At 31.9% G+C, this 72,089-nt stretch overlaps 2 protein-coding genes across 3 annotated transcripts; both read left to right on the top strand.

The window, feature by feature from the left end:
- The first annotated feature begins 35,155 nt into the window (after window positions 1-35,155).
- LOC125809228 (uncharacterized) lies at window positions 35,156-44,121 on the top strand. 2 transcript variants are annotated; one of them, XM_049488886.1, is made up of 5 exons: window positions 35,156-35,332; window positions 36,805-37,380; window positions 38,267-39,517; window positions 39,598-39,674; window positions 43,441-44,121. In XM_049488886.1, the coding sequence occupies exons 1-5, from the start codon at window positions 35,222-35,224 to the stop codon at window positions 43,742-43,744; spliced, it is 2,319 nt and encodes a 772-aa protein (XP_049344843.1). In that variant the 5' UTR covers window positions 35,156-35,221; the 3' UTR covers window positions 43,745-44,121. The 2 variants fall into 2 exon arrangements, with proteins under 2 accessions (XP_049344843.1, XP_049344842.1); XM_049488885.1 differs by having other exon boundaries at window positions 43,438-44,121.
- Window positions 44,122-48,153: 4,032 nt separating this feature from the next.
- On the top strand, window positions 48,154-52,987 carry LOC125809387 (uncharacterized). Its single transcript, XM_049489038.1, has 2 exons — window positions 48,154-48,407; window positions 52,495-52,987. Exons 1-2 carry the CDS (start codon window positions 48,154-48,156, stop codon window positions 52,985-52,987), a joined length of 747 nt encoding a protein of 248 aa, XP_049344995.1.
- Window positions 52,988-72,089: the final 19,102 nt, after the last annotated feature.

The following is a 72,089-nucleotide window of genomic DNA, read 5'->3' as shown; positions in this document are numbered from 1 at the left end:
GAAACTTCAATAGAGATGACAATGAATTTTTGAAGAAGAAAGAAGAAAGAACGAGAAAAAATAAAAAGGAAAAGAAAGTTAAAATAATAAGAAATATATTTTATAATAAAATACTTGTAAAAATAAAATTATATTAGTTATTTTAGGTTGTTCACTCTCTTTGAGAGAGTGCACACCACTCTCTATGTCAGGTGAATGAAAAATGATATAATAATATTTGTTCAAAATTGTTTGGTGGGTAATAGGATGGTTTCAAAGTTAAGATATCTTTTTGAAAATTTTAGACAACTTTAATGGTGACTTTATGTCTTTTCTCATTCTTTTTTGGTAACTTTGATCATCTCGTCATTGCTAAGACATGACCAATTTTTTTTTCTTTATTGATTCAATCAGTTTCTTAATAAAAATAGAGCGAAGGATGATTCTTGTTATTTTTTGGATAGTATAAGGATGTTTTTTGCTCACTTAGATAATATAAGGATGTACATTAGATTTGAGTCATACTTGAAGGATGATTTTAGCCAAAACTCATCTATTTTAACTCATTTTAGCCTTATTCAATGGATGATTATTCTCCAAAAAATAATATTTATGAAGTCTTGCTTATAAACTGTGCATTGAACTTTAAACTTTTCATCACTAGATCAGGCTTTAGCCTAATAAAAGAATTCCAAACAACATATATTTTTTGTTTTAGCTTGTTTTAAAGAAGTTGAATAACATTGTTCAAAAGACTCTATATTGCTTCCCATTGGCATATCAACCTAATTTTACAAATTGAAAGTAGTGAGAAATACTTACAATAATTTACCTAATAACATCTAAATTAATGAGTATTTTGAAAGCACAAACGACAATATGGCTGAATCTTCCTAATATCTACCCCTCTTTCTATATCAGCTTTTCGAGGATGCTTTTTCCGATACTTTAAAATTTTACATTACGTTAAAAAGAAGAACGGATAATCACCTTTTTGGATCGCGCTCTCTCTCTATATATATATGCATAAAGAAATTATTTTCCCTCTTCTTATGTATCTGCAAAAATTGGTGACCTTCATGTTCAGCTACTGCAACCCTCCAACATGATTCACAAAGAGGTTCGTTTGTGTACTTTAATTTTTACAAAAAAATGTACAATGCTGATTATGTACCTCATATATACCATTATGTCCATAAAAATCAATATCTATTAGAAGTTCTAGCCATGGTGGACAAAGTTCATTACTCCTCTCCATATCTGAACAAACAATATAGAGAGGCTTTGACAAAAAGAAAGAGAATAAAACTTATTACTTATACAATAATGTCAACAAATTCAATGTAATCCCACAAAGGGATTTGAAGAGGGTGGTGCAATCTTACCACATACCTTATGCAGATAGAGGGACAATTTTCGATGGACCTTGACTAAAGTAAAAATTTTAGTAGCTAGAAAAGTGCTAAAAATATATATAGGCATGTCATAATGTTATTCACAACATGTATAGAACTTTAAATCCATGTCAAAAAAGGAAAGGAAGAATAAATTAATGTTATTCCTTGTAATATTGAGAAAAGGAACATACGCTACCGAATCAGATTTTCTTTAGTCATTGTAAATTGGCAAGTAGGAAGTGTTTTTTTTTGGCTCATTAGTTTAATAAATACATAATATACCAAAAATAAACTTGGGCAATTTACTTTTTATGGTATCTAATGGGGCTTAAAATACAATAAGGTGGAGTAATATTTTGAAGCTTGTGAATTTGGAGTTTTTGTGTTTTGTTGAATTGAATTGATTGATGGGATCCCTTGATTGATTATAAATTAATAATTTGTACATATTAAATATAAAACTTGAGATTAATACAAGGTTTAGGCCAAAACTATTGAGTTCCTACATTTTAGGGGAGTTCTAGCTCTGCACCTGATTGTTGGTGTGGTACAATGGTAAAGTTCATGAACCATTGTCCCGAGGTCTCGAGTTTAAGTTTTGAATGGACTAAAAGCTATTAGTGTGATATATTAGAATGAGAAATTACTTTTATGAATAAAAGAAATTTCAGTTTACACCCATCTCAATTAATTGATTAGAAATTTGTAATTTTCTATCAACACCGGAGTGTTTATAACCATTGTTGTTAAAAGAAGAATATATATATATATATTAAGATCATTTCTCATCTTTATTTTTTTTTAAATTATTTTTCCATGTAAAAAAATTGTCAAAGGACTCAATTTTGATTGAAATGGGCTAATTTGAACTCAATTCTGACCCAATCTGATCCAATAACTATGTGTCCTGATCAATAAACGGATGAGGTGACACTCATCTAATCCCTACCAAGACAAGCCATCCTACAACCCAATTTTTTTTTATAAACAATTTGAGCTCAGGGATCTTTTTATTCAATCAGAAAGTAAAAACATATTAAAAGAGCATTGTTTGAGTAGTCCAGAACTAAGAAAAGGAAAGTACCCCTTTCTATATCTACCCCTATTCTCCTTACTCTTCTTAAACTTGTTTCTAAATCCACCTCCGCCTCTTCCTAACTACGCCTCCATGTATCTAGCCTTTGTGATCTCTCACTTTCTCCTCTGCCTCCTTTGGGTTATCAATTTGGTTGTATACACCGATTCAAATTTTGCGACTTCAAAAGACAACACTCCTATTTGTCTTCCTCAATCTTTTATGGGGATAATCGCATCTTCTTTGTTAGGTGTATGTTTCAGTTCAAAGTTTCAACTCAACTCTCAGAGGAGCTTAGTCAACTGCCTCAATGTCTTTGTCGTAAGTATGCCCCCTTTCCTTCTTTTTGCCTTTTTGTTGGTGTTGCATATTCTGATTTATGGTTCCAACAGCGGTAGTTGCTCTCGAGCTTCCTCTTTTGTGACCTGACGTTGGATGTTGTGCTTTTGGATTCATTCGGACTGTACAAACTTGTCTTGATCAATATGATTGTATTCCATATTGGTTAGATGTATCTTTTATCGTTCTTGTTTTGATTCTCAAGTTGTGATTTGTGCTTTATCCATGTTTAAAATTCTCCCGCACCTTTCCGATAAATGTTCAAAAAGCTTGTATTCCCTTTTTTCCAAGTGACTGTATGCACTATTTACAATTGCATCTTCTAGTTGGTTTCCTTCTATATATACATGTTGGACCTTGATTTCGTTCTGTTCCACTATATGCCTTGCTTCACCCACTATATCCTGCATCTCCCAAGTTATTTTCCATTCACTAGTTAACATTTTCAGTATACTGAGTGAGTCAGTTTCTATGATGACCGGTCTGAACTTGTTCTGTATACAATATTTCAGACCTCTTAGTGCCGATGTAGCCTCCGCCATGTTATTAGTGGTGATTTCTATCTCTTGTGCCTCTGCGAAGATCAAATCGCTCCTTTCATCCCTTACACAAAAGGTGTAAGTGCCAATTGCTAGATTTCCTTTTGACGACCCATTCGTATTACATTTAACCCAATTAGTTTCCGACATATTCCAAGTGACAGTTTTATGGAATAGCTTGGGTTTGTAACATTTTAGAAGCTTTACCACTCCCTCCCATATCATTGGACATTGAATCCAATGATAGGTTTGTTTTATAAATTTGTTGATTATATTCTGACACTGTTGAACCAATTTGTAAAGATTCACCTCCCTATCATATCTTCTTGCATTTCTTCTTTTCCAAAGTTCCCATATAAGAATTGCTGGTACTATCTTGAAGATCTTTTGTATTTTGATAGGACCAATTGCTTTCCACCATGAAATTATAAGTTGTTGTATATGCACTCCATTTATCTCAATACCTGCACAGGAAACAAATTTCTTCCACAACCTTTGAGCTATGGGAGATGTTAGGAATAAATGCTCCATAGTTTCTTGCTTATACTCCTTGCAACAATGACATCTTGATGCAGTATTCATTTCCATTATCTTCAAATTGTCATATGTGGAAATTCTCCTCTTCAACACCCTCCAATGAAAGATCCTACAACCCAATAATACGGTATAAATGCAGAAATAATCTAACAATAACATAAGTGTGGAAAACTTAGCCATTTTCAAAATATCTCCAAAATGTGGTTGTCATATGTACCAATCACTAATGTATAATAACAGAGTTGAAAAAATAAATACAAGTTTTTGTCTTTGTCTCTCGAATAGAATAATAACATAAGTAAGGAATGAGAGGACCCACCAGATGACAAGCAACTACATCTCAAGTATCCACAGAAAGCCTCAGACGTATATAGAAGAAGGGTACTCACACAGATCCAGACGCGAAACCTACACAAGTGTAGAAGCAAGGAGTAGGTACCAAACAATATGGTACTCAACAAAAACCCACTAAACACAAGGTAAAACCAGCTAGACTACGAAAACTCCTTTCATCCCAACCAAACTGCCACAACTATAACCTGTACATAAATCAACTCTACCTAATAGTTCACGATACACAATTCTCATGATTCCATAATCACAGTTCAACTTTTACAGTTCATCAATCACAAGTATCAAGTTCATCAATCATGATAATCAATTTCATCAATCACAAATATCAAGGTCATCAATCACTAGTATCAAATCGGGACCAATGGGGAACACCCAAGATCCATAAATCCGTCGAAAGCAACCTCGACGTCAATAAAACTTATCGAAATATATCCTAGTATCAATAACACTTACCAAAATAGACCTTGGTATAAATAACACTTTCCAAAACTGACCTCATCGTAATCACAATTCATTTCATCATAGTGTTCCAGAACCGATGTAGACATGCATGCTCACCCAATAATGAGGAAATGACAAAGTCAAGTAATATACATCCAGAACAATTCTATTAAACATTTCATCAACCACCAATTCAATTTTAACACTCAAGGTAATTCATACTACACAATACAACATTATCAACACGTTGCCTTTTTCATTAATCCCATATCTATCATTATAGTTATTCAATTTGAGCATTTAACCATGTTACCTCATTCTCATTACTCTCCAACATATACAACAAGTAGGATTCAAGATTCTACAAGTTTTTAACAAGGTTTAGAAGTTTGTTTGCTTTAATCAATCACAAATCAATCTGAGACATGAGATTTTCCTTTTCGAACGATATCCAAATCAACACAATCTAGTCGAATAAGGATTCACAGTGAAATTTCGAAACTAACAACATATCAGATGGGTCAGATCGGCTCAAAAGCTCATTTTTGAAAATAAGATTTGAATCTAAAAATTGTTACATAAATATATTACCCAAAACTTTGGGACTCTATTGGTGGAAACCACTTCGAAAATGGAGTTGTATTTCACCTAAAATCACTGTTTCTTCTTAAAGCTCAAGTTATTGAAAAAAACCCCAAGGTTTGAATTCAAATTAGCAAATTAAGTGATAAAATCTTGCCATAATCATGAAATAATAATGAAGGGGAGGTAAAATTCGTTACCCAATCTAAGTTTCTTGATAACCCACTTTGAAATCGCCAATACCGAGCTTGAAAATTCAAAATGGAGAAAATGGGGTTGAAACCTGATTTTAGAAAACATTTTGCCCAGGGGTCCTCCGCAAATGCAGACTGTCACGATCCGAGTCTACACCCTGGACGTGATCAGCACTCGAAAATTACTGTTGGTCCCCAAGTGAACCCTCATTCTGGTTGACTACAAACGGAAGACTAACTCAAGCATACATAAGCTTAAAGATAAATTAAATTCATTGAACACAAATACTCAACTTTAAAATTTTTTGAACAATACTCAATAAATATAGTCATAGTTTGTAAACAACTTGAAAGAAAATAAATACTGAAAAACTCTTCAACTCTGTCTATCTATGGCTTCCTCTACTATTATAGAAGGATATCAAGACAAGACCCACGACATCTCAAAGCTACTAATTTTAAGGTAAAGGTGAACTCCTCTAGAATATAAGAAGGCTCACCAAAGCTGACTAGAATGTCACATGACCTCAACAAAATGCATGTTGATGATGCTGAATACCTGTATCTGCATCATGAAACGATGTAGGCCAAATGGCGTCAGTACATTGAATGTACGAGCATGTAAGGGGAACTCTGAAACATAAATATAAGCATGAACTAATAAAAGGAAAGACATACTCACCTCGTCTTAACTCAATATGACTCAAGAATACTCAACTCAATATGAAAGCAATAATAATAAAATGCAATATATAAAGCTTTGTAAGCAGTAGATACGAACTCAAAATGTATAAAAATACAACAATAAACTCTTTACTCTTATTTGGGAGATTCTTTAACTGACAACCATCATTATGAGCTATGAGATGATACAGTGACTCGCCCATGCTGCCAGAATTGTCCAATACCTTGCCAAAGTATAGAATATCCTCAACTAAGTGGATCTACTAAACTCTGCCCGAAGTGAAACGACCCCAAAAATGCCCGAAAATGTGCTTCGAAAATACCTATAATTGTAATTTCCATATATCTCAAATCTGTGCATGGTTTCAGAAATTAGACTTCATATTCTTATTCATGGGGTCAAATTGAGTGGGAAATGGGTCTAACCCGAATTTTAGAGCAACCGTATCAAAATTCGAAAATCGCAAAAAATGTGATTTGGAGGGTCAACTTTAAAGGGGCATATATCTTAGCACACAAGGAACTGGAAGGGCCACAACCTATTAAATTAAATCTCTTTGAGTTAGCTTTCCAACGCACTTGGTTTCACCTCATTCCGAGTTAGGATGAAGGAGTTATGACCATTTTTGTAAAACCTATCTGTGCAGATTTGCAATTTCCAGTGAACTATTATTTTTTTAAGCCTCACTTTTGAGGCTAAGTGTTGGGGGCGTTTTTTTAAAAAAGGGGATATGTCCCATACTTAGTCATTTTTACCTTCAAAAACACTCTCTAAGCCCTCTACAAAATTCCACCAAGATCCTCAACCAAATTCAAAAAGATCTCAAGCTCTAATTCCGGATTCAAGACTCAATCTCAAGCTTCAATTCTCCATTCCAATCTTCATCAAGGATTCTCCAAAGTTGAGGTATGTGGGTTTGATTGTGGAAACCTTCCTTTCCACAAGTCCAACCATTTATCCTCTATTACTACTTCAAGTTTATGGGTCCTTATGGTTATTTATGAACTCTTGAAGTATGGAATTACTACTACACACCCTATTATGGTCTATTTTGCATATTATCATGAAATGAAATTATTATGTGATGTTTATGGTTTTCATGCTTCCATGATCAAATTATGAAGGTTGATTTATATATATGTATGTTGTTGGTGGGCTGATTTATATGGATTTTGGAATTGGTTGGACTTAGTACTCTTGAAATACATGATTTTGTTTACTTGAATAGTAGCCCACCATGTGTTTGATAAAATGCCAATTTATAGAATTCTTAGGAAATGGAAGGTCCAATGTACGTCCTATGAGTCGGATGGTTATATAATTACTGAAATGATGATGAAATGGACACATGTATATGATTTTCTCTATATAAGTGTTGTGAGTCGACCAAGCCTAGATCGGGGGGTTGTAGGCCCGGGTAACCGTATCGAGGGGTTGGTACCTTGGTTGCCTAGTACGGGGGGTAGTAGGCCCGTATAACCATATCGAGGGGTTTGTACCTTGGTCCCTAGCTCGGGGGTGGTAGGCCCGGGTAACCACATTGAGGGGTTTGTACCTCTTTCGCCTCTCCAAGGGGGTGGTAGGCCTTGGAAATACTATATTGATGGTCACTCGCCACACATGTACTACGCCCCACTAAATATGATTTTTATGTAAGCATCATTATACATATCATCTCATTAATATGCTATCTATCGGGTATGATTATGCATTTTGCCTATGATGTCCATCTATTGTGCATTGCATTGCATCCCATATACTTAGTACATTCAAACGTACTAATGCATACTCTATACCTACATGATGTCACCAAGTAGGGACCGGAGCACCGCTTGACCATCCTCCTCCGCGTGGCTAATACGATTTTCTATCGAGGTTATTGGTGAGTCCTTCATTCCGGGGACGTTGCTTATGATCTCTTGCTATGTATAAGACTTTTCCTTGTTTTGTTATGTATTGACTATGAGGGTGAGCCCGGTAGTTTGTCTTGGCCCCGCTAAGTACCCATGTTTAGAGGTGGTGTTGGACAAGTTGTGTATTATGGTTGAGCTTGACTCATCTATGGTATTTATGTATCATTCTCTTTTTCTCTTACTCCCTTAGTCCCGACTTCCCCTTGATTATACTTATCGCTTATGGTCATTTTAATTGCTTCCGCGACCAAGGATGTGTAATGATACGCTATGAGGCTTGTTTGGGGTTCCTTCGGGTTCCCCATTCGCCGGTCACATCTAGGCCATAGGCTTGGGTCGTGACACGAAGGCACTTAGGATTCATCTAAAAAAATATAATCTTGTACCCATGTTGGCATACATGGTTTATGAGGAATATGAGTTTCCTGAACTCATCCCATATCGATGCTCAATACTGCTCCCAATAATATATACCTCATGCTCATATGTTTAAAAATATAACTATTCCTCTGGTTTGAGATAATTGCTCAAACTACCCTCTTAAAAGAGGTAACTGCTTTTGAAATATCTTTGAACTCATAACTCATTTATAAATCAAAGTTTCTCTTTTCTTAAAATAATATTCTATTTCTTTATGTAAAACTGAAACAATTGGGAAATACATAGTCCCCTTATACTCCTTCTGAAACTCCTCTTTACTTACTCAAAACTCAGTTTAAAACTCAAATATTGGCTTTAAAAATCTTCTCAAATTTTATAACTCAATTCATAGGGTTCATGCAGAATTATGGGCATAAACAACTCAACTCAAGGATCTTAATAGCAATATAGAAACTCATAACTCAACGATACTTCCCCTCTCAAGGATATTCAATTCATAGAGTTCATGCGAAATTATGGGCATGAACGACTCTACTCAAGGATCTCAATGACAATATAGAAACTCATAAACGCAACTCTTGTCATTCTCATACTATTTTACTCAAGTCTAAGGTTAATTTCAAAAGACTTCTCAACTGACTTGAAATGGATCTCTTGAACTTTTCTCTTAATCTCTCAATAATTTGAAAAGTAAATTCAAGAGATATGATTAGAATACGTGGGATCTTTCAATGATTAATGAAGACATTAGGAATTAATAATAAGAAGAGAATAAAGACACGATTCGAAATGATGCATAAGGAATGAAAGACAAAGGCAGGCGACCCTGGCGCATTCTTGGCGCAGGGTGCCAACCCCAAAACAACTGGAGCCACTTTGTGGCGCACTGCAGGTGCAGGGAGGCAGTCCTTCTGGTGCCTTGGTGGCGCGTCGCCCCACGCTGTGCCCAGAAAACCCGACGAATTTTCTTATTCTTTTTCAATCCCTAACTCATCTAAAATCGAATGATTTTCTCCAAATTCCCTTGGATTCATAAACTCAACATGAAATTATCAAGATCTCGCTCAAAATCTATCAAGAACCATCATTCATTTGCAAGACCCTCACCTCAAGAACTCAACAAGACTCCATTGATAAAAAATGAAGCTAAAACCTCAAGAACTCAATAAATTTACTTCAAGAACGAATCCATGGTAAAAGCTTAGATGATTGGCGTGAGGGAGAACAAACCCAACACTATGAAAGCTTACATACCTCGAAAGAACTAAGTTCTTGGCAATTTCCCCAAATTCTTGAAGAATTCTTAAAATCTCTTTTTTCTCCTCTTAAACTTGCTCTCAAAACCCGTCACACTTTGTGAAATGAATAAAATTGATTTCCATCAGCTTAGACCCCTATTTGGGTGAACAAAACGTGTTAGGCTAGTGGGGTAAGTAAAAGACCAAAATACCCCTTCTTAAAACGGATGAAAAAGACTGATCTAGAGAGACTGCACTCAAACGGGCATAACTCCATCATCCAAACTCGGATTTTAGTAAACTCGATAGCGTTGTTAAGAGGACTCAAAGACCGTTAATTTGATAGGTCATGTACCACCTACCTCTTTATGTTCTAAAAGATATGTTTGTTTGAAGTCGACCCAAAACTTAAGAAAACTAATGGGTGACTAGAATGAATTTCTCTTTAGTTCTTTTTGGAACTCAAGGTGTTTTATCTAGTGACCTTAACACCTAAGAAAATTTAAAATCAGTCGGTAAATCTCGTTCACAAATGAAAAATGGTTCGAGTTGTAACTTAATTTTTTTTGGGGGTGTTACACAAACCCATTTCTGCGAACGCAGGCTTTAATGAAGCCCGACCCTCTACGAACGCGACAAAACTCCCACAAATGCATAGGTCAATATCTTGACTCAGTGTGAACGCGGTTGATCCTCCACAAACGTGTAGGTCCCCACAGTTTTCTATCTGTGAATGCGGAGGGTTAGCACCAGAACTCAAATAGAAAAACCAACCAATACAAAATCCTCAAAATAGATCCTAGGGATTCGTTGAAACCCCGTACACACAAACCAAATATGTTATCTGACTGAACTCGACGTTTCAGACTCAATGGGACCATGAAAACATAATTTGAGGTTTTCTTAATACGAAATTCGTGAAAGTCATAATGAAAAAATATAAAGCCTAAGAAGGCCAAAACATACTTGAGGCCTCTGAAAATTCAACCAAGACCTCCCCTAAGCCTAAAATTATCCCTCAAATTTAATGAAATTGTCAAAAATCCGATTTGAACATCTGAACCCCGAATATTGATCAAAGTCAACCCAAAAGCTAAAACCTCAATAATTTTTAACTTGGGACCTCAATTCCACGAAAAAACTCTGAATCTGAAACCGACTAATCTCTTAGACCAAGTTTCATATTTCAAAACTAATGGAATCGATGGAATTTTATTCGGAGACTCGAAAATTCAAAAGGTAATGACAACCATTTTAAAACAATTTTAGTCTTTCAAAACTCTAAAATTTCCACAATTCACAAATTTTTACTCAAAACTCAAAATTGATTTCACAAACCAACTAGGAACGGCTCGAGGAAACAATCGAGAGGGGTAAAATGATAATTTTAAAAAAAAATCTAAAATGACCTTTTGAGTCATTACACTATTACTCGGGTATTAAATAGTCATTGATGGTTAAATATGTCTCTAATAGGTTAAAATTAGCTAAAAATGGTTCTTAAGAAGAACTCGTAGATCTTGTAAGCAGGGGCAGATTTACGTTGAATGAAGGGGGTTCATTCATCAAAAAATTACACTATATATATATAAGATCAAATTTTCAGTTTATATGTGTATATATATTATATTGAACCCCCTTAACATACACCAAAGGCGTAGCTCAGTGGCGTTGGGGGTTCAGCAATTCACCATACTGTGCGCGAGATCGTGTGTTCGAATTTGGAGGAAGGTATTTTTTATCAGCTTATATTTTAGGCGTTTTAATTTTTTTTTAATAATAATTGAATAAGAAAATGACGTTTAGATCCAAAAAAAAATTAAAACATTGATTGGGACTTTAGAATTTATTAGTTTAATCCTTATTTACACAGTCAAATATTAAAAAACCCTTTTCTTCTTCTAGGATCTTTCCACGTTTTATTTTCTCCCTCTCTCGTTCTGTCGTGCAGTGGCTGCTGGCTGTTGCTAGCCTGCTATTGCACTGCTTGCTGTTGGAATATTGTTGTTGCTTGCTGCTTCGATTATTGAAAACTTGGATTGCTTCTTTCATCTTCATTAATAGTTACTTCGGTAAGTTTTTGGTTTCCTTTTTTTAACTAGATTTCTATATACCTTATTTCGTTATTTTTTTATATGCTTTCTTTTAGTTGGCTGATTTACTGATATCAATGAAGTTTAGATTTTTTTTGTTTGGCTGATTTTATGTATTTTCTTAATCTAAAATTGGAGAGATAGAGAAATATAATTTAATAATCAAATAACCACTGCTTAAGCTTTTTGGTTTTGGTCCTTATTGTGTGTGTGCTTCTTCATAATAGTTATTACTGTGTGTTTAGTTCTCTTAAATTCTAACTCAATTTTTACTTTACGATTCAATCTCAATATTCAATGAAAAAGTATTTTACCTCAGTATCAAAATCAAATTTAGCCTCTCATAGTCATAGTCAATATAGCCAAGAAGAAAATGTCAATCATTCAGAAGTACCATCACATTCTTCTCAAGAATTTGATTTGAGTACTTCAAAGTTTGATCCCGGTGAAAGAACTTCAATATTGAATTATCATCCAAATCATCGTGATGTTATTAGAGGAGCATACCTTGTGAATGGTCCTTGTCAACCTCGCCTGGAGGTGTATGAGTACCCTCAAACAAATATTTCTGGATCAATGCATCGTTTTAATCTTGAATGGTTTGATGATGTATATCATGATTGGTTGGAGTATGGTGTTAGTAAAGATGCAGTCTATTGTTTGTATTGCTATCTATTTAAAGATCATAACATTAATCAAGGTGGAGGTGAAGTATTTTCATGTACGGAATTTAAGAATTGGAATAAAAAGAGTGATCTTGACAAGCATATTGGTCTGCCGAATAGCCCACCTAATCGATCAAAAAAGAAATGTCAAGATTTTCTACGATAACAACAGTCTATTCAATCTGTATTTGAGAGGCAATCTTATCAAATTAAGCATGTATATTATATCTGATTAAGTGTTTCAGTTGATGTAGTAAGACTTCTCATAACTCAAGGATTCGCATTTCGAGGTCATGATAAAATGTAAATCATGACTTAGTAAGGGTAATTTTCTTCAGATTCTTTCATGGTATGCAAAAAGATGTGATAAAATTTGTGATTATATACTTGAACAAGCCCCTCAAAATGATTAAATGACTTCTCCAATCATTCAAAAAGATATTGTGACTGCGTGCACGATAGAAATAGTTAAAGTTATTCTTGAGGAACTAAATGGTGACTACTTTGCCTTACTAGTTGATGAATCTTTTGATATTTCACGCAAGGAGCAAATGGCTATCGTATTACGATATGTTGATAGAATGAGATTTGTGATGGAGTGACTTATTGACATTATTCATATTCAAGATACTAGTGCATTTTATCCCTGAAAGAGGGAATTATTAATTTACTTGCTCAACATTCTTTGAGTCCATCAAGTATACGTGGACAATGTTACGATGGGGCATGTAATATGCAAGGTGAGGTCAATGGACTTAAAATGTTGATTAGGCAAGAAAGTAGATCGGCTCAATCTATACATTGTTTTGCTCATCAACTTCAACTCACTCTTGTTGGGGTCTCTAAAAAGTGTGTTGAAGTGGAAAAACTTATAGTATTGGTCTCAAATATTTTTAATGTATTGGGATCTTATTTTAAGCGTATGGATGCTTTACGAGAAACAATTCAAGATGCATTAGATATGGGTGAACTTACAACTGGTAGGGGCTTGAATCAACAACTTGGTCTTTCAAGAGCTTGTGATACTCGTTGGGGATCTCATTATAAATCCTTTAATAATTTTATTCTTATGTTTGGCTCTATTCTTGAAGTTCTTGAATCACTTGCTTTGGATGCACGGAGTATGGATGAAAGAGCCAAGGCAACAGGACATCTTGAATCTTGTCGAACGTTTGAGGTTGCATTCATGTTGCATTTGATGAGAGATGTTTTAGCAATCACAAATGAGCTTAATAAATACTTACAAAGAAAGGAGCAAGATATTGCAAACGCCATGATACTTGTTGAAGTAGCAAAAAGAAGGTTGCAAGTTTTAAGAGATGATGAATGAAATTCTCATATTGCTAAGGTATCCATATTTTGTACCAAACATGAAACTTTGATACCTAACTTTGAGGAGCCATATGTTAGCTCTTTAAGATCATGACAAAGACTTGCTCACTATACAATCTTACATTATTATCGTGTTGAAGTGTTTTGCAATATTATTGATTTGCAACTTCAAGAACTTAATGATCGTTTTAATGAGGTAGCTACTGAGTTGCTCCATGGAATTACTTGTTTGAATTCAATTAACTCATTTTGAAGTTTTGACATAAAAAAGATAATGAGAATGACTGAATTATATGCAGATGAATTTAATATGGATACTTTTGAGAATCAACTTGCAAGTTACATTGTTGATGTTCGTGATGTTGATGAAATGTTCTCTGATCTAAATGGACTTTGTGATTTTTTCAATAGATTAATCCAAACAAAAATACATTCAAATTATCCTCTGGTGTTCCGCTTAGTGAAACTTGCTCTATTTCTATCAATTGCCACTGCATCCGTTGAAAGAGCTTTCTCGGCAATGAAGTTTATCAAGAATGACTTGCGGAGTCAAATGAGTGATGATATTTTTAGTGGTTGTTTGATACCTTTTGTAGAAAAAAGATGTATTTGATAGTATTCCTAATGATGCTATTATTAAGACATTTCAAGATATGAAATCTCGTAGAGTACAATTATAATGATGTAGGTAGTTGCATTTTCAATTGTAAAATTATATTCTGATAGATTTCACTATGTGACTTTTGTTGGTCTATTTGAATCAAAATTGATATTTGTCATATCCAATTTCATTCTTGAAACTTTCAAGACTCTCCTCATGTTTGCATTCTACATTTATGTTTGATCTATTTAAGTTTTTAGATATATGTGCTCTAAATTAAGTATTTTTTATTCGATTTGTTTATATTCGATTCGACCCATTTTGGTGTGAATAGTATTTGCGTGATTAATTTTTTTAACCCCCTTGATGAAAATTCTGCATCCGCCACTGCTTGTAAAATCAATGAGGCTCTGATATCACTTTTGATTTTTCTTAAATTTGAGACAAAAATGTTGAAAATATCTCTCAATCATTTTATTAAGAATATAAGAGTTTAAATAGCCAACTTAAACACAAAATCTACATAATTAAAAAATCAAAAATTAAAAATATCTCAACTTTCAACAACTAAAACGACCTACCAAAAATATAAATTTTAAATTTATTCTAAGCCTAAAAAACTTATTATGCTAAAGTTTATTATATTAACTGAAAACAATTTTCAATAGAAATTACTAATGTAAACTTATATTTGACTCAATAGGATTATTTACTAAATATTAAACAAGATAAATATGTTAGAATTTATTTAGTACCCGTTTGTCCATGCAATATGGAATCATGAAATGAAATTGAAGCTTTGTTTGGACATGCGATAATAAATTTTTGTGTTGTATATATTCTCATTAACATAAAAATCTCATAAGTTGTATAACTATTAAAATAGTCCCAATTGTTTATTCAATCTTACCAAATAAATAAATATTTATAAAATCGCATAATAAATTATTACAAAATTATTTGTCTCCACTTAAGTAACTATTTCATCTAACTTTAATTCATCAAACTTTAATTCAATAAACAAAATTAAACATAAATTGTAGTGTACTAGTAATTGTTTGGACATGCGATATTGCTTTGAGATTTTTACTTGTCGCTTTTGACATATAAAAAAAAGACAATAATTTTTTTTCATTATTTTATATTCAACATTAAAAACTTATTTTTCAAATTATATTTAATATTCTTTTTGTAGTATTTTGTAAGGATGAAAAATTTAATTTAAGGTAAATTGATAATATGTTGTAGCATTAAATTAGGAATAATAATTATCTCTTCTTATTCTTAAAAACTACAATACACGTTGAAAAAATTGTTTCTATATTAATTTTTTTTTATCTATATAATTAAATTTTAAGAACTATCTTATCACATAATTTTCTCAAAAATTATTAGTCTCTTCAAAATTTTATGGTTAAGCATAAATAATTATGCATTAGATTAAGTTTAAGTCTATCCAATCTAACTTTCATTGCATCAATTTATTGGAGTAAATGAAAAGAACACATTTCACTGCATCAATTTGATTTGATCTGTTATTCAAATAGATATAACTATAAGTTGTAATAAATATAAAATGGTAGAAGTAATAAATTAGGTGTTGGAGTAAATTAAGAGAACAAATTTATTACTTAACAATCGGTTGGTGTGAGTTAAAATGACTATATGTTGGTGAGAATAATAAATTTAAAAAAGTAATGATGTGATTATAAATTTTAGTTACATATGAAATAATGGTTAGTAGATATAAATGTGAGTTGTTTTAACAAAATATAAATTTGTGGGTCATTTTTTGTATTTCAAATATCTCAAATCATGATATGGAGTTTCATATCATGATTTTTGGAGAATATGGAATCCCCATATCATGATATGAAATCATTAGATGGGATCAACATGAAATCGCAAGTCCAAACGTTGATTTCATCTCATGATTCCATATCGTGATATGGTATCGCATGACCAAACGCCTACTTAGTACATCAAATTCTGCAATCATGTGTTCTATTCTTTACATTGACTATTGAGTTATTGAAAAAGAACTTGATAAAGTTCAATTGTCACCAGTCAAACTACGAGAAAAATCTACCTCTGTTAACTACAAAATCAAACCTAATAAAAATGAATGGGAGGGGGTCATGGTTATTGGGAAGAAAAAGATTTTCTTCACATATTTATGATATGATATGCCCAAATACTTGTTAGAATTTTTTTATTATTTTATTATCACAATTGAGTTTTACGTTTCTCTAAAAAAAAAAGGAAAGTCAAAGTATTATTTTAATTGTTTATTACTTATTCTGAAAGGAAGAGATAATATCAATGAGGCTCTGATACCACTTTTGATTTTCCTAAAAATGATAAGGTAACAAAAAAAAGTTAAAAATATTTCTCAATTGTTATAAAACGAATGTCCACAATAATATATTATGTGTTGTAAGATAAATATACACACAATATGTTAAATATTGTATACTAGTTAACCATATGATATACTTGATGCCCAAAATATTTGCATGACAAATAGATATCAATGTATCACACTTGGCATCCAAATATATACAACTATATATACCCCTCTTCTTAAAACAAAGAGAGAAGTAAGAGTAAGTGCAAAAAAAATAAAAATATTACACATTATTTCTCATCCATCTTTTTTGTTCTCTTAGGGAATCTCCAACCAAACACCAAAATTTACACCAAATTTGGTGTCAACACTATTATAATGTAAATCAACTCCAACCCACTGCACAAACTTTTACACCAAAAAGAAATATTTTTCTCTCTCTTCATTATTATAATATTATTTCTTATTTCAATTATATTTTATTATTTCATATAACAAATTCTTTCTAAAACATTCATCATATATCATTCATATTATTTTCTTTTATAGTCGTTTTATATAAAATTATTTTATATCATAATTTTTTAAATAATATAAATTGCTAGCAAATATTATACATTATACATAATAATGGATAATACAAATAAAAGTGAAACCATTAATGAAATACAATTAAATAAATATTACATAATTGAAAAATTATTTTAAATTCTACATAAATATTCAACTTTCAAGATGACTACGATGCTTCCATAAATGCTCTATTAATGCATTACGTATTTCAAAATGAGCTTCTTTGTCCTTTATTTTTTATGTCGAAATACAATTATTATGTTTTGTTGTACTTTTTAAAATTACTATGTATTTTATATTTCAATTTTGATGTATGTCAATTATTACTTTGTTGAATGTTTATTATTTTTGGTTATTTTAAGTATATTGTATTATTTGTTTATAATTTATATGTTTGCATTTTTAATTTTTGTGAAGTTAATTGTAGTTATATCCAATTATAATTTATAGTAGAATTAACATAAATTTTATTTTTTCTAAAAAGTCATATATAAAATAATTAATTTATAAAAAAAAAAAACTTTTATAACTAAAATTAATATTATAAAAATATTACATTAAAAATAATTAAATATACAAGAGATTTAATTTAAATATACAATTTATATAATGTTTAATTAAAAGTTTTGTATAATGAAATAATATTGGTGTTGGGTTGGAGCTCCAAAACACCAAATAAGGATTTGGCTTATTTGGTGTAAAATTTGGTGTTGGATTGAAAATATTGATACTTATTTTATAACATCAATCATTATATTGATCATATAAGAGCTTAAATAGCCAAATTAAACACAAAATTCACATAATTTAAAATTTAAAAATTCTAAAATATTTCAACAACTAAGCCAACCTATCAAAAACATAAATTTAAAAAATTTAATCAAACTTAAACAACTTATTATGCTAAAGTTTATTGCATTAAGTGAAAAACAATTTTCTAATAGAAATTACTAATGTCTACTTATATTTCACTCAGTATGATTATTAAGTAAATATTAAACAAGATAAATATGTTCAAATCTATATAGTACATCAAGTTCTACAATCATATGCTCTTTACATTGTCTATTGAGTTATTAAAAAAGTAATTGATAAAATTCAATTGTCATCAATCAAACCACGAGAAAAATCTAACTCTCTTAATTACAAACTCAAACCTAATAAAATTCAATGGGAGGGGCGAGGGTCATGGTTATTAGGAAATAAAAGATTTTCTTCACATATTTATGATATGGTAAACCCAAATAACTGGTAGTATTTTGTTAAGATTTTCTTCCCATGTTTGAGTTTTACGTTTCTCTAAAAGGAAAGTCAATATTATCATTTTTTTTTTACTTTTTCTGAAAGAAGATATAAGATCTATGAGACTCTGATACCATATTTGATTTTTTAAAAAAAGATGAGGCAACAAAAAAAGATTGAAAATGTCTCTCAATTGTTGTAAAATGGATATCCACATTAATATATTATGTGTTGTAAGATAAATATACACACAATATGTTAAGTGTTGCATATTAGTTAACTATATGATATACTTGGTGCCCAAATTAAACACATGACAAATAGATGTCCATGTATCACACTTGGTACCCAAGTGCATACAACTATATATACCCTCTCTTCTTGTAACAAAGAGAGAAGCAATAGTAAGTGAAAAGAAAAATACTACACATTATTTCTTATCCATCTTTCTTGTTATCTTAGCATTGATACTTATTTTATAACATAAATCATTTTATTAAGCATATAAGATCTTAAATAGTCAACTTAAACACAAAATCTACATAACTTAAAATTTAAAAATTCTAAAATATCTCAAAAACTAAAACAACTTATCAAAAATATTAATTTCAAATTCATTCTAAACTTAAACAACTTATTATGCTAAAGTTTATTGCATTAACTGAAATCAATTTTCAATAGAAATGTAATGACCCGGAAGGTCATTTTTGGAAATTTTGAATATTCATTTAACTAGAGTGAACTAATTGATGGTTAATTATTAAATATCTAATTTTAGTTAATGCTAAATGGGTTAAGTTTATAATTTGGTTAATACCATATAACACTTGACCCATGTAGGAAAATAAATTATTAGGGTTAGGGAATTTTTGGTTCATAATTTAAGAAAAGAAAAGGAGTCAGACTTACCTGCGTAAAGCTGCTGCCGACGGGAGAATACTTCATGTCCAGGTAAATGTAACCATGCCAAATATATGCAATAGTGCGTATGAATGGAGTATATTATTGTTATTATTATAATGGTGAACAACATAGTCTTTTATAGTGCATTAATGACTGCAAAGTATGATTTGAATTGGAAAATCAAGGTAATTTATTGAGGGCTAATGAGAAAATAGTGTTTGACTGATTATTGGCTACATATAGTTGGAATTGAGTTCTGTCTCGTGTGGAAGTGACAGGCGAGGAGTTGGGTTCCTTGGCTTATGCGCTTCCATCACTGGTTTCGTAACCAGTGGTTCTCATATTTATTTATTCTTATTTTATTATCACATAATTATTCAAGTTATGAAATATTGGGATACTTACTAAATATTAAGTGTATTACATTATATGAAAGCTATTGAGGTTGTAGTGTTTGGAGAAATTATGACTTAATCCTAGGCTCGAAATTCAGAAAACATGAGAGTTGACATGTTAATTGGCACCAAGATTAGGAACTTGATTATAAATTGAGTGAGTTTTTGGGTCTAGGCTAGACCTATAGTAATTTGAGTATGGTTAGTTTCGAAATCTTATTGTGATTATTAATGTGAATAGATTGCTTTGAGTTGGAAGTTCAACGAAAGGAAAGACTCAAATCTCGGAGTAATTGTTCGACTATTTGAGGCAAGTGGATTTCTAAACCCTTGTTAAGTGTATGAAATTCATGTATTTCCTTGTAATATGTGTTTAGGGTAATGAGGCTTGGTGATGGGTTGACTTGTCCACATTGATTAATTCTAATGATGAAAAAGGGATAATAAAAGGCAATGTGATCAATTGTTTGTGTGATGTGTTGGGAATTGTTTGAAAGGCTTGTTAAATCATTGTTGATGTTGTATCCTGATTGTCTTGTTGTGAATTGTGCAATGTTATGAAAATGGTCATCTCCTCATTATTTGTGTGAACATGTCATTTGCATTGTTCTGAGACATGGTTCTGACAAGTGTTATGTGCATTGAGAAAGAATAAGAAAATAAAGAGGATGTACCATTTCGAGGGACGTATCGCGCGCCGCGATGGATACTATAATTCGAGGGACGTGTCGCGCGCCGCGACGGATACTATATTTCGAGGGACGTATCGCGCGCCGCGATGGTTACTATTATCGAGGATCGTATCGCGCGCCGCGATGGATGCATGGACAGATATGTCCCCCATGGGTCCCGGACTGAGAGACAGCGGGTGTGTATCATTAGGTCAAACATGCATCACTATACTTGACATTGCATTTCATTGCATTGCACTTCTTTATTATTGGTGAACTTGATCTTGTGTGTTGCTGATCTTGTAAGTGCCTTTCTATGGAACTTGTGACTGATGAATTATTAAGCTTGTTGTTGAAGATATGCAATTGTTAGAGTGTTGCTGTTGAGGATATGAAACTATTGTTGTTATTAAGGATATGAAATTGTTAGAGTGTTGTGTTGAGCTATGTGCTTTGTAAACTTTGAACTGTTAGGTTAGGCTGGTTCTATACATATTGTAGTTGTGAAGGTTCGGTTGGGTGTAAGGAGTACTTGTATTCTATCCCCTTAGCTCGTGTTTAGAGGTTTACTTGTTGAGTACCGTGTGGTTTGGTACTCACCCCTTGCTTCTACAAATTTTTGTAGGTTACGAGCCTGGATTTTTGTGGTACTTGTTATTCTCTTCTTTTTCGAGGCTTCTGGGAGATTTGTAAGGTAGTTGTTTGTCTTCTTAGCGATCCTTCTTACTCCTGTTTATGATCTTGTTCTACTCTAGAAACAATGTCATATGAGACTTGCATTTTTCTTTTGATTCAATTGTAATACTTTAGAGGCTTGTGCACGTGACAACCAGATTTTGGGGGTATTTTTGAGTTAATTATGAAATTTCCGCATTTTATTGTAATGGGTGAGTGTTAGGCTGACTTATCTTGGTGGGATAAGACGAGTGCCATCACGTCCAATTTTGGGTCGTGACAAGAAATTACAAATGTCTACTTATATTTAATTAGGCGAAATTATTAAGTAAATATTAAACAAGATAAATTTGTTTGAATTTATATAGTACATCAAATTCTACAATCATGTGTTCTTTACATTGACTATTGGGTTATTGAAAAAGTAATTGATAAAGTTCAATTGTCACCAATCAAACTATGAGAAAAATCTGAAAAAAAAAAGAAAAGAAAAAAAGGAAAAAAAAAATATGAGAAAAATCTAACTCTCTTAACTATAAATTTAAACCTAATAAAAATCAATCTGAGGTGCAAGGTGTCATGATTAAAGGGAAGAAAAAGATTTTCTTCATATATTCATGATATGATAGTCCCAAAAAACCGTTATGATTTTTTTAATCACATTTGAGTTTTACGTTTCTCTAAAAGAAAAGTCAAAGTATTATCATAATTATTTTTTACTTTTTTTTTAAAGTAAGAGAGAATATCAATGAGGCTTTGATACCATTTTTTATTTTTTTTCTCAAATGATGAGAAAATTTTAAAAATAAAGGTTGAAAATATCTATCAATCATTCTATTAAGTATATAAGAGCTTAAATAATCAATTTAAACACAAAATCTACATAATTAAAAATTCAAAAATATCTCAACTTTCAATAACTAAAATGACCTAACAAAAATATAAATTTCAAATTTATTCTAAATCTAAACAACTTATTATGTTAAAGTTTATTACAGTAACTGAAAATAATTTTCAATAGAATTACTAATGTCTACTTATATTTAACTCATTAGACTTATTAAGTAAATATTAAACAAGATAAATCTGTTAGAACTTATATAGTGCATCAAGTTCTGTAATAATGTGCTCTTATTCTTTACATTGACTATTGAGTTATTGAAAAAATAATTGATAAAGTTCAATTGTCACCAATCAAACTACTAGAAAAATCTACTTCTATTAACTACAAATCCAAACCTAAATTGGAGGGGTGTCATGGTTATTGGGAAGGAAATTTTTTTTCCACATATTCATGATATGGTAGGCCCAATTAACTATTATGATTTTCTTACCACATTTGAATTTTACGTTTCTCTAAAAGGAAAGTCAAAGTATTATTATAATTGTTTTTACTTTATTCTGAAAGGAAAATATAAATCTCTTTGATATTTGATTATTTTCTCCTTAGGGAAAAAAGTTTAGAGTTTTATAGATTGAAGATTGTTCCTCTCATAATACAATAACATTTATAATGTAGTCTATAAAAAAAATTATTTGGTGAGAGATTTTCTCTCGATAGTTTTTAATATTTCTTCATATTTGTTTTTCACTTATAGACCAATTGATCAAATCATATAATATTATTGTGTATTTTATATAAAATAAATTTATCAAATGATTTACACTACCATGAATTGTAATTGTAAGTTTTTGCATGACGTCCTAATATTCAATTCAACAAGTGGTATCAAAGTCAATAACCCAATAGTTGAAGAAGGTTGAAGACAAGTTCAAGTGGTTCAAGTCAATTTGCAACCAATTTGACAATAATGAAGTTTTTTGTCCAACTATATGTGGAGAAGAAGTTTTAACCATATTTTAACATTTTTGTTGCTGCATCTTTCAAAAATAAAAAATGTATTTTTTTTCAAACTACTTTTAACCCATATATTTTAAATTTTATTTTAATCCATGACAAGCGGAAGTGATGAAGATTATGTGAAGAAAGAAAATTATCATACATGTGAAGAAGCCTGACCAATTTTTTGTCAAGAAAATCTAGTCAAAAGTGGAGAATTATTAGGTTTTTGTTTTGATTTTCTTGCCATGTTTGAGTTTTACTTTTCTCTTAGTTAGTATAATTTTCTTTGTTATCTATAATATCTACACTATGATTTGCAATTATTAGCTTGTACATAGGGGTGACAATTTCATCTCATATTAATGAAATGAGTCCATTTAATTCATATTTAATGACTTGGATCACTCATATTTTAATTGGGTAAATATGGGCTTCAAGTTATTTTAAGGGCTCCTACAAATATGGTCAAAATGAGTAAAATATGACTATCCATATAGACCCATATCAATCACTTCTACTCAAAATTCTAAATTATGCCAAAAAATAAAAGATTTTTATATTAATTTTTTATTTCAAAATATTAATTTATTTTTCAAAAAAATGGAAGGGTGGGTAGGGCTGAGAAAGGGGGGGTAGGTTGGGTGGGAGGTGGGGGTGCGGGGAGGTGGGGGGTAGGGTTGGCAAAAAAAAATTAAATTTATTTTTTCGAAAAAAAAGTTTTTTTAAATTTTTTTGGGGGGTGGCGGGTAGGGGTTGTCAATTTTTTTTTTGGGATGGGGAAGGTGGTGGGGGTACAGGGTTGGGATGGTAGAGGTTGAAGTATTAACAACTTAGCTTTGATTTAATATTTTGGATTTTAAGAGATTAAAGTGGGTTACAACCATTTTACCCAAACCATATTTGACTAAATCCACATTTACCCATATTTTATATGGGTGGATTGTGATCCAATCCATTTTAACTCAATCCATATTCAATCCAAACCACCCATTTGTCAACCCTACTTGTACTGTTGTACATGACACTATCTATTTCAACCCCAACAATGACACTATTATTAGATGTGAACAGAATAAGCTTATCATTTTATTTTGGATGAATCAATCGACAGACGCCTAAAGTTGACATCATTTTTCACTTAGACACATAAACTAAAACTTGTATCATTCAAACACTGTAGTAGGGAGTGACGGTTCCATTTTGACATTTTTCACACACTTGGCAAGTTAGGTATTTTTCACACAAAACAAGCACATGAAAAGCCTAAAAATGTTCTCTCTTTTTTTATATAAAAAAATCTTTTATTTTCTTCTTCTTTATTATTTTTCTCTTTCTTCTCACACTTAATATTTTACCGTTAACATATGTTTCACCATTGCTATTTTTCATCAAAAAATTATAAAATCCTTCACCATTCTTTGAGAAATGTGGTGTTTTTTTTTTTGGAACTTTCGCATATAGCCATTCAAAAATAGTCTAGTTACATTTCATAGCTATAGTTTGCTAATTACGATTGGTAGCTACATGTTATAGGGTGGAGAGTGGCAAGCGAGAGTGGGAGATGAAGGAGAGAGGCAAGCGAGAGTGGGAGATGAAGGAGAGAGGCGAGCGAGAGAGGGAAGAGAGTGGGAGAGAGGTGAATTGTATATGTATATCGGTTAGATAATTGTATATTATACATATGTATTTGTATATTATGCAAGCGAGAGTGGGAGATGAAGGAGAGAGGCGAGCGAGAGAGGGAAGAGAGTGGGAGAGAGGTGAATTGTATATGTATATCGGTTAGATAATTGTATATTATACATATGTATTTGTATATTATGCAAGCAAGATTGGGAGAGGGAGGAGAGAGGTGAGCGATATTGGGAGAGTGAGGAGAGAGGCGAGCGAGAGAGGGCAATAATTTGTATAATTTGCATCTCTTTTGTATAATTCGCAAGTATGTTTGTATAATTCGCATATCTTTTGTATAATTGAGTAATAAAAAGTCTAGAAGTATACAAATATGATAAAACTCGAAATAACGAATTGATACAAACATAAACATATGAACTTTAAACAATTATACAAAATATATTACACAAATTACATTATATAAATTATATTATACAAAATCCAAAAAACTACACGTTTATACAAACTTTAAAAAGTTATACACAAAAAAGATTGAATGTATATGATGACTAAAGTGAAAAACCAAAGGAAATCATCGTCATATACAAAATACAAATCAAACGAAGAATTGTTAGTTGCGAATTATACAAATGTGGCGAATTATACAAACATGAATAATTATAAAAACTCGAAGTCATCTCATGTAATTAATGGTTAATGTTGGCTCGAGTGGTAATTATAGCAAACTATAGCTATGATGAGTAATTAAGTAGTATAAATTTGCTTAACAACGTAATTTTCCCTTTTTAAATTTATTTTATAAAATCAAAATAAAAAAATGAATTTTCAGCTCTTAAAAAAAAGAATTCCACCCCGAAAAAGAAAAAAATATATCACCCCACCCCCTGTTGATCTTCTTCTTAGGCGAACGCCCTCCCCTTCCATCTCCTTTTCAGAAGGTCACCAAAAAATAAATTCAACAAAATCTATGCAATTTTGGTGAAAATTATATGGAGTTTGTTTAGAAGGGAGAAAAGGGGTTGGATAGATGGGGTTGAGGTTTTGAAAATAATTCTTTTATTTTTAGTTTTTGTTGAAGAATATACTCCCTTTGTCCCAAATTTATGTGACATACTTTCCTTTTTAGTCCCAAAAAGAATGACACGTTTCTATATTAAGTAACAATTAACTATAAAATGTTTATTTTACCCGTAATGAAATAATTTACGGTCACAAAAATTCTATCATTCATTTTGGACCACAAGTTTTAAAAGTTTTCATTTTTTTCTTAAACTCTGTGCTGAATCAAACTACCTCACGTAAAATGGGACGGAGGGAGTATTTCTTTTCTTTTTCTCACTATTGGAAATTGGGCCTACGACAACACAAGTAAAATTGTAGCCATATAGATTTAGAGCAACGTTTTAGCATGCGTTACATCAACTCGTGTGGTCATAGATCTATAGCAACAATTCTTGCAATGGATCAATATAATCGCTGCCATAGCCCGGATACTTCTATTGCAACGGCTATTCTTTAATTTGATGTGACGAATAAATATACGTATTGCAACGATATATAACCATTGTCATAGACATTTACTACAACGACCAAACTCTGTAGTACTGCAATAATTTTTTCCAATATATGAACTATCAACAAGGCACTATTGCACCGGGTTGTAATACATTTTACAACGGTTGTGATCACCTTTTGCAACAACTCCAATGACCTATCGCAACGTTTTAGGTAAATAGTAGTCCTAGCAAATAATTTAAATTTATATATCAAAAATTGTAATACACTACAAATTATATAAATTATAAAACAAATTTCTTTCATATATGATAGTTCAAAATACCCAACAAGTTAATTGTATGCATCTGTAAAGAGTTTGCACCAAAAAGTACACTTTTTGAAAACTCTAAATACTAAAAGGGCCCTGCCTAAAAACGGAAACCAAAATGGACAGTTCACCCATTTATGGCGAACTACAACTACCATTTTTTAACGATGTAGTCCCCGTTAACTCCAAATTCATCCAAACTAATAGTACACAAATCTTAAAGGTAGTTCGCCCACAAATGGGCGAACTACAATTCTTTTTGTTAATTCTTCACCAGAATATATATCTTTTTCTTAATTTTAAGTGTATTGTAAAATCTATTTGATACATAAAATCATAACTTTTTTATAATAAAGGGGAAAAAGAAAAATATACCCCCGAGCTATCATAAATGGTATGCAGATACCCTCCGTCATACTTTTGAGACATTGATGCCCCTGCCGTCCAAAAACTAGAGCATATATATCATTCACTCTCGTATTATATCAACGTAGTACTTGATCCCACACAATTTCTCATCTGTAGACTCACATCAAACTCAAGTCACTCATTATCCATACAATTCGTAGCATCGCTCGAATAATCATAATATAGTAACTATCTCTACACATCTCATTATGCCATCTTTTTCAGTCTACTTTGAAGATAACACATCAATCATACATAGCAATAATGTCATCATTCAAATACATCATCACATCACAAATTATTTACAAATTCATAAATTGTAACATTAATAATTTAATCAATTCAACAATTTGCAAGTTAAATATAACTAGCAACACTTACGCTCTGTTTGGATTGTTGTTACCCATTGTTTCATAATGTATTGTATTGTACTCTATTGTACTGTACTGTATGGCAAATACAATATTTGGCTAGACTGTATTGTTTGTTGTTGTTTAATAACATTTTAATTGTTTGGTTTGGTTGTATCGTACTGTATTGTAATTTATAAATTTACTAAAATATTTGTAATTATTTTAGGGTAGGAGGTCTGACTAGAATTAAATAATATAAGGTAAAGCGTAAAATAATATTTTGACATATTATGTAAAGATATAATTGGAAAAAGAAATTAAGTAACAATGGGAACACACCAAATCGGTTGTTCCATAAAATAAGGGTTTTCATTGTTACGTAACAACAAAATTTAACAATACAATACAATACATTTTAAGTAACAATTAAAACAAACATTGTAGATATAATAACAATACAATACAATACAATACAATACAATTATCCAAACAGAGTGTTAGTTTCATCAAACAACCAACAACTATGTCCAAAATTAAATTCAATATGAAATACAACTCACATTACATATTGATAACTGCACAAAGTCTAACTACAAGTAAACCTTAACCTACTCATACCCTTATATCTTACTAATTTATAACTAAGTAATTTCGGACTAATTAATTCCTTCCCCTCCTCTTGAGATCTTTTTCCTCAAAATAAATCCCAGGGATACTTAAAAGGAGTCCCCACAAAAACAGAATCAAGACCCTCAAAGCCATGCAAGAAAATAAAAATAAAAAATAAATAAATTTTGTCGGGCCTTCGCTATATTGTAGGTCGTTGACTAGTCAAGATTGATTTAATGGTCAACCTAAAAATTTAGGAAAAATAATTATTTAAAAAAAATATTTGATTTTTTTGTGCACTTTTCAATAACAACGGAATGATTTGTTATATTTATAAAAGGCTTAAGTCATGTCTAGCCCTTGAAGTTGTTTGCATAATTCACTTAGACACCTTAACTAGGACTTGTACCTATTGAACACCTATACACTCTCGAATTTGAACAACTTAGACACTTTATGCAGATGTGGCACAAAAAGTGTAATGCACACCTTGTTGGGAGCGTAACAAGGGCGTGTGAAATTAATATATTAACATTTTCCTTTTTTTTTCAATTTTTTCTTTTATTTATTTTCATTATTTTTTTAAAAAATAAAAATCTTTTTATCTTTCTCTCTCTTTCACCATAAGATCTTGCTGCACCATTTCTTCACAAGAATACACCGCCATTTTTTTAATCTTCTTATCACTATACTATTAATCTTTCAGATGTAGAATTAACCCATCATTTTTTTGTTGAAAAAAATCGAGATCATCATCATCGGAAAATGGACATTATCATCTACATCTTTTTTGCTGGAAAAAATGGAGACCACCATTCACATCTTCTTTGCCGGAACAAATGAAGACCATTATTTAAATATTTTCTCTCTTCCTCTTCATCTCCCCCGACCCGCACCCCTTCTTCTTCACAAATCAAACATAAACAGAAAAGAAAAAAAACAAATTCGAAATCACAATAAAAAAAAAAAAAACAGATCTTTCAAGAAAATACTATCAATTTAAATGGAAATAAGAAAGAAGGCATAGAGAGAAATAAAAATAGTAAATTCATACTTAATATATATATTAAAACCTCCATTTTTTCTATATTGAGAATTAACCATGGTGGACAAGGGTATAGCTCTTAGGGAAAGAGAAGAAAGGGAGGGATGAGGTGCGGTGGGGGAGGGGTGCGGGGTGGCTGGGTGTACAATTTCTTTTCTTTTCTTTTCTTTTTTAAGTTGAAATTCTTTTCTTTAGATTTGTTTATATTCAAAATTCATTTTTATAATTATTTTAAATTATAATGCCACGCGTCTTCATCTGATTTGTTATTTTGCCACATCAGGTGCATGTGTATTACACACACTTCCTCTTTTGATTATGTGTCAGAAAAATGTTTGATAGATATTTATTTTTGAAGATTAGAGTGTCTAATAGGAAAAAGGGTCTGTTGAGGTGTCTAAGTGGAATATGCAGACAACTTTAAGGGGACGTCAATGACTTAAGCCTTTATAAAATTTATGCAAGATTTGTTATTTCTAAAATATCAAATCAAATACTTCTCCCGTTTCTATTTATATGTTGTCCTTACTAAAAATAAATGTCCTTAATACTTGTCATCACAAAATCAATACATAAATAACACTATTATTTTTATTTTACCCTTGAGATTTATAAACATTGAGAGTATGAATTTGATCAACATAGAAAAACTAAATGATTAAATCATGTTCACCGGTCAATTTAATTGATCAAAATAAATTAATTTATGTTTATTTATTAAAAATTTTACTTCAAGAGAACATTAAATAAATGTATAATGGTAAACTCACCTAGGGATGACAATATCAGTCCATATTAATGAAATGAGTCCATTTTGTCCATATTTTGATGACTTGAATCACTCATATTTTAATTGGTTAAATATGAGCTTCAAACTATTTTAAGAGTCTCTACAAATATGGTCAAAATGGGTTAAATATGGGTATCCATATTGACCCATAATAGATCACTTAGATTTTACTTCCACTCAAAATTCTTAATTGTGCTAAAAAATAAAAAAATTAATATTAATTTACAAAAATTCAATTAATTTTCAAACTTAATTGAAAAAATAGTTTTTTTTTGCTTTGGAAAACAAAAAAAAATTAGGGGTAGGTTAATGGAAGGGGGGGGAGGGAGGGGGTATTATTTTTTTTTTGAAAAAATAGATTTTTTTTTTTTGTTTTTGGAAAATAAAAAAAATTTAGGGGTCGGTTGGTGGAAGGTGGGGGGAGGGGTAAATTTTTTTTTTTTTTTGAAAAAACAGAACTTTTTTTTGTTTTTGGAAAACAAAAAAAATTTAGGGGTAGATTGGTGGAAGGTGGGTGTAACACCCAGAAAATTTTTTTGAGCTAAGACTCGAACCGTTCTTCATAGTGAGTGAGATTTTGAAAGGAATTTAAAATTTCTTAAGTGTTAAGGTCACTATGTAGCACCTTGAGTTTCAAAAATAATTAAATTGGAAATAGCAAAATCTGAAATTTTGCAAGTTATGCTTAAGTATGAGTTTTGGGTCGACTTCAAACGACCATAACTCCTAGATCACGATGATTTAGGTGTGCTACCAGATACCGTAGCGAAGATATTTGAATTATCTTTCCAACGCCGCCGAGCTTGCTAAGTTTCGAGGTCGGATGAGTGAGATATGACTTTTTGAAGATAGGCTGCCCAGTTAAGGAAAGTTAGCCGAAAATAGAGAGGGGTATTTTGGTCTTTTCCTTACCCAATCAGATTTAATTCGTTTTTAGTAATATTTTAAGGGTATAATCCTATTAGGTTCAGTTTTATAATCCTAAAATACGCCTAGGGTTTTAGTTGAGAATTCAAGAAGAGAAAAGAGGAGAAAAGAAAAAGGATGAAAGCGTTCGTCGAGATTCTTGCATCTTGTTGCGGATTTTCGCCATGGGTTTAATCCCTAAGAGGTATGTAAGCTTTCATAGTGTTGTGTTCTTTCACCCACATGCCAATCATGATTTATTCAGCGTAATTTCGTTCTTGAAATTTAAGAATTTAAGTTCTTGATGAGTTCTTGACAAGTGTTCTTGAAGTTTCATTAAGTTTTGATGTAAGATTCTACTTGGGTCAACTTTAAACGACCATATCTCTTAGAATATTAAGAGTTACGTGAGCCATAACCTATCCAATTAAAGGTAATTGAATCTACTTTCCAATCCCACCAATTTCACGTCAATCCAATATCTGAGTAAAAAGTTATGACTATTTTAGTAACATATACGGTGCTGTTACGTATTAGCCGATGGGAATATATTGAAAATAATCGTTTGTCTTTTTACCTCCAAGAAAACCATCAACGAATTTATTGACAAATAAAAAGCTCAAAACAATCAGATTTTCATCTTCACTCATGAAAATCATATTTTTGGCCATAGAGATTTCAAGAAACTAACTCGAGAATCTCAAGAAAGGTTTTCTTGATTGTTTACCTTCAAGCTAGGGTTTCAAGGCTTCTAATCAAGTTCTTCTTCAAGATTCTTCAAGAATCTTGTTCTTCTAGGTATGTAAGGCTATCATAGTGTTGGACTAGTTCGTCCTCACGCCCTACCTCTACTTTCAGATCAGTAAAAGAGTAATCTAAGATACTTTCCCTAGATTTGAGTATTCTTGAGATAAGTTGATTTTGAGTTCTTGAATTCACGTTTCTTTTAAAAGTTATATTCCTAATTATCGAATAGCTATATTGTTATTGAGATCCTTCATATCTTCATATCATGAATCATAACTCTTGAATTCATAATTCAAATTCAAGAGAGAGTTAAGAGTAGAGTTCAAGAAAGCCTTTGAGTTCAATTGTGAATCCTTTGAGATCAACTATCGATTTGAACTAAGTTTTGAGGAAGTAAGTCAGAGAATGAGAAGAGTCACATACATGAGTTTCATAATGTTATTTAGACTATCGAGTGGAGTTGTTTCATGTCCATAATTTCCGCATGAACTTCGTAAGTTGAGTGTCTTTGAGAGGAGTAGTATCTTCAAGTCCTAAGTCTTGAGTATTGAGTTTCTAATCCCCTTTGAGATTATATTTCTAAGCATGGGACTATTACATGTTACCTATAAAGTCTTTGAGTTGAATTGTTCATGCCCATAATTCCGCATGAATCCTATAAGTCGAGCAGTCTTGAGAAGAAAAGTATCTTTGAGTCCTTGAGTTTAGTCGTTCATGGTCATAATTCCGCATGAACCCTCTGAGTTGAGCATTCTTGAAATGAGTAGTATTATTGAAGTTCTTGAGTTTCAAGTATTTGAGTTCTATCTGTGGTTATTGAAAACCTTGCATTGAGTCGTTCATGTCCATCATTCGACACGAACCACATTTTAAGAAGTCTTTTACAAATGTTTTACCTTTGTTTTAAGACTTAAGTTTTGAGTTCAGTAAAGAGTGAAGAGTAAAGTTTGAAGTCCTTTTCTTCAAAAGTATATGGGGACTAAGTATTCCCAAATAGTTTATAAATGTTTTCACATTTAAATAAGAACGGAAACTGAGATTTCCAAAGGGCCTTCAGGCTAGTTTTCAAAAAAGAGTAATAGTTTTCTAAATGAAGCAAGTAGGGAAACTGAGATTTCCAAGATAGCCTTTGAGCTAAGTTTTTGAGCAATTATCTCAAATCAGCAGAAAGAAGTAGGTTTTTAAAACATAAGAGCTAGTATATTTTTGGGAGTAGTATTGAACACCGATATGGGGGAGAGTTCAGACAACTCACAGCCCCCATAAACCATGTAGCCATCATGGGTAGAAAATGGTCATACTTTTTAGATGAACCCTTTTCACATAGACTAGTGGATCCATTAGTAGTTCATGTCCTATACCTTTGGCCGGGTATAGGATGCGCTGACAGCGTGAGGTAGATCGCTGTATCATCACTATAACTCTTATGTGATGGTTGTCGGTTAGAGAAACTCCCACAGAAGTTATTGTATTTTTATATACATTAGTTTATTGTATTTTTATATACATTTCAGAGTTATGTTGAATCCTTGCATACACACAGATTTGACAGCATGTTTTTAAACAGTTTGTTTCTTTATATTGCACTTGTTTTAAATTGCTTTATATTGAAATGAGTTCAGTCATATTTAGTTGAGTATTCAAAGTTGAGTATCCAGAGTCGAATATCATATCTTTGAGTCGAATATCATATCCTTGAGTTGAGTATCTAATCTCGGAGTTGAGTATCTTATCCTTAAGTACTTCTGAGTTGAGTAAGTTTGAGTAATTTTGAGTACCCTTGAGTATTCTTTGAGTTGAGTAAGTTTGAGAAGAGGTAAGTATATTTCATTTCTATCAAGTTTCAAGCTTATGTTTATGTTTTAGAATTCCTCTTACATGCTCGTACATTCCACGTACTGAGCCATTTGGCCTGCATCTTCTCATGATGTAGACACAAGTATTCAGGATCATCAACAGGAGCTTCGTTGATACATCCGAGAGTTCGAGTTAGCTATGGTGAGCCTCCTTGCTTTCGGAGGATTTCATTTACCTTTCAGTTATATCAGTTGTTAGGATGCCGTGGGTCTTGTCCCGACTTCCATCTTTATCAGTTAGAGGCTTCATAGATAGTCAGTATAGTTGAGAAGCCTGTATCATTTATTTTATTAAATGTTTTAAAGACTAAAGTTGCCTTTTTATGGCGAGTTGTATATATTTTATTATACAGAGTTTTCTTTGGACTTAAAGTTTGTATTTAAGTTTTATGAACTTTTATTTCAGTTTTTAAGCTTTGTATGCTTGAATCAGTTTTCCGCCTATAGTCAGCCAGGATGAGGGTTCGCTTGGGGACCAGCAATGGTCTTTAAGTGTCGGCCATGTCCAAGGTGTAGGCTCGGGTCGTGACAGTGGGGGTGGAGGGTGTAATTTTTTTTCTTGAAAAAACAGATTATTATTTTTTTGGAAAACAAAAAAATTTAGGGGTCGGTTGATGGAAGGTGGAGGGGTGGGGGTGGGGGTGCCCAGGGGGAGGGTGTAATTTTTTTTGAAAAAAACAGTTTTTTTTTTGTTTTTGGAAAACAAAAAAAATTTAGGAGTAGATTGGTAGAAGGTGGGGGGGGGGGGACCCCGAGGGGTGGGGGGTGCCCGGGGAGGGGTAATTACATATTTTTTTAAAAATGGGTTAGAACCATTTTACCCAAATCATATTTGACCAAATTCATATTTACCCATATTCTATTTGGGTGGATTGTAATCCAAACCATTTTTGCTCAATCCATCTAAATTCGATCCAATCCAACCATTTGCCACCCCTAAACTCACCTGATTTCTTAAGATACGTAAAATCTAAAATGGTGACATATAAAATAGAAACAGAGTGAGTAGTACGTAAGAAAAAAATGCAAACATTAAGCAAATAAATGAAATGATACTATACTAATAAGTAATAACCCTATTTAATATTATACTCACACTTCGGCAAACAACTCCTAATTAAGCAGGGACTATACTAGCAATTCATTCATTCAAACACCAAAATAATTTGGTGTTTAGAGACTTCAACTTTTTTTAATTTATTTTTATTGTTTATTTACCCTCCCCAGGAGGTTGCTCCCTTGTTGACTCGAACTCGCAACCTTCAGGTTGGAAGTGAGGGGTGCTTACCATCTGAGCAACTCTCTCTCGTCAAATTAGAGACTTCAACTCAATACTATTTTTACACTATTTTATGTTGAATAGTGTCACATCAAATTTGACGTGACATTATTCATTCCACACTAAATCAATTTTTTAATATTTTATTTTTACTATACAAAAAATTTAATTTAACATTTTATAAATTACTATATTTTTTTAATTAAGTTTCTAGTATACTTAATTTTTTTATGTAATATTTCTATAATATTAATTCTAGATTTTAAAGTTGGCGTTATAATTCAATATTTATATATATGATTTTTACATAAATTTAAGTTAATTTATTATAAATTTATAATTGAATAAAAATATAATTATTACCTTCACAAAATATAAAAAATGTAAATATAATAAATGTGTGAAAATAGAAGAAAGAATTTGTTTTATGAATTAAAAAATATAAATAAAAAAAATAAATAATAGTAATATGATAATGAGGAGAAATAATTTTTGTTTTTTCTATGTTTCTCTCGGTGTCCAAAGCCCAAACTGAAATATTCATTAAAATTGAATACGCTCTTTACAAGACCCATTTGGGTGGTGCAACACCAAATTTTCTCCATAAAGTTCGAACCCGAGTCCTTTGTTAAATGTGGAGCAGTATTAAAATCTGATTGTATGGATAGGAGATGCTGTCGACTCCCAATTCCCAAACATCAGTTTTGCGCGCCAAAATTCTCAACTCGCAAAATCCTCTTCTCTTGGGTGACATTGTTCGGGTTCTCAGTTTTGATGGGTTCTAAGAGAAAATCCAAGAGCTCGAACCATTTCAAAAAACGAAACATAGGTTGTGATGATTCTGGCATTTTCCAGCATCTTATCTCAGTCCTTCAAACTCCACAGGTGCTTTACAGTTTCATATGATTTCTCTTCTATTGCTTGGTTTGCCCTTTTCCCTAACTTCTGTTTAGAGGGGTTGTTTGTGTTTTGATTTTCCTCTTCCTTTTTTGGGAAGGGGTTGTGGGTGGGGTTTTGGGGATCAAGATTGTTACTTTGAGAAATTTTGTGTAATTTTTGCTTTTACGATTTTTTTTAGCTCATTTTAAGCTCGCCCATGTTGGTATTTTTTTGTTGATGAACTGTTTATTTGTTTGGCATAATACATAAGTATGCCTTTTAACTTGGCCTCAGTTCATATTTATGCCCTAAAATTGAACAAATAGGCACATGTGTCCTATGAGACATCCTACATGACAATTTTCATCTTACGTGGTATCCTATGTGTATTATGTCTCGCAGAACTCATGTGTTTACTTGTTCAGCTTTATATACCTTAAAGTGTCTACCTATGCACAAGGGGGTAAATGTGAAATGAGGCAAAGTTAAATGACACATTTGTTGTGTATTCTGCTTATGTTTTTATTTCTTTGTTTGGTTTTCTAATTTTCAATGTCTTAGCTTCTTTGCAGCACGCTTGTTGATTAGAATTGTTGAGAAAATAGTCAATTTTGTGGGTTTAATTATGATGAAGAGCCTATTTGGATTGACTAATTTTAGGTGCTTTTAAACTAAAATAGCTTGACAGTGTTGCGGACTGCATAGTGAACTCATTCAAAATTTGCTGCAGACTAGTTCGGTTTAGTGTAGCTGTGGATTGATTTGCTTGTTGGTAGAAACAGTAGAGATACTTTATATTCAGATTTTGTGGAGTGTTTAATTTTCAATTTGCAGTTGTTGGATGCTTTCATGGGTTATGAAAAGTTCTTATCCTTTTTGGCTTCAGTTTATGTAAGTTTTGGCTTAAGATGGAAACTGGACACTAACATGTTTTCTTACTTCTGTGCTATGAACGAATGTTGGACCCCTTAGCATTGTCGGTTATCGCCATCTTAACTATTTTTAACGGCAAACTACAAATCTAGTTAAAATTCAGTGGCAATTTTCTACTCCCAAGAGAAATTGGAGAGGGAAGTTGAAATGCTATCAGGAATATGGAATGATTGTGAGCATATACAAACATTACATACATCATATGGGAAAAAGGAAAAAAAATGCATCTTGCGAATAACCTATCCAAAGAAAAAATGAAAGAAACATTATGCGATAAGGACAAACTGGTAAAATTGGATTTCAAGGTGAAAATGAAGTCCTCAGTTAATTTCCAAGTACTACTAATCTTTTGGTACTACTGGGGGAGTCTTTGAATTTAATGAATTAAATGCACACTATTGTCTTGTTAATTGTTTCCCCTAAAGTACTTTTTAAAATGCCTGATGATAGAAATATGTTTTGACTAAACTAATCGACAGTTGATATATTATTTCATTTTCTTCATTCGCTTCTAATTTATTGTGCCCCATTCTTCCACCATGCAGGGTGTGAAGTTACCTGTGTTGAAAAGTTTGTATTGTCTGCTTGTCCATTTCTCCTTGAACTCACTAGAGAGTCCAACATATAAACTTGATTTTGATGATTTGGACATGGAAGTTGATCACAATGGGTTTAAGGCATCATCAGAAGATATAGAGACCCTCTCTGGCATATTATTTGAAGAAATGTATGAGCGGTTTGACATTTTATTCTCTGCTCCCCGTGATACTTCTGTGAATGATCAGAGACAAGGTATTTTGCAGAAGAATATGCCTAAAGATGCTGAAACTTTTTATTTGCTGCTGAGGTGTTGTATGGTAACCTTGACCTTGCTTGTGTCCCAACACAATCTTCTTTTAGAAAAAGGGAAGATCCTTTTGGTGTTGCTCCGAAAGTTATGTTCAATAAAAACATTTGCAGCAGGAAATAGGATGGAAATGACTTTTCAAAAATCAGTTTCTCATGCATTCACATCTGAGGATAATGATTGCAGAACAACCTCCACAGAGGACATTGTTGCATCCCTCCATTTCTTTGAGCCATCTGATCCTCATACTTCTTTCTTGTGTGCAACATTTGAGGTAATTTGCTTATTTATCTCTTGTTGGTTGGTATATGGCTCTCGATTTGTACTCATGAAAAAATCTCATGGTTCCTTGTCTGTCAAAATAGAATATGATTGACCATTAATAAGGTCAGAGTGAGTGAGTAACTCAGTGTGTCTTCACTTGTTGTATCACTAGCACTACAATAGAGAGGTAAGGAATTAAGACTGATTAAATCCCTGATGAGCAAACGAGAGTGTAGGGTCCACACTGGGGTTGTAACCTGTAGGGTGTTTTTAGTTAACTCAGTGGCATGTCTAAGCTAAAAGCTTGATTGACGCAGGCTGCATCTTATGATACTGATCTACAATATTACACCTCAAAGAAGAAGTATTGGGAGCACAATTTTCTCACAAAACTTGTATATACAAAATCTGGTTGAGAGCTGAATGAGTGTGTAGATATTGGAGAGAAGTGCACAACTTTTATCTTCCATGTTAAATACGTTTCTTTCCATGTTCATTCATCTGGGAGAGAGGGGGAGTGAAAAAGGAAAAAGGGTAGGCGCTGTCTGTCAGTTAATGATTGGCATGAGTACACAAGTCAGCATGTATATGATATAAAACTTCTTCTTAAACAGTCATGGACTCTCTCAGTGTTTCTTAAGAGAAGTTCTTTCACCGCAAGATATCTGTTTTTTTGGAGTGTATGAGGTACTAGTATTAGAACCTTAATTTGATCTATAAGATATCTTGTTTCATTGTCAGTGGCATCCATCAGTCTTTGTTAGGTTTTCTATTTCTCTCTGTTCAATTTTCTTTCTGTTGTACATCTTGTAATTTACTGTTGACCTTGCCTCATGTTGTGTACTTCACTTAAGATATCTGGTGTAATTTACCCCATATGGGAAATGCGTATGCAGGTTTTTGTGGATGAGCTTCTGGTGCATGGACAGTTGAGACGGTACTTTAAGCTTATTGATTCTCTAGCTTCTTCTGCTGAAGTTTTATTTACACCTCAATCTGGTCAGGGAGATATAGGAATAGTAATGGAAGTTTTGTCTAGGTACTTCTTATTATCATGGTCTGATGAGCATAGGTCTGGAGATCATCTTAACAGATTATTATTGGTAAACAATGAATATTTCAAATCTTCATTAAAAGCTCATGAGTTGAGTCTGTCTGCGGCCATATCGTTGCTTCTTAACCCCACCATTCTTTCTGCCCCAAAACTAATGCAAGCACAATTAATTTCAATGATTTACGAGGCCACCTTTTTGCTGGTTGATATTCAAAACCTTAAGACAAATCATAGACCTCTCAAATTCTTTCTCTCACTGTTTGAAAAATCAGTAGCTTTGTACATGAAGCACCTGTCCCTGTTGCAAAATGCCTGTCAGTCTTCATTTGTTAGTCATTCTTCTACAAAAGGTGCAGAAGGGAATGGTATTCATCCCCTTTTTGAATTGTGTATATTAGCCAGGACAAGAAAGGAGATCAATAATCTAATTTTGAAGTTTGAGGATTCATCACAACCTCACTTTCTTAAACTTTTTTTTGAAATGAAATCTGACCTGATAAGTTCCTGTGTAACATATGTAAAAGAGAGTCGCTATCTTCTAGACAACTCTTGCCAAGATGAGATTATGTCCACCTTAAGTTGCCTAATTTTAAGAGCTTCGGACAGTTTCGAAGAGAATGCAATAGTGGATGCAAGTCTGGAAGATATTTGTCTTCTGGTTTCTACGCTAAAGCTAATGAGCTCTTCCTTGTTACAAGTGGTCTGGTGCCTCAGATGCAACTTGAATTCCGGTTCTCCAAAAACCTTGAAAGATTTTGCATCCTGTGGGGAATACAATTCTATCTTGGGAATAATTGACTGTTTTAGAAAGCTCAGCATATACAGTTCAGTCCAAAATTTTTCACGCCAAATGATGGAAATAGACTCTGAGAAGCATAAAGTTTCCAAGATGATGTTTCTACATTTTTCAGGAATGCTTTCATTCAGTTTCTTTAAGAGGCTTGATTGTTTAGCAAAAGGCTGCTTGTTTGCTGTTGCAGCTCTGCTGAATTTATTCATCTTTGAAGAAGGTAATTTGGATATAGTCCAGTCACTAGTTGATCCAACTCCAGACTTCTTTTCATATGGATTATCTGCTGTTAGAATCCAGGAGGTCAGGTTTAATTCCTTTTTGCTCTTGAAAGAATATATGGCCTATATTACTGTATTTCAAGCTGTTAGTACATAATACAGGCTGTAGTGGACAAGAGATCTAGTCTTGTGGTTGCATCAAAGTTTCAGAAGGCAAGGACCCTGTGTTCAAGTTCCAGGTACTGATATACTACCATCACCATGTATCATTTATGAGCTTGAGACCATACATTTGCTTGCTTCCACTTTGCTTGTACTAAATCTGCATTTGCATGAAATCTGACTAACTTTGTTGGCATAAAGACCTCTGTTTGTACCTTGTGTTATGAAGTCTCACATTCTTCAAATATACTGTCAAGCTTCCATGCGTACTGACCAGCTTTTAAGCCTTCTTCTTAACTTTTGTTATTTAAGTTAAATTAACTAATTCTCTCTATTGAACCTAAACTTTATGGACATATCGTCTACACTTTCTGTCCCAAAATCTGCCTTACCTATATTGCCATTAGATTTATGCATTAGGTAGATTTTCTGATGTATTGAACTCGATTCGATCCTGCCTTTTGATACCTAACTTGTATGTTGATCATATTCCTTATAATTCCTATTTTCTCTAGCATTATTTACTGTGGAAAACTGATACTACTTTAAAAGTGTTGGTGTGTTAGCTTTAATGTGGTTTCCATCTATTTTCGTGAGCAGATAGATAATCTTTTCTGGAACAGACATGTGCTAAAATTTTCCTTTTAATTTTTTAAACTTTTATTTGTTAGGATTATAGTTGTTCCAGTCATGAGCTAGACATCTTTTATTCAAATTAACTTTGTTAGGAGTTATCTTTGTATAAGGGCTACAACCATCAATCAGCGATAAGCCAATTAACTAAGACAAACACAAATTTGGATGAGAGACGAATTTCAAAGGGATACTGAGATTATATAGCATAGAATTATCTTTCTCAAAGTTGTGTTACTATGAAACAACTTAATCCCACGCAGTGTTCCGGGAAGCGAGAAGCGGAAAAAAGCGACGAGGGCTCGCTTCATAGAAGCGAGAAGTGTGAAGCGAAGCACACACTTTTTTTAAATAAAGCGTTATTTAGTATAAAAATAAAAAATATTAAATATTAAATATTCATAGATAAATAATCAAGAATTGAATAGAGGTAACAAATTCTTAGATTAAAAAGTAAACATATAAAGCAAATACATAACTCAGTCATAACTCTTCGTAGAACAACAAAAAAACAAAGTAAAAAAAATAGAGAGACAGAATAGAGCAGCAGCCAGCCAGCAAAACAAAAAAGCAAAAACAGAGTATACACATTACAAACAGAGCAGTAACTGAGAACTTCAAATCAGAAGAAAAAAGAACAAAGAACAGAGTAATTGAAAGAAAATATTTTATTTATAAACTCTTATATTTTTATTGGTATATTTTTGTGTATTGAAAATAACTAGTAACATCCATATTTATAGAAGTAAAAACCAAATTAAACTAGTACTAGGAGTTTCTCTAACTAACAAATCCTAATTAAACAGAAATAAGTAAATACCATAAATAACAAATCCTAAACAATTTAGGATTCCAACTCTAACTTTGAATTATTATTCCAACATTCTCCCGTAATCTAAAGTTGTATACTGTTGCTTTTTTCTTCTTGTCATTGTTGTTGTATTGGAGTACTCTCTTCAATCTTTAAACGTTGGAGTACTTTTCTTCAATCTTTCAATTGTTGGAGTATTTCTTTTCAATCTTCAATTGTTGGAGTACTTCTCTTCAATTCTCACTTATATTATTTTTTGGTGCTGGAGCACCTTCTCTCTAACTTCCAAGTGTTGGAGCACTTCATCTCCAACTGACGATATATTTTTTTTGGTTGTGTTGGAGCACTTCTCTCCAACTTCCTAGTGTTGGAGCACTTCCTCTCCAACTCAGGATATTGTTTCTCTTGGTTGTGTTGGAACACTTCTCTCCAACTTCGAAGGTTGATTCCCTCCCACCATCTTTTTTTTTTGTTGGGTGTTGGAACACTCTCTCTCCAACTCTCGTTGATGCCCTTTCCATCAACTCCTTTTCTTTATGTTTTTTTGTTTTGTTTTTGGAGTTGGAGCATGTCTCCAACTCTCGTTAATGCCCTTTCCATCAACTCTTTTTTTTTTTTTTGATCTTCTTTAACTTTTAATTTAGAGAAGAGTTTCTTCCTCTTGTGCTTGGTTGCACTTCTTGAAATCTGCAATATTTTCGTAAGTCTTTTCTTTTAGGATGTTTTCATGCATATATCATTCGTCTGACGTTTGTCGACATAATCATTGGCCAGACAGGAGGCATATATGAGTCATAGACAGTGGAAACTCTAAGATCTTCTACTATGATCGTAGAAGTTCTCATACCAAATTGAAGGATATTTTATTTATAAACTCTTATATATATATATATATATTTTTTTTTTTTTTTTTGCGTATACTTCAATGTATTGAAAATAACTAGTAACATCCCTATTCATAAAAGTAAAAACCAAATTAAATTAGGACTAGGAATCTTGCTAACTAACAAATCCTAATTAAACATAAATAAGTGAATACCATAAATAACAAATCCTAAACAATTTAGGATTCCTATTCCAACTTTGAATTATTATTCTAATAGTAGCGCTACTTAAGTAGCATTACAAACAGAAGATTGAAGAAAACAAACCCTAGTTACCAGAAAGAGAAGAAGAGAAACATACGCAACACTGTAAAGAAACAGAAAGAGAAGAAGAGAAGAGAACAAACATGTCGCAGCAATCGACCAAGGAGGGAAAATAATTGGAAAGATGTGCGCAAGTAATTTTACAGAAATTAAAAAAAAAAAAAACCTTACAGAAATATAAAAAAACCCTAGCTAGAGCTTATTTCATTTAAGCGAGTTTTTTTCTCGATTTTATAAAAGGTGGGCTTCTCCCTTTTGGGACGAAGCGCACGATTCTTCACTACCGCTTTGCTTCAAGGCATTAAAGCGTAACCCTGTCACGTCCCTTCACTTCTCACTTAAAGCGAGTGCTTCAGCGCTTTTAACAGTATTGATCCCACGGGATATTTTCCTCATAAACGTCTTCTCACTTAAAGCGAGCGCTTCAGCGCTTTTAACAGTATTGATCCCACGGGATATTTTCCTCATAAACGTGAAATAGTGGGACTTCAAGGTAAAAAGTAGCCTAACATTACAACCATATGAAACTGATGACATGTATTTTAGGTTAAATTTTTATCTCTTGTACATCTAGTTGTATTTTGTCTGGTATTATGGTACCAAGTTAGTATTATACTGGATGTTATACGGGAGGGAATGTCGGGCCGCTTAAGTCCAACACATCCACAAGATGAGTGTCGTAGAGATTCAGATGCTAAGATGAATGCGTGGTCATACAAAATTAGACAAGATTAGAAATGACCACATTTGCGAGAAAGTTCAAGTAGCACACATCGAGGATAAAATGATAGAAGGTTGCTTGATATGGTTTAGTCATGTCCTGCACTGATCGTAGATGCACCAGTCCGTAGATATGAAATCTTGGTGAGGAAGGTGTTAAGAGGGACCACTTGGAAAATACCTATAACAAATGACTTGGAAGAAAAATGTCTTGAAGAACCTACAATTTCTTCGGATCCATGCAGACTTAGCAAAAGGTAGTGCACAATGGAAGAAAAAGATCTATATAGGAGATAGTTAGTAATTGAGAATATGTGTTAGTCATGTTAGCACTTGTAATTTGTTCCTATGCCTTTCTAGGAGTTGTTTAGTCTTTTGGAAATTTATACGGAACTTCTAGATTTTTTATTTTCTTAAAATTGAAGTTCTAGCTGTTGCAGGTTAAGATCATTGTTATCTTATTCATACTTACCTCACCTCCCTCCTTTACCCCTACTGCTTACCTTATTCTTTGACTGATAAACATAGAAGGAAGGGAGATAGCTCAGCGATAAGCACTTCTGAAGTTTATAATGAAGAAGATGTGGAAGCAGTGGAAGAGGAGACGGAGGAAACAACCAATGGGAAGATATTTCTCCAGTGCAGATCACTAGCTGAACAAGTCCCTGATTTGGATGACTTAGCTGATTTTATCGAGTGCAAGCAGGGAAAGGACTACCCTTTGTGGCTAAAGCATCGCCAAGAATATCGAAAGTTGAAATGTGACAAGATGGCACTGTTAAGGTGGAAAAGGAAAAAGAAATCTTGGAAAGTCATGAAAAGGAATAAACCTTGAACTAACTTGAAGAGTTTTCCTTGGAAAGGAAACTGGCGAGTTGAGCTTCATTGTGTGACCTGGACATATGTTAGGATATCTCCAACTGAACAATTGCTGTAGAGTGATGTTTTGACAATGCTTTCCTCAGTGCATGTAAGAGAATTGCTTAAAGAAGATTTTTATTTAATGTCTGCGGTCGCATATAAATAGGGTGAAATCTGAAGACTGATATACTTGGAAGTCGGATCTTAGCAAGCTATCAGAGCTTCTTTTTGTCCTAGTTAAGGTGGTGAAATGGCCATAGAATCCAGGAAACTGCCTCTGCAACATGATTAAGCTGATATTACATCTTGATTTAGGTATATCAGAGTTTGGCATGCTGAACTTTAACTAGGATCAAGGTACCAGATGCTTTTACAGATAAATCCATTCTGGTTTTGTGCCTCTCTTTTTATGTATGTCTCATATTTCATTTTCTTGTAAAGGAGTTGGGAGGTCTTTAGAGGATTCAGCCTTCTCTGATTAAAGCTTTTAAACTGGCGACATCATATGCGCAATCAAACCGAGCTTAATATGCAGTACTCCTGTTTCTCCCTTTCATTGATTAGAGGAACATTGCAGGTGAGATGTTGGCATCATTCGACATTCCATCTCTATATTTCCCTTTCTTGGTTGTTTCATCAAGAAAAAAGCCAAGGAAATTATGGTTTTGTGTGGCTCTTCTAAGTTGACCATAAGAACCTGTATTATAGGATCATGCTTGAAAGTTGGAGAATTCTATGATATTGCACCATCATTAGTGTTTTTGTTGTGTACATTCCTGTAAAGTCTATCAAATGCTTTGGAAGGTGAGGTTCAGTTATCCCAGAGTAATGTTCCATGTTTCTTTTCCTATTGATTCTGTCAAAGTTAAGTTAAAGAGATGACAAAACATTGGAACACTGCGTTTGATGTGACTGCAGTTTTCAATTTGACCAGGTAAATGCCTTGTAATTGTATGCTAATCTGCCTAAACCTTTGGACAATTAAATTTTGCTGATTCTACTTTCAGCTTTGTGCTGGTTTGCAGAGTGTATGGTCTTCATTTGGGGGACCAAATTAACATAGTGTCCGTCTTTATTTTACTCCATCCGTTCTTATTTACATGTCGTTCTTACTAAGAATAAATGTTCCTTAATATTTGTCATTTCACAAAATCAATGTATAAATGACACTATTCTTTCTATTTTATCTTTGAGAGTTATTAGCCTTGCAAGTATGAATTTGATCAACATAGGAAAACTAAATGATTAATTCATGTTCATTGATCAATTTAATTAATCAAAATAAATTAATTTATGTTCATTTATAGAAAATTTAACTTAAAGAGAATATTAAGTAAGGGTACAATGGTAAGTTTATATAGTTTCTTAAGGGACATGAAATCTAAAATGGTGACATATAAATAGAAACATTGGGAGTAATATATATTCTTTATTTCCCCACTTTTTATTAATTTTTTTTTTTTCATCTTTACATTGTTTTATTTCTATTTATCAAAAATATAATATTAAGGACACAATAACATAATTGCTCAAACGATTATTAAAAGTACTAAATGTGTGGTAATTAATGACTAAATGTATGCATTTTGTCCTAACATCATCAGCCACACACTTAAATTTTTACTTATCTCTGACATTTAAATTCATATCAATAAATCAAGCTTAGGAGCGTTACTACTTTGGTTGATACAAATAATTAGGTTATATAACAACTCACAATATACATTTCCTGATCATCATGCAAGAATTAAATACAAGTAAATTCAATCAACCAATAAAGTTTTAGCCTCCTAACCTTAGAAACGTACTCTGACTTCTCAAATTTAAGTTTGCTCACATACTTTGTTAGAGAAAACTAATTCCACTACTTATCTATCATGAAACAGGTGTCCTTACAAAAAGTAAATAGTCTACACACTCAAATCAAAGAAACTAATGTAATTTAATGACTCACATCAAATATAAATCTGTTGCATCCACAAAAGATCACAATGAATCATAGGTTTGCCAATTATGTACATCTTTACTAATTAGGTGTACTCGAATAGAATCAAATAAGATGATAATACGTTATAATGTCAGCTAGGGGATAAATGAGACAACTATATAATAGTGACACACTTCTAAGCACTTTGCTCTTTCTAGACTTCATGACCCACTATTTTCTTTTCCTTATTCTGTTCCATCTCTTCATTAATTATTTTCATAAGTAATTCTCATCACATGAAGAATGTTTAATCATCATTTTCTTTTATCTTTAAGCAAAAATTTTCCATGTCGCATTAATTCAAAGAGGGTCTCATTATCACTTGGCAAATATCATTGGTCACTGTTACTCTCGATCATCTCTTTTGTTCATTTTTTAAAATAATAACATAATTTAAGCTAATGTTCAAGAAAGTGGGATGCAAAAATTAGGAATTTAACAAATAGGTCAAGATAAAAATACACTTACCAAATGAAAAATCATAGGCTCAAAGGACTAACTAGTCATAACAATATTTGAGTAGGTTAAAATTTAGAAGACATATCAAAGAAAACCTATTATCATATTTTGAACAGAGCAACATTTATTATTAAGATGCAAAACATGAAATATATGTACAAGAAATCTTCTCTTTTTATAGCAAAAGTTTCAATCAAGATGGACCAATTATACTCTTAAGGAAGACAATGTCATCGCGAACTATAAATACAAACAAGTCTTTATACAAAGTCACTATCTTGAGCCTAGTGTCAGAAAATTTATTATTTTATTTAACACTTGTGCAATCATAAAAGTATTACTCAAGCTCAGACCTAAATATGCTAATATCAGATAAGTCAAAATGATCTTCCCTATATTTCTCCCTTGCTACTCCTAAAAAAAATAAAAAAATAAAAAAATAAAAAAATAAATTAAATCCTAAAATTTTATAATATTACCCAATTCAAACTCCAATCCCCTCAGAAAAGAACTAATGCACAAAGAAAAATCAAGAGAGATTACTATCTATAAAGTAGCACAAAAAAACACTCAAGTGATCTTTCCATCCACACTTAAGCATTGTTTGTTAAGAAATCATAACCAACTTAATTAATATCCAAGACATTTCAAAGAAGAATCTAGAATATTCAAGAGTTATAAAGAAATAAAGGAAGATCTCTAGAATGAGTATTCTAGAGAGAAAAGTCTAGAGATTTTCTAGATAAGGTAGTTAGAAGAACATTCTAAAATATAATAGCAAAATCATTAGCTAGATTCTTCTATCACTACCTATAAATAGAGGTGATTCATTTGAGTTGTATCTAACCAAGTAAGAAAGCAAGAAAGAAAGAAAGCAAAAGAGCAAACAACAAGTGAGTGAGGAATGAGAGAGAGAGTTGCTAGAGTGTGAGTGCAAGAAATATTTGTTTGTAAGAATTGTAAGACCGAAGCGGACTCTTACTTTGATATAATAAAATTCAAGTTGTGAAAAATTGATTGTGCCCGGCTCCACAAACAATATCCAACAAGTGGTATCAGAGCCTGGCGGATAAGAGCGAGACATGAACTTAAAGAAGATCTACAAGTTATTGTCAGAAGTTACAAGTCGCGAGGCACTTATCAATGACGAATTTCGCAAGAACTCTCAAAAACGTTGAGAAGTTCAACGCAAGCAACTATGGATCATGTAATTTCTTTCCATGAAAAGAAGAGAAATGGTTCATTACACAAAATAAAAAGCTTTTTTTACGAGGTACAAATAGAAATTCCTCTGAGCATGAGGATGCAATATTACTTTCTCAGTCAGGAATTATGGGATATCATTGGTGGATCAGACACCACACCACCAACAGACTGAAGCAACAAGAAGGTGGAAGGTCAAAGCTGGAAAGGTCATGTATGGTCTCACTATAACCATCGAGGATGAGTTCCTACAATGGATTAAGAGTGCCAAAACACCCAAAAAAGCTTGGGAGACGTTGACAACTATTTTTACAAAGAAGAATGATGCGAGATTACAAAGGCTTGAAAATGAGCTTTTGTCGATCTCTCAACGAAATATGACAATCAACCAATACTTCTCAAAGGTAAAATATTTATCTTATGAAATATCAAAATTAGATCCTGAGAATACTATCATGGAGACAAGAATGAGGAGAATCATTATTCATAGTCTAAGGCCAGAGTACAAAAACATAATTACAGCCACACAGGGTGGGCCACAAAACCAATTTTATATGAGTTGAAAAATCTGTTGGAAAATGAAGAAGATCTGGAGAAGCCATTATTAAGCATCTCTATAAAAGATGAAGATAAGGCGTTCTTCAGTAAAAAGTCAAATTTTCAAAGAAGGGATGAGAGGAGAAGCTCACGTCCAGTGGAAGACTAGAAGAATCAACATCAAAGAAGTGAGCGACATGACAAGCATGCAAACCAAAGCTTCAACAAATGAAAAGCAGAGAAGTGCTATAATTATGGAAAGAAAGGACACTATGCTAGAGATTGCTGGTACAAGAAACCTGAAGGTAACGTACCTACTTCTTCCCATAACCAACAATAAGAAGAAAAAGCTTGGGATTTTGAGACCTCTTATGCAGTTGAAGAAACTAATCAACAAGATGAGTTTGTCACATGTCACTCTAACAAAGAAGAGGAGATTGCACTCGCAACTGTAAGTGAGAAATTGGTTGATTATGAACATGATTGGACCGTAGATTCATGATGTTCCAATCACATGACTGATGGTGAGAAAAAGCTCGTCAACATGAGCATATAAAAAGGCGGTCGAGTAGTGGTGACTGCAAATAATTCAAAAATGTCAATAACTCATATTGGCAAGACGGTGTTCGTGACTCAGCACAACTCAAGACAAGTGGAACTTCAAAATGTCTACCATGTTTCAGTATGAATAAAAACTTATTATCTGTAGCGCAATTAACAGATTCTGGTAACTATGTCTTGTTTGGGACAAATAATGTAAAAATATATTAGAACTTAAAAGTTACAAGCACACCAATCATGGAAGGGAGTGTTAGGATTTTTTCCTGATTTTCTTACCATATTTGAGTTTTAGTTTTACCTTGAAGGAAAGTTAAAGCATTACCATAATTGCTTTTACTTTTCATGAAAGAAAAATATTATTTTCTTCCATATTTGGTTATTCTTTCCTTATACGAAAAGCTTGAGATCTATAAATTGAAGATCCCTATTCTTCCAACATAATAGGATCTACAATGTAGTCGTTTAGAGACTTTTGTTTATGGGGAGATTTTCTCTTTATAGTTTTTAAATATGTAGGTCAATTGGTCATATCATATAATAATATATGTTTCTTTTAGTATAGTTTTATATGTCGTCTAATTTATCAACATATGATTTACAATTGTAAGCTTTCGCATGACTCCCTAATCACTTTCAAACCCAACAAGTGGTATTAGAGACATGGTTCAATGGTTCATTGAAGTTAAAGACATGTTCAAGGTTGTTTCAAAACAATTTGCAATCAATTTGATGATAAATAAGATTTTTGTCCAGCTACATGTGGATAAGAGATTTGAACCATATTTTCAACATTTCTGTTGCTGCATCTTTGAAAATAAAAATAAAATAGTTTTAAACCATTTTAAACCCATATATTTTAAATTTTATTTTTAATCATGGCAAGCAACAATGGTAAAGACTATGTGAAGAGCGAAGATATCATGCACGTGAAGAAGACGAATCAAGTTTTATCAAGAAAATCCAGCCAAAAGGGGAGATTTGTTAGGGTTTTGCCCTGATTTTCTTGTCATATTTAAGTTTTAATTTTACCTTGAAGGAAAGTTAAAACATTACCATAATTGATTTTACATTCATGAAAGGAAAATATAATTTTTCTTCCATATTTGGTTATTCTTTCCTATAAGAAAAGTTTGGAGATCTGTCAATTGAAGATCTCTATTTTCATAGCATAACACAATGAGATCTACAATGTAGTCATTTAAAGACTTTTGTTTATGGGGAGATTTTCTCTCTACAATTTATATGTTTTTTATTAATTTTTAAATTTGTAGGCCAATTGGCAGGGGCAGACCCACGTGGGTTCCAGGGGGTTCACCCGAACCCCTTCGGAAAAAAAATTACACTGTATATATAATATAAATTTTCTGTATTTATGTAGATATATATATTTTGAAACCCTCAATGACAGGAAAAACTTATAGCGCAGCGGCAGGTCCCCTTGAAGTTAAGCTTCACGTCGAGAATTTGAATTCCCGTATTAGCATTTTATTTTTAGTTTCAGTTCCGTTATTTCACATTTTATTTTAGTTTTTAATTTTAAAAATCATGCTAAAAGTGTGGTTTTAAATCCAAAAGAATTCAAGGGTCTCATTCCTAAAAGCTAAATAACTTTTCACTTCCCAAATCCCTAAATCACTTCCTTCGTTCTTTCCCACCACTCAAAAGTCAAATATTAAATTCATATCCCATAATTTTCTATTGATTTGTTTCATAGTTGATACTTCATACTTGAATCTATTCAATTTGAAATAATAAAAAATAAAAATTCGTACTTATTGCTTAAAAGGTAAAACCCTTTTCTCTTCTTCTTCTTCTTATTCTTCTCTTTCATTTTTCAAGAAATTAAAACTAAAATATTTGTAGCAAAAATTTCAAAAAATAAATGGGTCTTTATTTTTTAAAGGTTGTAGTAGCTCTGATTATCTGAAGTGGAGGCTCAAAGCTAAAATCTAAAGAGTTAATTGTGTGTCTTTTCTCCAAGGTAAGATCTTCTCTCCATTTTTCTTGAAAAGTTTATCTTTCTTGATTGAATATTGAGTATCTTCATTTTAAATTGTGAATTTTTTTTTTATTTCTACTTCTTTCTTTGGTTGTTGTATCTAGATTTATGAACCATTTGAATTTTGATGGTAATATTTAATGTAATTTGTTAAAAAATATCTCTAATGCATTTAACAATTCAACTATTTTGTATAGATTCATAGTCAATGAAGACGTACTTTATTAAAGTATCAAATTCAAGTTCTATTGCTCAGAATCAACCTAACCGGGAAGAAAATGCTAATCATTTGGAAGTACCATCAGATTCTTCTCAAGAATTTGATTTAAGTTCTTTAAAGACTGATCTAGGTGAAAGAACTCAAATCTTGGAATTTCATCCAAATCATCGTGACGCTATTAGAAGATCTTATCTCCAGAAAAAACCTTGTCAACCTCTTTTGAAAGAGTTCCCATAAACAGAGATTTCTTGAGATATGCGTCGTTTTAATCATAAATGGTTTAATGAATTTCCTGATTGGTTAGAATATAGTATATGTAAAGATGTAGCCTTTTGTTTGTATTGTTATTTATTCAAGGGAAACAACAATCTTCTAGGTGGAGGTGAAGCTTTTTCGAGTATGGGGGTTTATGAGTTGGCATAAAAAGGCTAGTTTACAAACACATGTTGGTGGGCATACTAGCATTCACAATCAATCAAAAAGAAAATGTGAAGATCTAATGCGGCAACAACAATCTATCCATACTTCATTTGAGAAACAATCCAATCAAGATAAACATGGGTATTGAATCCGCTTAGCAGCTCCAGTTGATGTAGTAAGACTTCTTGTGAAACAAGACTTGACATTTTGAGGTCATGATGAATCTATATTATTACTTAACAGAGGTAATTTTCTTGAGTTTCTTCCATTTTATGCTAGAAAGTGTGATGAAATTTGTAGTTTTGTATTGAAAAATGCTCCTCAAAATGACCAAATGACTTGTCCAAAGATTCAAAAAGATATTGTGATTGCTTGCAATATTGAAACAATTAAGAGCATCATAAAGGAACTAAAGGGTGATTATTTTTCCTTATTGGTTGATGAATCTTTTGATGTTTCATGCAAGGAGCAAATGACGGTTATTTCACAATATGTTGATAAAAGAGGATTTGTGATGGAGAGACTTCTTGACATTGTTCATGTTAAAAATAATAGTGCTTTATCTCTTAAAGAAGCAATTGTCAATTTACTTTCTCAACATTCCTTGAGTCTATCTTATGTGCATGGACAATGCTATGATTGAGCAAGTAATATGCAAGGTGATATCAATGGCCTCAAGATGTTTATTAAGAAAGAAAGTAGATCGGCTTATTCCATACATTATTTTTCTCATCAACTTCAATTAACTCTTGTTGGTGTTTCTAAAAGATGTCTTCAAGTTTGAGAACTTGTACATTTGGTTTCAAATATTTTTAATGTGTTGGCGGCTTCTTATAAACATATGAATGATCATCGAGAACTTAAAAAAAAATATTCAAGAGGCTTTTGATATGGGTGAGCTTAAAACTGGTAGATGCTTGCATCGGAAAGTTGATATTTCTAGAGCTTGGGATATTCATTGGGGATCTCACTTCAAATCTTTTAACTGTTTTATTCTCAAGTTTGGTGAAATTATGGACATTCTTGATAATATTGTTGAAACTATACATTCTATGGATGAAAGATCCATGGCAACATGATATATTCGAATTGCTCAAACATATGATATTGCATTTGATGAAAGACGTTTTAGGAATTACGAATGATTTCAGTACATGTTTATAAAAAAGGAGCAAGACATTGCAAATGCCATGCTACTTGTTAAAATGGCAAGAGAAGGCTACAAGAGTTAAGGGAAAATGAAAGACAAGATTTATTTGTTGTTGAGGTGTCTACATTTTGTATCAAGTATAATATTTTGGTACTTAATTTTGATGAGTCGTATGTTAATTCTGGAAGATCACGCCATAAATCTGTTGATTATACTGTTTTTCATCATTATCGTGCTGAAGTATTTTGTAAAATAATTGATTGGCAATTACAAGAACTCAATGATTGTTTTAGTGACGTGACACCTGAGTTTCTTTATGGAGTTGCTTGTTTGAATCCGATAGACTCATTTTCAAGTTTTGATATTCAGAAAATAATGAGAATGACTGAATTATATCCCGAAGACTTTGATGAACTTAACATGTTTGCACTTGAGAATCAACTTGCAAATTACATTATTGATGTCCGTGATATCAATAAGAGGTTCTCTAATTTACATGGGCTTTGTGATCTTTCAAAAAGATTGATTCAGACAAAAAAGCATTCATGTTATCCTCATGTATTTCGTTTGGTGAAATTTGCTTTGCTTCTGCCAGTTGCCACTACATCGGTTAAAAAAGCTTTCTCAGGAATGAACTTTATTAAGAATGAGTTGCAAAGTCAAATGAATGATGAGTCTTGAGTGGTTGCATGGTTCCTTTAATTTTATGGAGAAATATGTGTTTAATGATGTTTCAACGAATGATATTATTTTGTCTTTTCAACCAATGAAACCTCGTCGAATAGTATTGTAAACGTGCTTGAGAAGTATTAGCACTGACCTCTTTTTGGAGTTTGTAGTTAGCACTCTAGTCCTAGAATGAGACATTGTGAAGTGCTATTTTTTTTGTTCTAGTTAGCACCATTTTTTGCTCTACGTAGCATCCTAGTTCTAGATTAACACATTGTAAAAGGGTAACCTTTTGTTTTACTGTAATCACTCATGTTAGTTTCGGGTCTCTTGTGACGAAACTAACTTGCTGTACCTATAAACTAAATACTACTACTTCCTTGAAATTTTATTTTGTTGGCTTATTTACACGTTTATACTTTTATTTTTTGAACCCCCTGAATGAAAATTTTGGGTATGCCACTGCCAATCGGTCATATCATCTAATTATATATTTCTTTTAGTATAGTTTTATATGTCGTCTAATTTATATTTGTAATTATAAGCTTTCGGATGACGTCCTAATCACTTTTGAATCTAACATGGATAAGATTAGAATCAATCTACGTCGTCATGTCAGCAAATACAACTTATGTTGAGAAAATGCGGAGTAATGAAACAACTGATCTATGGCATGCACGTCTTGGGCACGTGAGCTACAACAAACTAAAAATCATAATGCAACTGTCAAAATTAAAAGGTCTTCCCCAGCTTGAGATTAGAGGAGACACTATATATGTTGGATGTCAATATGGGACAACACATCAACTTCCCTATGGAGAATCAAAGTATCAAGCGAAGAAGCCATTGGAGCTAGTACACTCAGACGTGTTTGGACCAGTGAAGCAGTCCTCCATCAGTGATTATCGTTACATGGTAACATTCATTGATGACTTCTCAAGGTATGTACTTAAAAGAGAAATATGAAGTATTTGAGAAGTTTAAAGAGTTTCAATATACTGTGGAGAATGATATTGGAAGAAAAGTCAAATGTCTCCGTACAAACAATAGGGGAGAATACACATCACGAGAGTTCAATAACTATCTTAAAGAGAAGTTGATGAGACGACAACTAACTTGTCCAAATACGCCACAACAAAATGGAGTGACTGAATGAAAAAATAGATATCCAACAAAGATATGTAGAAGTATGTTGCATAGTATGAATGTACCATCAAGGTTTTGAGTATAATGCATGAAGACTGTTGTCCATATCACCAACAGGTTACCGCAGGCAAGATTGAGATTCATCTCACCATTTGAGATACTTAAAAAGTGATTCCTATCGTAAGCCACTTTCGAGTTTTTGGTTGTGTGTGCTATGTGTTCGTGTCAGATCATCTCCGCAGCAAGTTTGATAAGAAAGTTGTTCGTTGCATCTTTGTTGGATACGACAAACAAACAAAAGGATGGAAGTATTGTGACCCTAGCACAAATCGGACATATGTGTCAAGAAATGTTGTATTTGATGAAGCATCATCATGGTGGTCTGAAGAAGTCACATTACTAGATTCAATAAAATTAGAGAAAAAGCTACAACATAAGCTTGAAGAACAAGGACAAGGAAGTAAAATAGAATTACAACAACAGGTATGTGAAATACTCGAATCACATAAAAAGAGATATCTTCAACCAGAGAAAATAAGAGCCCGTGGAAAATTGGAATTCATTAAACTCCAGAAGAGCTGCAAGGAGTACAAAAAACTCCTCAACGACGAAGATCCACACGACCGAAACTCTAAAATAGCAAGTATATAAATGTGGTGCTGGCTGAGGTTGACAAGGTCAAGGAACCTACCACCTTCGAAGAAGCTTCGAAGAGTAGTAAATGGAGAATGGCAATGGAAGAGGATATTTCAGCCTTAAAGCTAAACCAAATTTTGGAGTTAGTGGCTAAATCTATGGATGTTAAACCCATATCATGTAAGTGAGTATATAAGCTGAAAACACGTCCTGATGGATCTATCGAGTGGTACAAGGCATGATTAGTAGCTCGGGGATTCTCACAAGAGTACGGTCTTGACTATGACGAGGCATTTAGTCCCGTGGCAAAAATTACTATTTTTCGTGTGTTACTAGCTCTGACAGCTAGTATGTCTTGGACACTGTGGTAGATGGATGTGAATAATGCTTTTCTTCATGGAGAAGTGGATCGCGAAATATTCATAAATTAGCCACAAGATTTTCTGAATAGAGTCAATCCTGATTGTGTGTGCAAATTGAAGAAAGCTTTGTATGGTTTGAAGCAAGACCCCCGAGCATGGTACGGAAAAATTACCGAGTTCCTGATCTAAAGTGGCTATCAAGTGGCATCAACAGATTCAAGCTTATTCGTAAAAGCTCGTGAATAAAGGTTAGCTATCATATTAGTCCGTGTAGATGATTTAATCATCACATGATACGACTTCGATGAGATCTATCAAGGTAAAATAAATTTGATGGTGTGATTTCAAATGAAGGAGTTGGGCGAACTAAAACACTTCCTTGGTCTTGAGGTTAAACAAAACAAATGATGAATTATTCCTTGGACAACAAAAGTATGCGAGAGATCTACTCCAAAAATATGGAATGATGAGTTGCAAGATATCTTCTACACCAATGGAGCCTAACTTAAAACTATGTTCCCATGAAGGCAAAGACTTGGAGGAAGAGACAATGTATCGTCAACTTGTCGGTATACTTATCTATTTAACATTGACCAGATCAGATATTGCCTTTGCAGTTGGATTAATTAGCAGATTTATGCAGAAACCAAAGAAGCCTCATTTGGAAGCAATCAGAAGGATATTAAAGTATGTGAAAGGAAGTATTGGCTATGGACTGTTCTATATGAAATGAGCTTCTTGCAAGATAATCGAATATTGTGATGTTGATTAAGCTGGTGACCATGATACCCGAAGATCAACCACTTGATATGTTTTCAATCTTGGATCAGCCGTAATATCATGGTGCAACACAAGACAACCAACTATTTCACTTTCAACTACAAAAACAGAATATCGAGCAAGAATGACGGCAGGACAAGAGAGCACATGACTAAAACAACTCATGTAAGGCTTGCATCAACATCAAAAGATATGGTACCACTATATTGTGACAACTTGTCAGCTATTCGTTTGGCTGAAAATCCTGTATTTCATGCTCAGACGAATCATGTGGAAGTACACTATAATTTTCTTCAAGAAAAAAATTCTTCAAGGAGAAATTGAAATGAAGCAAATCAGGACAAAAGAGCAAGTAGCGGACATATATTCACTAAGAGCCTGGACAACATGAAGTTTATAAGGTTTCAAGAAGTGCTTGGAATAATTGAAAGAGAAAATAAAGTTGGTGCTAAGGGGGAGTGTTAAGAAATCATCACCAACTTAATTAATATCCATGACATTTCAAAGAAGAATCTATAATATTCAAGAGTTATAAAGAAATAAAGGAAGATCTCTAGAATGAGTATTCTAGAGAGAAAAGTCTGGGGATGTTCTAGAAAAGGTAGTTCTATTGGTAGTTAGAAGAACATTCTAGAATATATATATAGTAGCAAAACCCTTAGCTAAACTTTTCCATCACCACCTATAAATAGAGGTGGTTCATTCGAGTTGTATCTAACCAAGTAAGAAAACAAGAAAGAAAGTAAGAAAAAGAGCAAACAACAAGTGAGTGAGAAATAAGAGAGAGTTACTGCTAGAGTGTGAGTGCAAGAAATATTTGTCTGTAAGAATTGTAAGACCGAAGCGGGTTTTTACTTTGATATAATAAAATTTAAGTTGTGAGAAATCAATTGTGCCCATTTGCACAAACAATATCCAACATTGTTCTCATTGTATACTATAAATAATAGAAAAAATTACCTATATACACACTTTTTCCCCCATAATTTCCATTATTCCCTACCAATTCTAAAATTTTCCATAATCTCTTATTTTTTAGGACAACACAAAACTGCCGGATACATAATCCACACGATTTTTTTCTCCCTTTTTCACGCCACAAATCTTTCCACAGTTACCCCATTAATCCATTTATGAATTTAAAATCTTTTCTCTTTCCAATTAATGATTTCAAGTTATTCAAGAGGTGGATCTCTTTCCATAATTCAGTTTTCATTTTTTTTTAGTTTTTCATCTTCAACATTGCTTACACCTCTACGATTGACCAAACAGATGAACACATAGCAGCCTCCATGCTCTTCGCAATAGATTTCAGCCATTCAGGTGTTTCACCTGGAACTAATGTGAAAAAGAAGGCATATTTCATATCAGAACAGATCTAATAGGCGCTTGTTTGTTTCCTTCTTTTAGGTTTGTATGAGAATGGCTTTTTGTGTCTGTTAGGAACATCTCATATAATTCAAAGACTGATCTATAGAATTATTAGTAAACAATAATGCCTTCATTTCAATATTATGATACATTACAATTTTATCATGTACAATGTATCGTGTTCAAATTACTAAATTATCTTACAGCTATAGTTTGGGATACATTAATTATATTTTTAATGTATCTAGTGAATTTTGTTTCTTAATTAATGTATAATGACTTTTTTTCAACACTACGATACATTACAATTTTATCATGCACGGTGTATCATGTTCAAATATTAGCTTTCATACATAACCTTAATTAGTTTTGATACTTGATACAAAACTTCTACCAAATGTATCATTTATCAAAAGTTTGATTGAAAATTTGATTTTTTTTGGAAGAATGGAAAGAAGAATTTTGGGATCTAAAAACACATTACATATACATCAAACTAGTAATGTATGAATTTGTAACTAGTAATCATGTATCACGACTTATACATCAATGTACAAATTAAAAAATTAAAAAACAGAGGGTATACATAGCAAATCCAAACAACTTGAATCAAAATTGAAAGGATCTTCAATGAATTTGAAGATTCAAAAGGAAATCGTTTGTCCAACAATAATTCAATCACTTTTGTATCCTTCACAACTCATCTCGCTAACCCAAAATTTCGACAACAGTTTATGAATCAAATCTGAAAGGTTTCTTCGCTGAACGGGGGGGGGGAGGGGGGGGAGGGGGGGGGAGGGGGCCAATTTGAAATTTTGAATTTTTTAGTTCTCGATTTGTCTCTGTATGATTGAGAGTAAGAAGAAACGTAAGCGTAATTTATGGGATTTAATTAGATTTTCATATTTTTATTTCCTTTTTAGCGCAACAGAAGAATTCTTCTTTGTATTAGAGTTAATGTATCTGGATGGTGAATTAATGTATCCGGATGGTGACTTATGTATCCGAAAGGTTCAAATTTTAAGGGATTATTGTAATTAGAAAAAGAGTAGGGATAAGATGTAATTTACTCTTTACACTATGAGATTTATGTAAGTTATACTAAAGAAAAAAGACATAAAATCACCACTGAAGTTATCCCGAATTTTCAAAAAAATACTTTTACTTTGCAACCGTCCTATTACCCCACTAAACAATTATAAACTTATATTATATTATTTTTCAATCAGCCTCAAATTTTAAGAAGCAATTGTGTTCACACACCAATCATTACATGACACGTGTTAAGTTAATTAATTTTTTTTCATTTTAAGTTTTTTCTTTATCTCTCTCTCTTATTTTTTGACTTATTTTAATTTTGATTTCATCTTAAATTTCACTTCATCCATCCCTCCATTTTCTTTCTTTTTCTTCACCGCCCACCCTCACCCCACCCCCACATCAAGTTGAACCCCTCTCCCTTTTTTTTCTTTTCTTTTTCTTCTTCTTCTCCAATCAAATTCTTTATTTAGTGATTTGTTTTTATAAAAAAAGAAGTCATATTGTTTTCTAGACTTTATTGAATTATTGATAACAAAACTAATTATTTTTCTAAGAAAATTTAAATTTTTTGAAGGTATCATCAATTACTCTTTTTCATATAACTTCAAAATCAGAAATAATAATTTTAAAAGAATCAATGAATTCCCCGAAAATTGAAAGAACTTGATTGAAATCGGATTAAAAAAAACTATATGATACCTCCTAATCATCTTGAAATCTAATGGGTTTATCAAATTGTTTGAAATGTAAGAAAATATTTAGATAAAGTTTTAAAATTAAAGAGAGTAAAACTAATAGTAGTAAAAAAAGGAAGGTAAAGTTGTAGTAAAAATGGTGACATTGGAAGTGAGAAGTTTCAATGGAGATGACAATGAATTTTTGAAGAAGAAAGAAGAAAGAAAGAGAAAAAATAATAAGGAAAAAAAAGGTTAAAATAATAAGAAAATATATTTTATGATAAAATAGTTGTAAAAATAAAATTATAGTAGTTATTTTAGGTTGCTCACTCTTTTTAGAGAGTGCACACACTGCACACACTCTTTATGTAAGGTGGACAAAAAATGGTGTAATAATATCAATTCAAGATTGTTTAGTGGAACAATAGAATACTCACATAGTTAAGGTGTCTTTTTGAAAATTCGGGACAAGTTCATGTGTCATTTTATGTCTTTTCTCTATACTAAATAATAAAAGGGAAAAGAAGCTTCATAGAAGATTGAAGCATTACCAACTCATTTGGTACTCAAATTTCTTCTAATATAAGATATGATTATTTATGTAAAAATCTCACACTTAACTCCAACTTTATATATAGTCTGCTTTTACGTATCTCCAATAATAATAGCTTCCCTCTCATATTTATACTCTTTAAAAAATAACACTAAAAGAAATAATAAAATTAACTTGTTTTTCAACAAACGCCTGATTTAATATCGTGACACGATTTAAACTATTTTTTGCCTTCATTTTAAACTTATAAATTGGACCCCCAATTTTAATTCCGTTTTATGACTGTGTTCTTGGAATGATACAAATATTTGCCAGCCAAAAATTGATAATTCATTTGAGGAGTGTTTCCTTATTGCCTAGACCACCTTGAAAATTTCAGAATATAAGACCAAATATCTACCTCTTATTTTGACTTCATTCCCATTTCATCATCCATCCCTATTTAATTGGTCATGATTTTAATAAACTTTTATTTCATGAAGTTCTTGAGAGTAAATATATGTGTACCCCATTGAAATTAAAATTCTATATACTCTTACATAAAAATAGATTTATACAATGACACTTAATTATTTTATGAAAAATTATTCAATATATATTGAGAAGTCAATTAGATTAACCATTTAATTAATTAATAAATAGGAGAACAAAAGTTAAGATCAGTGGAAGATAAAGTAATCAAATACTCTATCCGTCCACTTTTATTTGTCATGTTGCATTTTTCGAAAGTCAATTTGATTAATTTTCAAAGTTAAATTAGATTACATTAATTCGATATTTTAAACATAAAAAAATTAGATATTAAAAAATTATACGAAAAGTACCATAAATTGCAATTTTTTGCATTTCAATATGATGAAAATATACATCGTAAAATATTAGTCAGAGTTTTTATAGTTTGACTCTAAAAAAGGAAACTATGACAATTAAAAGTGGACGGATGTAGTAGTAGGATTGATCTTAATTTTTGTTGATTTCTTTATTGAGATATGTGATGACATTAAATCTTTTAATTAATGTTGAATGATCGTAATATCTTATAATTTTTTCAAAAAGAAAATAGTAGTTACTTTTAATATTTGAATGTTAAGAAAGGATCATTTCTAAATTTGATGGGGGTGATTATTATCGCGCGAAGCACGGCGCAAGTTATTTTTTTAAACGCAAGGAGCAAATTAACTGCTCCCGCCGTTTATTTATACTTGTCATTGTTTGACATAACACATCTATTAAGAAAATAATTATTGGTATATGTATTTTTTTACCAAATGATCCCTATTAAATGATATTTAGTATTAGGTCTTGAAAACTGATTTGTAAAATAAGTATTTAATACTGAGGGTAAAACATAAAAAAAAAAAATTGTCTTTTCTTGATATGTCAAAAGTGACAAGTAAACGTAAAAAAATATTTTAAAAATAAGTGATAAGTAAAAGTGAACAGAGGGAGTAGTTTCCTAATAATAGGAAATAATAATTAAATGATGATTTTGTTTCGCGTGGAGCAAACTAACCAGTTCCTACTAGAAAATACTCATATGTTCGTTTTTATATGTCACCTTTTTAGATTTCACTTGCATAAGAAACTAAGTAAGTTTACAATTCTACTCTTATTTAATGATTTTTTGAAGTCAACTTTTCAATAAATGACAAATAAATGCATCTTTCATTTTTAATTTATTTGTTGAAATTTCTTTTTCAAATTAAGATTTTATAGAGTAATGTAATGGTGAAAGTAATTAATCAATATATGAAGTAATTAGAATGAACATTAATTACTTATTAGTTTTTCTAGGTTGGTCAAATATCTATTTTCAAGACTAATTAATTATCAAGGGTATAATAAAAATAATATTGTAATTTATGCATTAATTTTATAAAATGACAAGTATTATGGACCAACTATTTATAGTAAAAATGACATATAAAAAAAAACCGAGGGAGTACTAATTAAATGACAATTTTATCCAATGTTGTATTTATTTCTAAATGATAAAAAAGTTTATCAATTTCACTTGAGTTATGGGCTAAATTCATTCCTAAATTTTGACCTAAATATAAGGTGCATCTTGTATTACCTCAGTGAACAAAATATAACTCTCCTCAGTGAACAAAATATAACTCTCTTCATCTTTCAGCTTGACAAAATAATAATAACACATTATTACTGCACTTGTTCAAGAAGAAATGAAACAAAGTCTGTCAAGCAAGGAGAATACTTTTATTGTACTTGTAGCGCATACTGTTTGCAATAAATTTTAAAGTGATAGAAAATATTTTACAATCACAAATAAAATATGAAGAAACAAAAATATTTTATTAAAATAATATGGATACAATTTTGTTCCTCCCTTGATTCTTCTCTCTCAATTTTCTCCATGATTTGAGGGTCGTTAGTGACGTACTTCTTGAAGGAGGATAATTTAGACTTGATCTCCATGAAAGAATTTGTGGATCTTCTTGAAATATTTGATTATTAAGAAGAGTTTGACATATCTTGATCCCTTTATGAATATCCCACGAGTTTGATCCCGAATATTCCATGAATTATCGAAATGTCTCTTAAGAGAATATAATACCATTTATATAGGCATAAACTAGAGTTTAGAGGAAAGTAGCTCCAAAAACCCTAATTGAAATAGAAATCATGTTGTAGAGTCCTACAAAATTTTGATCTCTACACATTTTAACCGTTCGTGCAAGGTTTTAATGACAAACAATTGTGGATCTCTGCAGGTTAACATGACATCAAAAAAGGAAAGAATCAAAGCCAGTTCAGAATGGAACTATCACAATATTTGATCAACCCATAAATCACCATTCAAGAATCCCTGAAATCGCGGCAATCAAGATCTTCTATAATCAAGGAAGATCTTGATACAAGGAAGATAACAGCTACAATCAAAAGATTCATCAATCAAGGAAGGTGAATATAACAACTACAATCAGTTGACCTGAATCAAGGAATATGACAATCAACAAGAATTCAATAAAGAGATCAAGGACAATAAAAAAGGAAACCAAAGATTAGCCTTAACATTATTCTTTGGAAAATAAGGATTTCCATTGACTTCTTTTTCAAAGATCAAATCTCTTGGGTTGCTATCTCTTCATATAGAAGATTCAAGTCTCAACACTATAAAAGTTGTGTCTGCCAAAGAAGAAGGTGTACAACGAGTCTTAATCATCCTACATTCTCTACTCTACTTTTAACAAGCTTTGTATTACTTAGTTTCTACAGTGTAAACAAAAAAATATTGTTGGTAAGACTTTGTATCAAAAGAAAAGAGAGAAAAAGATTGAGTATAGACATAAGAACTGTACTCAAAACTTGTACTCACTACAAAGATTCTAAAGGCAAGAAGAGAACACCCTTGCAACCCAAGGGCACTGGACGTAAGATCCACATTGTATCCCAACTAGTATAAGAACATCTTGTGTCAGTCTTTCTGCACTTTCAAGTCTGTTTATTTATTCCTGGAAACAACAGGTGACTAGTGACTTTCATAAGTTGACTATTCAAAGAAGAAAATAAAAAAAAACAATTCACCCCTCTTGCACTTTCAATAACAAGTTTAATACGAAAGTGCACATGCATCAATCTTTTTTAAACAAACTAAACAAGAATGAGTGCCATAGTATTACAAGGAGGAGAATAAGCTAAGCAATTCTAGTCCATTTGCTGACATTGTTAGCAGCAGTAACATTATCATGCTTGTCCCAACACTCTTGTTATAAAGAACAATGCCAAATTCACCCCCAACAACAAATAATGATAATGTTATTAGTCCTTGGTTTAGTGCACCACCACCAAAAAGTATAAAAAAAGTTGATCAATCTTTCAACTTCCTCTCAACTTTCAATAGAAAATTATATTTATCTAGAAAAGTGAATCTAAAATTTAGAGTCAGTGTGATATTTAAAAAATTATGATACTAATTAATGCAGTTGGGAATGGTGCCTCTCTAGATACCCAACTTTATAAGAAGGTAAAACTAATCCTACTTTAATTTTATTTTAATCTATCGATCTAGTGTCCAAATACTTTATCTATCCATTGTTAAATGAGTGCAACATTGAAACTATCCAAACCCTAAATAAGAAAAGGAAAGAAGAAAATTTGCAAGTCCTTCTGAAATTTCATCAAACATGTAATGAACATCTTAACACTGACTTAGAAAATCTTGGTTATTTCAAATTGTGACAATAATTTCTATCAAAATGACAAAGATGAAGAGAACATGAATGCATTAAACAATTAAGCACTATAGGAACAAGAAAGAAGATTATTTTTTTTTTTTTTGCAAATGATAACATAGGATTGAAAATTTCTTCAAAAGGTTTACACTATTTTAGATCTAAGGAAAGATAAGTTTTTGAAAAAAAATAGATGGAAAGTCACATGCCTGATACTTTATTTTATGTTGATGTCGTTAGTTAAAAGAATGACGGGTCTTGCAATTTTTAAATAGAATATGGATATTTTTTGCTTACTAGAAAAGGGTGAATTACATGGGCATTTTCCTAGGGATTAGTGCGAAAATTTACACAAAAATAAGTTTTCAAATTTTTATACTAATCCCTAAGAAAATTCCATGTAATTCACACTTTTCCTGTAATGTTAGTAATATACAACAAAGATGTAATTTAGGCTTGTGCTATAGTTCAAGCATGATTTTAGCCAAAAACTCTTTAAAAGTATTTTAGAGACTTTGATGCAGTACTATATGGTTCCATGAGTCTACATATTTGTAATGTGTGTTATTGTCTTATTCAACTAATTATTACTTCTTCTTTAGTTTCTTTTCTATTAAGTGCACTGATTATGGCAGTAGAAGATCCAGAACTTCTGACAATGTTTAGTACTTCTTCCGTTTATTTTTATTTGTCATATTACGCATTTTGAAAGTCAATTTAATTATTTTTTAGAGTTAAATTAGATAACATTAATTCGATATTTTAAATCAAAAAATTTAGATATTTAAAAACTATACGAAAAGTACTATAAATTTTGCATTTGTTTGCACATCAATATGATAAAAAAATACACTGTAAAATGTTAATCAAACTTCTTATAGTTTGACTCTTAAAAAGGAAACCATGATAATTAAAAGTGGACGAAAAAAGTCATCATCTTCTGTTTTTGTTATACATTTATTATCACTCACTAAGACCATCTCCAAGCCATTTCTATTTTACTCTCCATTCTCTATATTTGGAGAGTAAAATAGAGAATGCCCACTCCAATTACTCCCCTCTATATTACTCACTATACTCCATTTATATAGAGAGGTGAATAGTATTTCTCCAAATTTTGAGAATTACTATTCACCTCTCTATTTCACTTTTTGATTATTTTAATATTATTTCTATGACATCATTAATTAAGTCTTTATTATTTGCAATTATTTTCTAATGTAATACAACATCTAAAAATATATTATTGACAAGTTACTACTTCCATCCGAATTAATGATTTTTCTATTTTTTTTTAAAATTAGGACTTTAAATATGTAATTTAAAAATCATTTTAATTTTATTTATATTATATAAGACTATTAATTAAGTGTCTAATATTTGCAATTATTTTCTAAGTAATATAATATCTAAAAACATATTATTGATAAGTATATTACTTCCAACCCGAGTTGACAATTTTTCTAATTTAATTTTTTTAAATTTTTTGTCACGTTAAATATATAATTTAAAATTATAATTACTTTTCACTATGAAGAATGCACAAAGTTTATATGATAATTTCAACAATCAACTTTTATGTTATAGTGATAAATTATTAAACTACATTTTTTAATGAGCATGAAAATACTTGATGCAATAGTTCAAAAATGGAATAGGGGAAGTAAATTAGTATACGAAATAATTGGATACAAATGAAATTGTTAATTTAAACAATTTTTAGCTACACATATATAAAATAAGGACAAAAAGTTACTCATTTTGAACTCCGTAATGCATTAATAGAGCATTTATGAAAGAAACGTAATAGTCTTGAAAGTTGAATATCTATGTAAAGTTAAAATAACTTTTTCGATGATGCAATATTTATTATGTAATTGTGTTTCATCAATGATTTCATTTTGATTTGAATTGTTCGTATATATGTATTATATATAATATGTGTTGCAATTATGTTATTTAAAAATTTAGAATAAAATATTTTTTTTATTTAATGAAGAATTTGATAAAATAAAATTTTATATTACATGAAGATTATATAGATTATAGGGTGATTATTTGAAATAGGAAAATAAAATTGAAATAGAAATAATAATATAATATTGAGGAAAGAAAAAAAGATTCGTTTTTAGAAAATTGAATTGAAGTTGATTGTCCGAAAAAATAAAAAACTCTATATTTGGAGAATAGAATTGGAGATGCCCTAAGTTGTCTTGTTTGAATTAACTAATACCTAATTTTTGTGAAATGTAATATTGATTAAAGAGAGATGATTCCTACAATACATTATTACAGTCGAGTCCAATAATATTTGAAAATGAATAAATATTACTACTAATTATGTGATAAATAATGATACAAAACTTCAATTTGAAACACAAAAGCCGGGCTCTTGATTATGGCAAAAGACAATTCTATCCCACCTATACCTATGGATGTATAGGTTTTTCATGGTACCTTTTGCTTCTAGGTGGATCTAGTAATATGAACAGCAACTTTTCAAATTCAATTTTTAATATGTCGGTTCAATCGAATATGCTAATGTATAAATCAAATTTCTTCCAATCTTTTCAAAACAGCAATCAACCCACTGATTCTCATAAATATTACTAATTTTATAATAATTTACTCTATTTTTGTGACTATATATCCAACTATCAATATGGAATGCAATATAACATAATTTTTCACTATAAAAAAAACAACTTTTAGCACCAATAAATATAGACATTTATGAAGAGTGTTAAAGTCTTTACCGACATTAATTAAGTGCCATTAGAACCAATGTCGCTAAAGGCTTTAGGAACCTATATAACGAGTGCTAATTGCCGCTAAAAATACATATTTAGCAGCAATTAAGAATTAATTACCGCTAATGATCATTTTTTATATAGTGTGTGACTGTATATCCAACTATTAATATGAGATACAATATATAATCATTGCTAATTTTATATTAATTTACTCCATTTCTGATTCTATATCCAACTATCAAATATGAACTGCAGTATAGCATCTAAACATATTACTCCTACTTCAACATGTCTTCACGAATATTTCAATCAAGATTTACCATCGCAACACATGAATTTGCTTTGAGATAAAATTTTGTATTATAATTTACGGTTAACGATTTAAAATGCATTATATCATCTTAATATTTGAACTTTAGGGATGTGCTATACATATATTTTTAGAACTTATTATTTACGGTATACTAATTTTATAACACATAAGACTTTCAAGATCATAACAAATATTTGGCAAGACTTTTAAGTTCACAACAAATATTTAGGGATAGTATTATTATATTTATTAGTAAGAGTTAGTTCAAATCAATAAGATTTTAGTCATGTTTTTGCAATACTTTACCTTGGATATTGTTGCAAGAAATTTTATTAATTAATATGAATATTGAGTACTTCAATACAAGTTCTAAAATATTTCTACTCTTGTAATTTACAAGCTTATAAAAGTTCAAAGTAACTTCCAAATTGCATTTAAAAATTTAATATAAAGTTACACTTGCTAAAATTTAAGTTTTGAGCAATTGAGGTTTTCTTTTTTCGAAATCTACGTCCAATTATCAAATCCAATACTTTTGTTTCATGAAAGAAAAAATTCTTATCGAATATATAAGTTAAAATTACAAAGTTACAATTTTAAAAAAAAGGATAAATATACTTGATAAATTTGAAGGCTTTGATGTTTTATGATAAAGTTTATATCCGACAAAAAAAGAAGAAGAGAAAATCACACCCCATAACTAAATAAGATCCTATATTACTAAATATAGAGATACTTTATGACATTTACAAAACATAATAAGATTTACCAAATAGTATAACTGATCCAGAAATACATAAAAGACATGTGGGCATCCCTTCCCCCTTTGTCTCCTTCACGCCGTTTTTAAGCATAAACATATTTTTCATAAAACACATAGTTATTGTTAGACAATTTATTTTTTTATGTAATGCCAATCACATCATAAATTGTTTATCCAAAAGAAACTTTTGAATAAGTAATTTATGATGTGAGTGACACACATAAATAATTAGGGATTATGTCGGTGTAACTTTTGAGCCTATGTGAGTGACACTTAATTCTTAACATTATTAGTTGTAATGACCCTCTAGGTTATTTCCTTTTTATTGCATTCTTTTCAGCCTTTAGAGCGTTCCTATAGCAATCTCAAGTCATTTATGACTTGCTGAGACTGACAGTTTGGTCAACTAATCGTTCATTTAGTTTTTATGCGATTTTTCATATTTTGGAGATTTTAAAACTTGAACGGTTTACTTCGGTCAAAACTTCAGGTAAAAGGCCTTAGAATGCAATTGTTATGGTTTCGTTAGCTCCAGAATGTCGAGCTTGGCCTAGAAGGACCTTTGGTGCGGATCTGAGGCTTCTGGGCTCATTTCAAGCTACCTTATGAATTTTGGCTTAAAATGGAGTTTGGACGTGTGACTCACTTTTTATTGAAACAACCTTGGTTGGAAGTTTTGACATCTCTGTTGTGTCTAAAGTGTCGAATTTAATGAGGTAGCATATTTTGTTTACTTTCACAGGGTTTCAAACTAATTCCGAGCACCCCATCAGATATTTTGGGACTTGCTGAATCAATTGGCAAGACCCTTTTCCTCTTCTCGTTCACGCACCTCAGGTCGTGTTCACGGGGCCCAGTGATTTTGGCCTCCGCATTCGCGAGCCTAGTGCTTCGCAGAGACTATTGAAGTTGGTCATCGCGTTCGGGGGACTTGAGCCCAATGGCGGAGGCATGATTTTCATCAAGGGGGTTAAAAAAAAAAACTTAGCACGCAAATAATGTTCACAAATAAACAAGTCGAATCAGATATAAATGGGTCGGATAACAAATACTTAATTTAGAGCACATATATCTAAAAATTTAAATAGATCAAACATAAATGTAAAATGCAAACATGAGGAGAGTCCTGAAAGTTTCAAGAATTAAATTGGAAATGACAATTTTTTTAAAAATTAATTTTGATTCAAATAGACCAACAAAAATCATCACATCAGAGAATTTATAACAAAACATAGTGAAACCTATCAAAATATAATTTTACAATTGAAAATGTAATTACCTATATCATTACAATTGTACTCTACGAGGTTTCATATCTTGAGACGTCTTAATAATAGCATCATTAGGAATACTATCAAATACATCTTTTTTTACAATTGAAAATGTAATTACCTATGTCATTACAATTGTACTCTACGAGGTTTCATATCTTGAGATGTCTTAATAATAGCATCATTAGGAATACTATCAAATACATCTTTTTTTTACAAAAGACACCAAAAAACCACTAAAATAATCATCACTCATTTGAATCCACAAGTCATTCTTAATAAACTTAATTGCCGAGAAAGTTCTTTCAACGGATGCAGTGACAATTGATAGAAGTAAAACAAGTTTCACTAAGCGGAATACCAGAGGATAATCTGAATGTTTTTTGTTTGGACTAATCTCTTGGAAAGATCACAAAGTCCACTTAGATCAGAGAACCTTTCATCAACATCACGAACATCAACAATGTAACTTGCAAGTTGATTCTCAAGAGTATCCATATTTAATTTCATCAATGTCATCTGGATATAATTCAACCATTCTCACTATTTTTTTTTATGTCACAAACTTAAAAATGAGTTAATTGGATTCAAACAAGCAATTTCATGGAGCAAATCAGTAGCCACCTCATTAAAATGATCATTAAGTTCTTGGAGTTGTCAATCAATAATATTGCAAAATACTTCAACACAGTAATCATGTAAGACTATATAGTGAGCAAGTCTTTGCCGTGACCTTAAAGAGCTAGCATATGACTCCTCAAAGTTAGGTATCAAAATTTCATCTTTGTTACAAAATATTGATACCTTAACAAGAAGAGAATTTCATTCATCATCCATTAAAACTTGCAACCTTCTCTTTGCTACTTCAACAAGTAGCAGGGCATTTGCAACATCTTGCTCTTTTTTTGTAAGCATTTATTGAGCTCATTAGTGATTTCTAATACAAATCTCATCAAATGCAACTTGAACACAACCTCAAATGTTCGACAAGATTCAAGATGTCCCGTTGCCTTGGCTCTTTCATCCATACTTCTGTAACACCTTGGTATTTGAAAGAGCTAAAAAAGAAAGAATCAAATTTGGAAATAGCAAATCTGAAATATGGCAAAGTTATGTTAAGTATAAGTTTTGGGTCTACTTCAAATGACCATAACTTTCAGTACAAGATGAGTTAGGTGGCCTATATGATATCAAATGAAAGGTCTTGGAATCCTCTTTCTAACCCCACCAAGTTTTCTAATTTTTGAGCTTGTATGAGGGAGATATGTCCGTTTGAAGTCGGGTTGTCTAGATATAGAAAGTTACCCAAATTTAAGAGGGGTATTTTAGTATTTTTCTTATCCTATCAGATTTAATTCATTTTTGGTAATTATTTAGGGGTCTAAACTGAATTGGTTCAGTTTACGCAATTTCAATTCACGCTAGGGTTTTTAGAAAAGAGTTCAAGAGGAGAAACGAGGAGACATGTCAAGATTCGTCAAGTTCTTGAGATTTTGGTTGCGAATTTCTCCAAGGGTTGATCCCTAAAGAGGTATTTGAGTTCACATAGCGTTGAGTTTGTTCACCTACGCGTCAATCATGTTAATTTCAGCATAATTTCGTTCTAGGAAGTTGAAAGTTTGATGATCTTGAATTGTGTTCTTGAAATTGTCTTTCATTCTTGAGTTAGGATGGGATTGTTGAGTTCTTGAGGAAATCGTGTCGATTTTAGAATCGTTTATGAGTAGATTCTTGTGTACATCTGCTGGGTATCTGAATCTAAAGAGAAATTGAGAAAAAGAATTGAATCTAGGTGAATTGGGGGTTAGAAAATGAGGAAGAAAAAGTCGGACATAGAATAAGTACTAGGTCTGCATCGCAGACCTGTTCCTTCAGAGTGAACTTTCCTCACCACGTTGCGTAGAGATCGCGGATCCCACTGTCTCAAAATTTATTTCGTGACCAAATATTAAAATGCATCTCCGCGTTGCAGACTTGCACTCAGACAATGTTATTTTTACTGTTTCTCATGATTTACTATCTAAAAACACTCTTAATCAACACGATATCCTTCATATCACAAATCATAACCTTGAATTCATAAATTCAAATTCAAGGAAAGTTAAGAGTCAATTCTAGAGAGTTCTTAGAGTCTAATCAAGAAGTATTTCTACAAATGCTTTAAACTTGTTTTAAGAGTTGAGCTTTGAGTTGAGTAAGAGTATAAAATGAAGTTTAGTTTCTTCAAAAGAGTATATGGGAACTAAGTTGTAACACTCCGAAAATCTAACGACCCAAGCTAGAGCCTAAATGATGACTAATGACTTAATGAGAGTAGAAATGATGTTTCAAGACCTAATTTAATGTAGCTAAATTGGTAAGAAAGTGTTAGTGCATAAACGTCAAGAAACGACCATGATGTCCAAAAACTAGTGCATTGAACTAGCGAGGTGGTAGATATTGTGAATTGACTTTAGAGTGTCGTAGGTGGGCTAAAGTTTGTAAAAAGGTTTTAAAATGTAAGATTTCATGTTTAGGGTCCAAACGTCGGGATACTACTCCCTAAGGACCACCCAAGGGGTCCTTGAGGAGGACCTAAACTTAGAACCAAAATGAATGTAGAAGCTGACCAAGTCAGGTTGGACTCACGAGGGGCAAACCACGAGGCGTAGGTTGACTCACGCCCCGTGGAAGGGATTCGTGAGTCCACACTTAGAATCCTCCAAGTGGCCTCCAAATCAACCCCATCAGTCCCTAACCACGAGCATGCAGTACGGTCCGTAGACCGACTCACGCTCCGTGGAAGGGTCTCGTGAGTTGAGACTTAGTCTCCTCACCAAGACCCTTGTCTGCACCCTCTCAATACCAAACCACGAGTGGCCAGCATGGCCTGTGGTTCAATCCACGCCCCGTGGGCGGGGACTCGTGGATGGCACTCGAGCTCATTGCCTCCACATGGTTTAAGTGAGGGTAGTTTAGTAATTTACAAATTAATTTCTTAAGGGTTAAAAATGGTTTTAAATAGTTATTTTAGGTTCATTAGGGTATTATTATGTAATAAGAAGTCTTACACCTTATAACTCCAAATCATAAAATCAAAACCCACTTCTCTCTAAACTCTCTCTCTAAAGGCTCTAGAAGGAGAAAATTTCATTGGAGCTAGGGTTTCAAGGTTTCTTCCCATATTGCTTGGAGCTTCTCCATTGATTATCAAGGAATCAACTAATGTATGGTTTCTCTTCACTCTTAGGATCGTTTCCCCAAGAGGCCCTC

The sequence above is a fragment of the Solanum verrucosum genome, unplaced genomic scaffold (genome assembly GCF_900185275.1).
Source record: "Solanum verrucosum unplaced genomic scaffold, falcon-dt-bn FXZP01000062.1, whole genome shotgun sequence".
Lineage (NCBI taxonomy): Eukaryota > Viridiplantae > Streptophyta > Magnoliopsida > Solanales > Solanaceae > Solanum > Solanum verrucosum.
The sequence above is the reverse complement of the archived record's forward strand: the minus strand, read 5'-3'. Positions and strand labels throughout refer to the sequence as shown.

What these genes read in the sequence shown, in the direction of transcription:
- LOC125809228 (XM_049488885.1), top strand. Translation starts at nt 35,222, where the DNA reads ATGGGTTCTAAGAGAAAATCCAAGAGCTCGAACCATTTCAAAAAACGA. An exon ending in CAGTCCTTCAAACTCCACAG is followed by an intron (nt 35,333 to 36,804) that starts GTGCTTTACAGT and finishes TCCACCATGCAG; the next exon opens with GGTGTGAAGTTACCTGTGTT. An exon ending in TCTTGTGTGCAACATTTGAG is followed by an intron (nt 37,381 to 38,266) that starts GTAATTTGCTTA and finishes ATGCGTATGCAG; the next exon opens with GTTTTTGTGGATGAGCTTCT.
- LOC125809387 (XM_049489038.1), top strand. Translation starts at nt 48,154, where the DNA reads ATGACAAGCATGCAAACCAAAGCTTCAACAAATGAAAAGCAGAGAAGT. An exon ending in AGGAGATTGCACTCGCAACT is followed by an intron (nt 48,408 to 52,494) that starts GTAAGTGAGAAA and finishes TAATTCTGGAAG; the next exon opens with ATCACGCCATAAATCTGTTG.